Source organism: Pollicipes pollicipes, unplaced genomic scaffold, assembly GCF_011947565.3.
Source record: "Pollicipes pollicipes isolate AB1234 unplaced genomic scaffold, Ppol_2.1 Scaffold_7261;HRSCAF=8764_pilon_pilon_pilon, whole genome shotgun sequence".
In the NCBI taxonomy this organism is placed as follows: domain Eukaryota; kingdom Metazoa; phylum Arthropoda; class Thecostraca; order Pollicipedomorpha; family Pollicipedidae; genus Pollicipes; species Pollicipes pollicipes.
Window position 1 is genome coordinate 37,116,323 of NW_023597054.1, and position 69,184 is coordinate 37,185,506.

At 51.7% G+C, this 69,184-nt stretch overlaps 7 protein-coding genes across 10 annotated transcripts in view; 4 read left to right on the forward strand and 3 right to left on the reverse strand.

Annotated features, from left to right (window-relative positions):
- Positions 1-5,067: 5,067 nt before the first annotated feature.
- On the reverse strand, positions 5,068-7,551 carry LOC119113243 (dynein intermediate chain 1, axonemal). The gene has a single exon (XM_037237596.1). It carries the CDS (start codon positions 7,221-7,223, stop codon positions 5,094-5,096), a length of 2,130 nt encoding a protein of 709 aa, XP_037093491.1. The 5' UTR covers positions 7,224-7,551; the 3' UTR covers positions 5,068-5,093.
- A 2,585-nt stretch (positions 7,552-10,136) lies between these two features.
- Taz (tafazzin, phospholipid-lysophospholipid transacylase) lies at positions 10,137-13,999 on the forward strand. The gene is made up of 5 exons (XM_037235186.1): positions 10,137-10,848; positions 11,148-11,276; positions 11,807-11,955; positions 13,524-13,882; positions 13,963-13,999. Exons 1-5 carry the CDS (start codon positions 10,719-10,721, stop codon positions 13,997-13,999), a joined length of 804 nt encoding a protein of 267 aa, XP_037091081.1. The 5' UTR covers positions 10,137-10,718.
- Positions 14,000-16,642: 2,643 nt separating this feature from the next.
- On the forward strand, positions 16,643-20,439 carry LOC119112291 (uncharacterized). The gene is made up of 2 exons (XM_037236403.1): positions 16,643-16,735; positions 18,622-20,439. The coding sequence occupies exon 2, from the start codon at positions 18,649-18,651 to the stop codon at positions 19,276-19,278; it is 630 nt and encodes a 209-aa protein (XP_037092298.1). The 5' UTR covers positions 16,643-16,735; positions 18,622-18,648; the 3' UTR covers positions 19,279-20,439.
- Positions 20,440-22,442: 2,003 nt separating this feature from the next.
- LOC119112308 (mitochondrial import inner membrane translocase subunit Tim29) lies at positions 22,443-25,752 on the forward strand. 4 transcript variants are annotated; one of them, XM_037236428.1, is made up of 4 exons: positions 22,443-22,500; positions 23,754-23,861; positions 24,707-24,808; positions 25,031-25,752. In XM_037236428.1, the coding sequence occupies exons 2-4, from the start codon at positions 23,813-23,815 to the stop codon at positions 25,465-25,467; spliced, it is 588 nt and encodes a 195-aa protein (XP_037092323.1). In that variant the 5' UTR covers positions 22,443-22,500; positions 23,754-23,812; the 3' UTR covers positions 25,468-25,752. The 4 variants fall into 4 exon arrangements, with proteins under 4 accessions (XP_037092323.1, XP_037092320.1, XP_037092321.1 ...); XM_037236425.1 differs by lacking the exon at positions 22,443-22,500 and adding an exon at positions 22,845-22,945 and having other exon boundaries at positions 24,643-24,808; XM_037236426.1 differs by lacking the exon at positions 22,443-22,500 and adding an exon at positions 22,845-22,945.
- A 5,305-nt stretch (positions 25,753-31,057) lies between these two features.
- Positions 31,058-37,323, reverse strand: LOC119111374 (uncharacterized). The gene is made up of 6 exons (XM_037235187.1): positions 37,230-37,323; positions 36,867-37,028; positions 35,094-35,326; positions 33,632-33,838; positions 33,073-33,318; positions 31,058-31,131 (listed from the first exon to the last, which is right to left on the reverse strand). The coding sequence occupies exons 2-6, from the start codon at positions 36,893-36,895 to the stop codon at positions 31,058-31,060; spliced, it is 789 nt and encodes a 262-aa protein (XP_037091082.1). The 5' UTR covers positions 36,896-37,028; positions 37,230-37,323.
- A 4,297-nt stretch (positions 37,324-41,620) lies between these two features.
- LOC119112849 (zinc metalloproteinase nas-4-like) lies at positions 41,621-44,571 on the reverse strand. Its single transcript, XM_037237140.1, has one exon. It carries the CDS (start codon positions 44,309-44,311, stop codon positions 42,995-42,997), a length of 1,317 nt encoding a protein of 438 aa, XP_037093035.1. The 5' UTR covers positions 44,312-44,571; the 3' UTR covers positions 41,621-42,994.
- Positions 44,572-53,414: 8,843 nt separating this feature from the next.
- The window catches only part of LOC119111375 (xylulose kinase), a 15,955-nt gene continuing 185 nt past the window's right edge, over positions 53,415-69,184 (forward strand). The window contains exons 1-12 of the mRNA XM_037235188.1: positions 53,415-53,588; positions 59,319-59,420; positions 59,750-59,832; positions 60,300-60,450; positions 60,929-61,108; positions 61,652-61,753; positions 62,954-63,085; positions 63,459-63,760; positions 64,608-64,723; positions 65,120-65,290; positions 65,825-65,922; positions 68,199-68,348. Of these exons, the coding sequence (XP_037091083.1) occupies positions 53,547-53,588; positions 59,319-59,420; positions 59,750-59,832; positions 60,300-60,450; positions 60,929-61,108; positions 61,652-61,753; positions 62,954-63,085; positions 63,459-63,760; positions 64,608-64,723; positions 65,120-65,290; positions 65,825-65,922; positions 68,199-68,348 (1,629 nt within the window). The 5' untranslated portion in view covers positions 53,415-53,546. The remainder of the gene's footprint in view (positions 53,589-59,318; positions 59,421-59,749; positions 59,833-60,299; positions 60,451-60,928; positions 61,109-61,651; positions 61,754-62,953; positions 63,086-63,458; positions 63,761-64,607; positions 64,724-65,119; positions 65,291-65,824; positions 65,923-68,198; positions 68,349-69,184) is intronic.

Here is a 69,184-nt window from a genome sequence, read left to right on the forward strand (position 1 = left end):
TTCAATAAATTTGTATCGTTTAAAGGCAAGCCTGGGGCGCTTATTTCATCTCCTATCACTTTGAGGACGTCCTCTGAACAGCTCAACAGTGACAGCTACACGAAGAACCGGTCACATTTTATAGATTCACGGATTATGCCATCAGGTCATCATTTTCCAGCCCTGTGCCCCCCCCCCCCTTTCTGGCTCTGGCCCTGGCTTTTTTGGCTTCGCCCCCGCATGTCCGTCATAACTAATAGACCCGCCCAAATTTCCGTACCATATACCACAAAACGCGGTTCGATCGAGACCTGCATTCAACGCGTTAATTTGGTGGAAAGCCAACTGCTGTCCGTTGATGCAGCGACTCATGCTGACATCTTTCAGTCCCGAAAAGGTATAGGGGTCATATTTTCTTGACCTTTAACACAGTATGTCAACTGAAGTGACGGAATTCGTCTAGTGTCATCTATTTCTGGGTGACTGAAAATTAGCCGGTGCGAAAGAGTCAGTCGAAATATTATCTGCTCAACACCAATGAGGCCCCTTATTTTTTTCCGGGAAAAAAGGGCTCTTGAAAAGAGTACTAGGGGCACGTAATTGTTCCCGGTCAAGGGCTGAAGGGCTATTCCGTTCCACCGCGGGATGTCTTCCGGGTACCATTCCGGCGACACGGGGTGGCATCCCCTGGCCAATCTGGATACCTTTAGAGGGCTACGTCATATCACATTTCTCCCTTCCCTGACGCCGGAGACCTTCTGACCCGCGTAGTTGACCCTGGATCGACGCAGGATCCCTCATTGACGCAACAACATACTTGATCGCCGCAGGTGGTCCAATCCTTTGCACATAGACTCCAGTTCGGCTTAACGTGCCCGTGCTAGAATTGGGTTGGAGGGCCCGCCGTTCGGTACTGGGGCCCTGACTGGCACAGAACCTTTCATTATCTTAATGTGAGCTCTCATCATAAATTCGAATGTTTCCTTGCAGTGTAAGAGGGTCCCGACCAGCGCAAGAGGCCGTCTGCCATTTGGGGTCCCCTCCCCGCCCCTGTTGAGCAAATACTGTTCTGACCGCCTCGAGGCCCCTTGCTGACACAGAATACCCTGTTAGTAACTGTGAGTTCCGGTACGATACATGAGCCCCGCATTGTTGCCGGGGCCCTGATCAATTTAGATCGCGGGCCCGGCGGTGTCCCTACTTGGGAAGTGGGCTCCCAGAGCTCAGACAGATGCGAAGCCACCGTTCGGTGTTGGTGATCTCTGGCCAAGAAAGACCAACACTCTGTCTCAGGAATCCCAAATCGGTAGAAGAGGCTCTCCAACTGGCATTTGAGCCCAAGGACCTACGAAGCGGGGGGGGGGGGTCCTTAATTCGACATATCGCCAGCCATGCGGGCCTCCAGCACTCCAATCGGGCCTTTGATCTTTGGTCTTAAGAGACTCTTTGGTTCCTCGTTGCCCTCCCCCCCCCCCCCCCCCCTACAAACGCCGCTTCTGACCGAACCAAGTTACTTGCCGCCCACAGGACCCCTGTTAAGCCGTGTGGGCCCTGACCAACACAGAAACCCCTTACTGTATCAGGGACCGCGAACATTGGGGCCCGGGTCCAATCGGGCCCTTGATCTTTGGTCCCGAGGGGCCCCTCCGGCTCCACTTCGAACCTCCTCAAAGTCCATGACCGAATAGGAGCCACAAGCCGACACAAGTCCCCTTACCAACACAGGGGTCCCAAACCATTTTTTCAGCGACCAAGACCAGTGCAAAGCGTGGCCCCCTCTCTCCCTCCTGCTTGGGAAATGGACCACTGAGGGTTCAGACTGGTAGGGGGCCAACTGTTCGGTGTCGAAATCCCTGGCCGACTTTGAAACCCGCATTACCTCAGTGGTCCTCAAGTGGTGTAGGAGGGCCACTGACTGATATTTCAGGTCACGCCCTACAGGCCGCGATTCTTTCAGTGACCTACCGTCAGTCCTCCGGGCTCTTGTGCACTTCAACCGGGCCTTTGACTGTCGATTCCGTTGGGACGCCCGGCCTCTCTTCGGGCCTCTCCAACACTGCCTGTGGTCCTCAACCAAGGGTTCAAACAAGGGTTCGGACAGTGGTCTTCAAGTGGTGTAAGAGGCCACTGACTGATATTTCAGGTCACGCTCTACAGGCCGCGATTCTTTCAGTGAACTACAGTCAGTCCTCCGGGCTCTTATGCACTTCAAACGGGCCTTTAATTGTCGGTTCCGTTGGGACGCTCGGCCTCTCTTCGGGCCTCTCGAACACTGCCTCTGGCTGACTAGGGGCCCCTTGCCAACACGGGGTTCTTTGTTAAACACTGTAGACCCCTAACAGATACAGGGGCCCGGTCGTGTAAATCACTGGCGCCGGCTTTGTCCCTGCTTGGAAAATGGGCCCTTAGGCCCATGCCGCCACAGAGCCGACTGTGTGTTACTGGTAGTGTCTGACCAACGAAGAGGCCCTTATTTACTCAGGGGGCCACTGTTCAGCGCGCAGAGTCCTCTGGCTGGCATTGTGGTGCCTGACCCCGCAGGTCGTGCCCCTGAATATGACTTCCGGCTGACATTTTGGGCTCTTCGGACCCTCAAAATGGGCCCTTAATAGTAGGTCCTGAGGCGCCCTTCGGGCTCCTCGAAACCTAAGAGACACGTTCCCCCTGTGCTCCACGCCCCCCCCCCCCCCCCCCTCCTCCGTCCACCTGCGCTACTGGATACAGCAGTGGAACTACAAGCACTCACATCCTGACGGTGTAAAAATTCCTTCTTGCTTGCACCGTCAGGTAGCATACAATGTAGAAACTTAACGTAGCAACTTAATGTAGAAACGAAACAATAAACTGTGCTTACGACCGCTATGCTTGCGACCGCCATGCGCAAAACAAGCGTGAAATGTTTAATTAAGAAGCTCCGAAGTACAGGGGTTGATTTAGATCGCCCATGCCTTACCTGGTCGTCCCCGTCTCCCACTGCCAAAAACACGTGCCGCCGCCTGTGGTTAATGTTGTGTGTCTTTAGACTGTGGTCTTATTTCTTAAGTGCAATGGGCAATGTAACATTCATCTTACTTATGAACCAACTGTACACCGCGAAAACACGACGAAACACGCTTGACGAAATGGGATCAAATCAACGTGTTATTTTACTTCGCACTGCCGGCCCCTCCATCATGGTACCGCAGACCCCAAACAGCTAACACGTGCTCACGTGCTTTGCTATGCGCCAGTTTTAATAATTTTAAGGTGCTGAATACACCTGTCATCGTCACACACGGTTTTCTTTTCAAGCGTCTGTCAGTGGCCGTCCTAGAAATAAAGATACCCTCCTTAATCTGGAATTTCTCCAGGTTGCCTTACAATCTTAGACTTATCTTTTCTCCATGCGGTACAATGACCAGCGTCAAGGGCGTGTTTCGACACGCGCAGATGGCTTACATCTCCACTGTTTACCTCTCGTTCGTGTTCACTCCCGCCGATACACCCTGGTACTCCATCTGTACTCTTTTTAAGTCCTGATCATTTCAGAATGTCATATGCGTCTGCAGGAGCGGCACCGTGGATTTTGATATGAGGGAGCAGGGTTTTCTAGGCGGTCTCGTGGACGAAATGGGGCCTCCTGACAGAGGGGCCTCCTCACAAGGGTATGTGCATCCGTATCAAATTGTTGCATGTATCATATCCAAGTAAAGAAATGACTACAAATAGAAATTCCAGAATGAATGCCTTCTGATTATCCGGAAGAGTCGAACTATCCTAGACGGGGGCTTCTGTTCCGGAAATGGGATCCCTGGTGCATAGAGGTCTCTCCTATCCCAGAACAGAAAGATTATGTATGACGAAGGCCTCAGAATCTACCCAGGGGGCCTCGTTATACCAAAGCAGGATATCCCGATTATAAAAAATGCTACTGTCTGACGCATGACAGGGGCATCCTGTTTACGAAACTGGGCCTTCAAAATATAGAGGATGCCTCCTAGCTCAGAGCAATGACCTCTTAGCTCGTAACGGGCCGCCTACCGAGGCAGTAAGGAGCCACCTTAACATATCATTGGGCCTGCTTAGCTAGAGTATCGGCTACCACTTTCATTGGTGGCTTTATGATGTAGAAAACAGACCTCTTGGTGTAAAAACGGTCTTCTGAGCCAAGCTTCTTGTTCTCTAGCTTAGTTATGGTGTTACTTTGGTCTGAACTTTGGTAATTCACAGGTAGCATCAATGCCTTATGTTTGGAAAAAAGGGGCCCGCATAACTTTTGAGGGAGTAAACACATACCTTTACCCCTCTACCTGCCGGCATGGGAGGCAACCCCCCCTCCCCCCCCCCCCCCCCCAGCTGCGCATGCCACCAGTACCGCATATTCGTTGCAGTACTTTAGTTGTCAGTAACCATCATAGGAAGATGCCACGCCAACCTTTCTTTCTTCTAAGCTGTCTAAAAATCTAAGACTGCCCCTAATCCCACTCCTTACAGTGACCTGTTCCAAAACCTGGTGACCTGTTAAGATATGCCCGAACAGTTAACATCCGCACTGCTTACCACTCTGATATTCAAGCCTGTACTCAAGCCTCTGCATGTTCCCCCACAAACACCTTTTCACATAGGCGTATGTAAAGGTCAACTATTTCCGCCTTTTGCTTGGTTTTTAACAGATCAATATTAAAGCTTATGACAGTGGCAAGCAACAGCGCATCATTTGCTTATATTATATTGCATTGCGTGGCATTTTTAGTCGGAGTGGGTAACGGCTTCACCAACCGTGGGTCGGAACTGGAACCGATTCCACATAGAGCGGAGTCAAGTACACGTCTGCCAATGAAACACCGGACTGGTTGACGACTGGTTCGGCGGCAAATTGGTGGTGGCAAAGTCCTACGCGCTACCAACTATAATAAGACCAGTATCTCATCCACCGTTCGGAAACATGAACCATCGGTGAAACTAACGAGCCGATGCCACGCAATTTTTAGCTGTGGCGGAAGTGCGCCCTTCTGCGCATTCACGGTGGGCCAGTGTGAATGGTAAGTTTCGCCTCGACTGAGATGCTCCTTATTCAGCAATTATAATGAAAGGATTTCAAAACATAAACATACCGCTATTTAAATGTATTTATGCTACTGGCCAGCAGGCTCCCGCACAATGCTCAGAAGTTTCTCTATCTTCTCCAGCTCGATTTCGAAACACCGCTTCGCGTCCGCGTTCTTGGCCTCTTTTGGCTTCTTTCTGAGGTTAGGGGAGAGCTTAAGTGACGTCACGTTACCGCGTTCGTCACCGACAAGGATGATGGGGTGCACCAGACTGAACGACACCTTGGTCATGCGCGTCTTCTTGACGTCGATGACCGCCTGGCAGCAGATGGGCCGGTACTTGTCGATGTCCAGGTCGAACACATGCACGCGTCCATCGATGGTGGAGGCGGCGAACACGGTGGACGAGTATGGCGCCCACGCGACGTCACCCACCGGCGCGGCCAGGTCGAACACGAACAGCGGCGTCAGCACGTCCTGCTCCCAGATCTTCACCGTCCAGTCGGCGCTGCACGACGCGAAGATGCTCGTGTGGAAGAAGTTCCAGTTGATGTTGTAGATGCTCTGCATGTGCGCCGGGAACGAGGACAGATAGCCCGACGAGTAGGTGGTGGAGCAATTGTAGACGTTGCCTTCCTCTGTGCCGACCAGGAAGGCAGCCGGGTCCTTGCGGTGGAAGGCAAACGTGGTGCCGCAGCCTCGCACTGGTATCACGGTGCCGTCAGGGCCTTCGTTCTTCACCTCGGGCATGCCCAAAGTGGTAACCTCAGTGCAACGCAGCTCCGACTGCACCAGCTGCCAGTTCATGACCCGGCCGTCGGCCGAGACCGAATAGAAGTTGTGGTTGCCGTCCATGTTGTCCTGTCCCCAGTGAACCTTGTTCACGCTATCCGAATGGCGCCCCTTGACGGTTTTGCTCAGGCATATTGGCTCCCTGCCTTCAGTCTGTAGACTCAGCACGCTCACTGTACCATTGTACATGCCTATGCAGACGAGGTGCGGATACGTTTGGTGGATATCGACACACATCACCCCGGAGCTTGTTGACAGATGATACTCCGGATAGGTTGGATTCTTGAGAGTGTACAAACACACTTGTCCGTATGATTGGCCCAGGAAGTTATACGATCCAAACGTAGCGGCGAATAGGTCTGTGTACGTATGACTCCAGCAGATATCCGTGACGGCCAGCTTTTTAGCGGGGTCAAAACTAAACCGCCATAGGGGAAGCACAGTGCCCTCTTTGTCCTTGAACTCGTCTGACGCGTCCTCGTAGTACTTGAAATCTTGCGCAATCTCGTCGTAGGTGTTTTGGTTGATGATTCGCTCGGCAGTTCGGGTCTGTCTGGCTACCTTGATAATTTCCTGTTCGTCTTTACGCTCTAAACTCACATGCACTGGTTTATTTTCTGCGTGTTTTGGCTGTGTCTTGCCTTGTGCCTGCTGTTTTTCCTGCTGCTGCTGTTCAAAGTTCGTTTGGTATGTATCGTAAATGTTCCATGCATTTACGTTCGATGAAATAGTAGCTCTGGGAGGGGGCTGAGTTTCGACGTTGGCCTCCTTGTGTGTTTGGTTCATTGTTTGCGACGCACGTTCGCAAAAATTGAAGGCATTCGTCAGCTTCTTTTTTGGCCCTGATGATGCTTCTGCGACTTGGTTCTCAGCACCCTCTTCCTCTTCGCCGGTAGCAGGAGCCCCAGGGTCATCTGCTTCCTCCGCTTTACTGAACTCGGCCTCCTCGGGCTCTGGTTTACTTTCATCCTCTTCTCCTTGTTCAGCCTCTTCATCTGGCTGCTCCTGGTCGTCCTTGGTTTCATTCGCCTCCGCTGTGTCATCCTCCTCTTCTTCCTGAGGAACCTCATCGACGCCCGATTCAAGCTGGACTCTAGCTTCGGGACTGTCAATGTCGAGTAAGTAGCCGTTTTGTGTAAACAAAATCAGTGTCCCTTCATCACAAGGCTTGGGAACAAATGTCAAAACATGGTTGCTGAATTGCACTTGGTTTTTCGGCGCTTGTGGGTTAACCGCCGTCAAAACGCGGGTGATTTCTTCTTTAAGTTCCTCCGCAGAAAGTTGAACCTGATTCGGGGGCTTTATCATGGTCCTTGATTTCCCATAGAAGTCGTTTGTTGACCCCTGACCAGCGAGGCCTAAGGACATTCGACGACTTTTCTCAGCATGCGCTTCCATTCCCACCCGCGACTGCTTCGTAGCCATGATTTCGACGGATTATCAAATTACAAACCAACTTAATTCTCCAATGCCTCGCGTTCAGTAGTTTCAATTTAAATGGCAAATCCTACATTTCCATTTGATAGACCCACCCTGTCCTTACCGCGCAGAGGCACCCCCTCAGATGTCCACTCCACTAGAGATTCCACAGTTGCATTGCATAGAACCAACTGATGATAGCCTTAGCGGTTGCCATGGTAACGGCCCCGCTTGCACGCCTGACATCGCGCTTTCGCCCAGCTGTAACGCGGGTTTCAACATGTGTGGAAACTTAAAGTGGCAGTTATTCTTTACAATTTCGTAGGCATCGGTGTAATACGCCCATCATAACCAGTAGACAACTCTGCAAGAACTGAGCATAGGAATATGCAGGACACAATAATATAAAACTATATCTGTTACCATATCTGTGCTCCCAAATTCCATCTTATTAGCTGGCCACCAAAATGAGCTACAATTGATCAAAATAAATACTTGAAACCAAATTGGATAATCTTAGCAAAACTCACATTCACCACCGATTGGATGATTGCCACATTGATTGATGGACGTTTTCACCACTGGTTTAACGAATTCTCACCAAAATATGTTGGGAAACAGAGAATTTGTTCCTTAAGTCGGGATATTTAGCTCCACCAGCAAAAGCAGCCATATTTTAAATGAAACCAAACTGGCATCAACTCGCGAATGTGTTGGGATGTAGACGCCACCATTCACCTTGGCTTCTCGTTTTGAGAGCGAGCCGCTGGCCTTCATTGAATTTCGCACATACCTACACGTCCAGGGGCGCATACAGAAACATGCAGGGAACACGTTCTCTCGCTAAGGCTCTGAGTGGCCTTCGGTCCTTTCGAGACAAGCTGTCGCGGGCCCGATTCCAGGACCCTAAGGGCTGACCGGGGAACGACCAGTGGCCAAAGGTCTGACTCTCAAGTCACCTTAAGGGCCACTCTGGGCCTAGGGGTGGGGAGGGGGGCTCCCCGGGATGATAAAGGCCTTCATGTGGGTCGGAGACCACCAATGCTGAACGGTTGTCTCTTAGTCGCATTGGACCTTGCGGCCCATTTACGAAGCAGGAACAATGCTGTGGTCCACGATTATTACTGAAGGCATTCTGCGTCGGTCGGGACCCCTGAAACAAGGTAGCCCAAGTAAAAAGATTCCGAGTGCTTAGCAGGGGAACCTGTGTCAGCAAGGGGCACCGAGTCGGCCAGGGACACATTTGACTGAAGAGGAACAGGACGGGGCCCTGAAGGTCAGAGGGCCACTTGCATCAGCCGGGGTCCTCTTGTTCCGACATTGAATGGAAACAAGAGAAATGACCACGGAATAGTCCACAATGAGACAATAGAAGGGTCCTCCCCGTAACGGTTCCCAGTCCCAAATAGGGGATCCTTTGGAGTCCCTGGGCCCGGGCCCCGAAGCGGACCCGGGGGCCTGTTTCAGCCGGGCCTGATAAGTCCAGCTGTGGTCCATAATGTGGGCCATGTATGTGCTTATATAGCATGTTTTATTTTTGTGAACATTTTCTTTCGTACCTTTGTGGTTTGATGAATTTGAGATAAGGCTGATGTAAGGCAGGCTCGTTGTGTGAGCCTTGTCTCCAACATCCTATCGGGAAGCCTTCATTCCATGACAGACCTTTATAGAAAACGTTTCACGCACCGTAATGTTCGGCACAGTCTCTCGCCTCGTCAATGGCCGCAGACCAGCCAAGTCAGAAATTAGATAGAGAGCGCATATGGACGCAGCCAAGAGAGGATGCAAAGGCCCTTTCCCACCCTACCTCCATGCGTCTACCTCAATTAGGTCCGCATTTTTATTTTGGCACCATAAATGGCTCCTGGCAGTGAAACAGAAGCATGACAAGTTATCACTGGCACCATCGGTGGTGTATCAGCGTATCTGATGCTAGATTGACCGTTTTGAATTTCTGATTCAGCTGATGATCAGATCATTGGTGGCGTATCGGCTTGTCTAATGTTTAACTGGCTGTTTCAATTCGCTGATTTTGTTGGTGATCGTCAGTATTTTGGTGCTGAAAGTAGATATTCTGGTTACGTAATTATTTTGTCCCGTAATATCTTTCAGTAACGTGGCGCATGAGAGTCAATAGTATACGCCAATATATTTCAGAGCCGATTTTTGATGTGGTTGCGGGGTCCGCATAAGAGTGGAGTGTGTATGTCGCCTCGAGTGAGGTCGTGTTATACGGCCGCGGTTGTGTTGCTGCTTTAACGGGATAGGTGCATTTCACACCATGTGTGGGGAAGCGTAGGGAGGGACGTCTTCAGCATTGGATTTTCACATTTTATTCAGTTTCAGTTGTTTCCTACACTGTTCCGGCTTTTTCACTTCCTGCATTGTCCTGATAGTTCAATTGGTTAGAGCGCCTGCCTTCCGAAAGGCCCACCGATGGCGGGGGTGGGTGTGAATCACTTTGGAACTCACTATTTTACCTTGACATATATGAGATCACGTACAGAGGGCAGGGCAGACTATGTTGAGCATTGCAGCACATTTAAGTTTTGTCTCCAAATTCTGTGTTTAACCTGGTATTGCACAATTGAATGGTAGGAGTCAAGACTCATACAGAAAGCACCACTTCATGTGAGCTCCAATCCCAGAAGTCCATCCATTCAAGAGGTTTGGATGAAATTTGTGAAAGCAAATTGTTGCTGACCTGGTTTTAAGGAAAACATGCAGTGTGCATGGAAGCCAGGCTACCAACAAAAAAATGTATGATAGACTTGTGTTAGTGTAGTGAATTTTGCTTTGCAGACTGGCATAAAATCTGCTGTTTGCTGTTGAAGGAGCTGTAGCACTGTCTCAAAAATGGTTTTATCCTACCAGAATGCAAACCTGCCCAGGGACTGAGGAATGTCCCAGGTATGGGGGTGGTCAAACCCATCCAAGTCAACTTTGTTCATGTACTACCATTGGGTCATTAAACACTTCTATGAAAGCAGGGCCATTGATGTGCCTTCTCCTTTCAGCACTCAAGCTCCAATTTTTTCAGGCTTCAGTCCATTGCTGTGTCCACTACTTCCATTTCAAGATTGATGTTTTCCTGAAATCTGCCCACATTATACCATATGCCACCTGGTCTGCCCTTAAAATTTGTTTGAAATGAAGGTCAGACCACAACTTCCCAGTCCTGATATGCTAGCAATTCCTATCCACCTAGAGCCATGCACCTAGCACTGTAGCATGAACATGGCACTAGTACAGGAGATGGGCTTCAGTGCTTGGTACCAATGAAGTGGTTGTTGAGGGACATGAAAAATATTGGCTGCAAGTTTGCAATTTTGGCATGTCAAGGTGGTCAAGATGATCCTTTACCAGCATCTCTTGTTTACTATTGTGAACATGGGGAGAATGTGTGTTTACTCTCAATGACCTGTAGGCCTGCTAGATGCCTACATGTGTTCAAGTATGTATTTCAATTAATTCCAAGATGGTGTCTTGCTCTAGCACACTATGGCTGTGATACCTCAATATGCCATACCAGCATGGCCCTTCAATGTCATCAAATCTCATCCAAGACTATGGAGGTTGCGAAATACCCTTATAGTGCCTTCAGTTGGAGTTGCATCCAAGCTGTTCCTTGGTGGGTATACATTATTCTTGGGAGAGCATTTGTTATTCATTGCTTTTGGAAATAATTTCTGGTCTTGTAGAACAGGTCATGCATTTTTGCTTGAGTGCAGTGTGCATTTGGTCAAGCATTTATCCCCATTTTTGCTCCTTTGGAATAAAATGAAGAATAAAATGAAAAAAGGAATATTTGCATTTTTGGTATTGGCATGTATGATGTTTAGCTACCTCCACCATATTTGATGTATCACCAAAATGGTGCAAAAAAGGTGTGCACAGTGACATTTAGCAGTGTATTGATTGTTTTCACAGAGTACCTGTGCAAGACAGTGGTGCACAACCGGGAAGCCTTGCTGGATGCTGTGGGAAACCGGCAACCGGGCCAGGGCCTGATCACAGTCAGCAACCATCATTCCTGCATAGATGACCCTGCCCTAAATGGTATGTGCTCAAAGATTATGGCTCATCACGTGGACCGCTTATGTGAATAGCAGGTTGACTTACACCAATATTTCAAAACAAGGAGCCAGGGGCATGTGGTCTGTTGTCCAGATGTAAGCTGTTGCTGTTGTGTAGCTCAAATGAGCAATGATTATCCTCCAGGTCCAATCAGCCAGGTCCTTAAGCAAACCATTCAACTTAAAAGTACAAAAAGCACAGGTAGCATGATGAGACTACATTGGTAAGAGCATCAATAAAAATCATTGTATGTAGTAACATTGCCTGTAGGTTTTTGAGGAAGAAATTGCTTTAAGGCCCGCATTGCATATTCCAAACATTTTCCCTCCAAGGTTTGTTGTTGGGGCAAAAAATGACATGGTATCAGCAAAATTATACTTGTTTTGTGTATATCACTATGGTGAACTTATGAAAAGTCTTGGCACATGATGTGTGTGGTAGCTACTCACAGCACACCTGCCAGGTACGATGAGCCGCTGACTGACGGCTGGTGCCGGCGCCTGCCCGGGCAGGGATGCTGCAGTGGCGCCACCTGTTGAGTCCGGACGTGATGCGCTGGTCGCCGGCCGCCCACGACATCTGCTTCACCCGGCCTCTGTACGGCTGGTTCTTCTCGTCCGGAAAGTGTGTGCCGATCGTGCGCGGCGAGGGCGTCTACCAGGTGCGTGGAAACATTCCACCCCTCCGCCCCCCCCCCCCCCGCCGGTGGGATCGGCGAGGGCGTCTACCAGGTGCGTGGAAACATTCCACCCCTCCGCCCCCCCCCCCCCTCGCCGGTGGGATCGGCGAGGGCGTCTACCAGGTGCGTGGAAACGTTCAACCCCTCCGCCGGTGGGATCGGGGAGTGGCTGGCTGCACAGGGACATGCAAAACTTCGGCAGACAGGGGTTGCTGAATGCATGAAACCTGTGCTGAATGCATGAAAAAATGGAACCGGTGCCGGTACTAGCAGCGGTGCAGCCAGGGCTTTCGTAAGGGAGGAGAAATAGAGGTTTCCCCTAAAGCCCTGCTGGACCCCACCCCTTAAAAAAATCGCTAGAATTGGCTAACTTGATTTCGTGGGAGCCCAATTTGCTTCGTTTTCTTTCCTCTTTGGCCTTTTTAACTAAAACAAAAGTTAAAAGCCACCAGAGCATAAAACATGGTTTGCATTGATGAGTTACCTTAAAGTGAAGGAACCAGTTTTTAAATGGCAGCACCGAATAGACGGACGGTGCCACTCAATTAACAATAATTCGTTTTGACTCTTTGTAAACCATCAGCAGTCGTGGGCGTTGTCGGATTTTTTTATTTTGGATTCTACATACACATTTAGTGGCTCTTCGGGTTAAACGCAGAGCGTGTATCGAAATGAGTCAAACATTTGCACTCAGACGAATTCCGCCGGGGAATGTCCAGCTGTTCCTCACAGTCGATCAGGTAAAGAAATTACAAACAGTGTTGAACGGCACCCTTCGAACTCTAAAAGCACAAACATCGACGCATCATATCTCTGCAGTCTGTACAGACTACGCCGCTTCTGCTGCGCGGTTAACATGAGGCCGCGGCCAACGGGCGGACGAAAATGGCCACATATCGGAGCGAGGTACTTGAATACTTGTTGAACTGATCCATTTTTTAATATTTCACGCATCGTTAAATCAAAAGTAAGTTATGTGCACCATATCATCATTGTAGTTGGTCCGCACCAAAGCCCAAATCATCATCAACAGCATCATTTTGGAATAAATCCTGTTCTATGGGAGGTATTCCTGCCGTATATTTCACCGATTGAATTTTCAGATTGCTCATAGGAACCGATTTACGTACTTTGATAGAAATTTTTCACAAAGCCAAATAACCGATTTCGCGAAAAGGAATGCAGAAAAGTAGTTTTGAGCCGACGCAACCCAGAATGTTTTGTATATTGTTTTACATATTTGCTCCTATGTCATCTGATGATGTTGGCAGGACCAATACAACGTTGCGAAGTAATATGGGCATCCTTACCAGTTTCCGATGATGAAAAAAACGATTAATTTGGACTAACAGAATCTTTATCTAAAAAACGGGTTAAAGCAGTCAGCGAAAAGTGTTGTCAAAGCAAACATCCATTTACGAATTTCTCCGTGCACCCCTGTCGCGTACCCCCTTGACGTGAACTCCGCTCTCAGCGTTTCATGCACTGATATGCCCTTCCCAGCCGTAAATGGACAATTGAGCCGCCACCCCTCGCCGTGTCTGCCGCAGAGGGCGATGGCGTTCCTGCTGGAGCGTCTGCAGCTGGGCGACTGGGTGCACATCTTCCCGGAGGGCCGCATCAACATCGAGCACGCGCACCTGCGCCTCAAGTGGGGCGTGGGCCGGCTGGTGTGCGACTGCTCGCTCTGTCCGCTCGTGCTGCCCTTCTACCACCTGGGCATGGACGCGGCGCTGCCCAACCGGACGCCGTACGTGCCGCGGCCGGGGCAGCGCGTCACAGTGCTGGTCGGCCGGCCGCTGGAGCTGGCCGCCGAGGTGGCGGAGCTGCGGAGGCGGCGCGCCACCGCCCGGGAGGCGCGCCAGACCGTCACTGACCGCATTCAGAGCGAGCTGGAGCGGCTGCGCACGCGCGCCGAGCGGCTGCACGCCGCCCGGCTGGCCAGCTGACCGGCCGACCTGGCCCGACCCGCCCCGACCCACCGGCCAGTCGGGTCAATGTTGCTCCGGCCGGCGGACTCCCGTAGGTCAGAGTTCGTGAGACGCCTCAGCGGTGCTCGGGAGAGGAGGATGTGGAGGACTGGATCGAAATCCGGGCGCGCCGAGCACAACTCGCGAGGTGCGCCATGTTAGAGCACGGTGGTTCTCGCAGTGGTGTACTCCAAGCTGTTCTGGTCGGTCTTTACCTCACGTGATAGCATATAATGGGTTGTTTTATGGCATTGACATGCCATGTTATGGGCAGCAGCCATGTGCAGCCATGCAATGAATTGTATTATTTTACCCCGGAATTATCGAAACTCAGGCCGTGTTTAGGCACGAACACGCTCTTCATTTACATGAATTATGATTGTGTGATATGTGTCGTCCCAAAAATATGTAAATTTCGTTCCTAAGTATTCAAATGTAATTTTTTGCTGTGTTTCAATTAAATTCAAGCCACTTAAGTCAGGGATTACCAGATAAGATGTAATGTTTCCGCCTACGTGAGGGGACGCACACAAACATGTCGGGATAATGCACTACACCGGATGTATTCTGTACAAATATGCCTGTCTTCCGCGGCGTTCTCCCCCTGAGCTTACCGTGACGGGCTAGCAAAACATAGTGTGGACGCCTGTGCAATCGCATTGTCAGTGAGGGTGACAGCGAGCGTGGTCCGACGGCGCGAGCCGGGCTGTGCCCACGGCATGAACGAGCTGCTGGTTGTACGAAACAAACGCACCAGTTTCGGTATGCATGTCGGATCTCTGATACTGTGCGCGTTGTAACGGCGCGGACGAAGCGGTCTGGTGCTAAAATTATATGCTCAGAGTTAATCAATGCTGATGACCAGAAGGCCGTCATCAGCATGTGACGCCTGAGAAACCAACTGATTATGTGAGGGAACGAGCGATGTCCTGGGGGACTGAACTGTTTGTTTGGGGCACAGACTGTTGAGCCAACAAATCAGCGCTGTACTCGGAGTCGCGCAGCTGCCCCGCCCAGTATTGGCGAAACCCCTGCTTGGGTCATCCGCCCTCCCCCCCCCCCCCCCCCCCACAAGCCACAATTATCACGAAACCCCAGCTGTAATGTACTGCCATCTGGATGTGATCCGTGTACGTGATCAAAGGGATGTCGTGCCTAGACTGTCATGTGTTGGGTTCTCAACTGCTCTGTACTGGGTGGTGACATCACTGGTGCCGAGATTTTAATGTGGCGCGGCCGCTAGCCGTAGGGCGTAACGCTGCAGGGCCACCGGAACACCGAAATTTTCGTACGGACAATGGGTGTTAGCGGGAGGTGTGTATGGCAAGCCAATTGCGTAGAATATGATGGCGACTACGGTGGTGTGCTCTGCAAGCCTATGTTGAGAACCATCTAGAATGGAATGGCATGAGAAGTGATAGCATACATGCGAGAATTATACAAGATGGGACGGACGGCACGTTGGGCTCTCTTCGTATTGATTATGAACAAACTGTTGGTGGCGTGCCCGTGTAACCAGCGCGCCAATAGCGTAGAATTTGACGTCGAATATGCTGATGCGCTATGCAAGTTTATATGGGCAACCATTGCAATCAAATCGGCTTGAAAATCAGAAACATCTCCGGAAGAACTGCCGCAGAGATGGGTGGCCCGAACATCACGTTTTGTTGTAAAATACTGCATGGGGATCTACGGACGGTGCTTGCGGTAGGCGACAACCATCGATTCCGCGGGCCGCGCGCGACGGGCCGGCACTCTGGCATGAGCGGAAGGGAGAGAGAGAGAGAGAGAGAGAGAGGAGAGTATGTATATATATATATATATATATATATATATATATATATATATATACTTATTTGTATGACGCATTTGTTACAAATCAAGGGGAAACACTGGCAGTCACTGATATATATTCATATATATATATATATATATATATATATATATATATATATATATATATATATATATATATATATATACATATGTGTGTGTGTGTGTGTGTATTGTCACCACCATCCTGGTTCTCTTGGCTCTCCGCTTTTTACACGCACAATGCTAATAGTCATCTATTGCACGGATTAACACACATGGTTTAGAAGTGACGGGCTCGACGGATGTTGTGGTGAAATGTTACTGATACTTTTAAAGAAATCAGTTACATTGCACTCATTCAAGTACGTTACATTACACATTCATACAAATCTATCGCATAGCACATTTTACATACTGACATATCTAGTGCACCATGCAGCTGCTCATTCTTGACCGCACGTGACAAACGATTTTACTTGGATTTTACTCGCTTGGAAGTTCACATTGCGCCACGACTGAACAGAACACCTCTCACTTGGGAGTAACAATAACTCAGTCACAACGCCGACTAATTCAGTCGCAACAATTATGTATAATCAAAATACATAAAACTGCATACCACTGTACTCAATTTTTAACAAAGAAACGCCAGTTCAAGTTTCGTGTCGCTACAAGACATGATCACGTGGCCATAATCATATGGCCCAAAAATGTTCGATTTTCAGTGCAATTTGATCATAACGTTACGATTATTGCAGATTTCAACGCGTAGCAGGGCTTCAAATCGGTACTTTAGTGTATTGTTCTTGGCGCGAGGGCGTAGACGACGCATTTGTTACAAATCAAGGGGAAACACTTGCAGTCACGCGGAGCTTGTGCGTTCGGTTATGACGGCGAGGGCCTCGTGTGGCGGTAGGGACGCCGTCGGGTGTAGGTCGTCGTGAGTTTAAGGAAGGCATTTGTAACCTGAAACAGAGGTTGGTGAGATGTGTGTTTCCAGCATTTCCTCCAAATTATGATCATGTGTTTGCTGGTTAGCAATGTGTATATAGTTAGAATGGAAAGGTGGGGGGCTGGGTACTCAAAACATGATAGACGTAGGTGGGCCACCGTCACGTCTGATGGCGTTCCATGTGATGACTTTAAATGTTTCATGACATGCTGAGCATATCCAGTATAACAGCTACCTTTTAGAAATAATCTTGAGAAGTGCACACTAAGTCTCAGGTGCTCAGGATGCTCAGGAGTGCTCAGGATTAAGTACGTGGTGTTCAAATCCACCAATTTCAGCACTAGCAGCCAGTGTGTCTAGAAATTATGATGCTGTGAAGGTCACTTGCAGAGAAATGTTCTGGAAACATTTTTCACCCAAAATAATTTAAATTTAAGGGCAGCTAGGCCTAGCCTGAGCTTGGTTTACATAAGTGTGGGGTCCAGCTCACTGATGTCACATAATTGTCTGGTGCAGGGAATGGATTTGTTTGCAGGCTAACCACCACCAAACACACTGGCTTGACAGATATTTGATGTGCAGCCTCCTTTATTTTGTGGGTCAATGATTTCAAAGACACATCATTGTCTGAATAGCTGGCAGCATTTTTCAGCCAAAAATTGAGCAGCTCACAATAACTTGTGGGAGACTCAGTCACACCAAAAGTTTGAGAACTGGGGCCCCATTCTTCAATGGAGATTGGAAGCCCATTCGCTATCTGGAGTAAGTCTGTGTGAAGAGTGATTTAGGTGCCAAGCTTATCTGTGATGCTGCAGGTTACTGATGTTAGTTGTGGGTTTTTCATACACATGGACTCAGAAATGCTAGAATTTGGTTGCATTGCTGAATTTTAAAATTGGTCTACACTACCAATAATATTTTTACCACTCTATGCACCAGTTCTTTTCTAGTTGTTTTCTGGGCTTATATGAGGCATGTTATTAATGCCATTGCCACTTATAAAATATGCAGAGGTGGTTCCAAGTTTGATAAGTTTTTGCACTTTAGTAGAGTCACCCCATTTGACTTCAATGAGCCAAATGACACTGAATTTAATGTGATAGATATGTAAGGAACATATCCAATGAATGCCTGATGTAACATATACTACTGAATGTCATAGGACATATCCTAAAGGAATAGGTGCCATGATGAGGTTTTACCTAACACTTAATTGGCAAGTTCAATTCTAACAGGTATGGATGTTGTTTGATGGCAAGATCATCTCAGGTTTTTAGATGCCTAAAGAGCAATGTTAACTAGTGGTAATATGCCAACGTGCATGATGCAAGCTACCCGAGTAGCCCTGCAAGTGTAAGCAATTGAAGAATGGCATTATAATCCCAAGAATTATTTTTGGGGGTATTCTGCATGGCTATCCTCATGGGCATGGTTTTGATAATAGTGTATAACATTGAATAGCATAGCACAGAAATAGAACCAGTCCATTGGCCAGGAGCAGTTTATCTGTTTGATCCAGTTGGAGTAAAACCATGTGTTGACAAATGTCACACAATATCACCAATTTATGTTGAATCCAGTGATAATAATGAAGAATCTCAGATGTTGGATACCTGTCACTCTCTTCTCTGAATCCTGCACACTTAGCAAATTCATTCCCATTGCTTCAGGACTGTTACTGGTGATGTTGATTTCAAGAGCACAGGTTGTGAATTATCTGTAAACTGCTGTGAATGGGACATCTTCTTGCATCTCGGATACCAACATACACAGTGTTTGGGATTTGCCAGTCATTTTGCTGTGCAGTACATGTTTAAAAAGCAGCTATCAGCCTACATAATCAAAAGCATGTAGCACAGCCCATCTTGCCTGCCCCATGTGGTGTGAGCAGCTGCAGCAATGCCTTTTCAGAACAACACTGCATACCACAAGCTTACCATGGTGCTCTCAGCCGAGCAGAAGATCCTGCTGTATGTGCCGAATCTGATCGGGTATGTGCGCGTGGCATGCCTGGCTGGCGCCTGGCAGTGTCGGCACGACCAGGCGTCGATGCTGGTGCTGCTGTACGCCGCGCAGGCGGTGCTGGACGGCGTGGACGGCTGGGCGGCACGCCGTCTTGGCCAGTGCTCGTCGTTCGGCGCCTGGCTCGACGTGGTGGTGGACAACTTGGGCCGCAGCCTGCTCTGGTCGCTGGTGAGCGAGTGGGGCTGGCTGGTGGCCTCGCTCGAGTGGCTCTGCTTCGCCTGCAACAGCGGCGCCGGCAGCCGCTGGAAGGCTGATATCATAGCGCGCGGTCCGCGCGTCTGCCGCCTGGTCATGGCCGACGGCTTTAAGACGCGCTGGGGCGTGCTGGCCATCAGCGGCCTGCATGTGCTGCCCATCTGGGTGCTGGGCTTGCAGCGTGGGGTGTGGGCCGGCCCGCTGGCCTGGGTACCGCGGCCGCTGGTGCTGGCCGGTCTGGCCGTGCTGGTGGTCGGGCGCCTGCTCTGCGCCTTGGTAGAACTGTGGTGCGTCTGGGCGCACGTGCGCGTCCTGCTGCGCCAAGACGCCGAACCGGTGGCGGAGTGAGTCCTCGGCGTCGCCTCCGTCGACCGTCCGGACGGACGCCGTCGTCGCCTCCGCCGGGACACCGTCCGGACACCGCCGCCGCCTCCGCCGGGACACCGCCCGGACGCCGCCGCCGCCTCCATCGCTTCGAGCCAGATGGCAGCCTGCTTCCTAATGACTGAAGCTCTTGGAAAGGATTACCCTGTGATCTGGTACCTTGCGAGAAAAAGGGTTTTGCTCACTTCAGGGTCTTACAATCATCTGAATGTTGGGTTTTTTTGGGGGGGGAGCATTATCATGTCATGCGTGCTGAGAGGAATAATCTAGAAGTTTGAATATTATAAATGCACGATAATGTGAGTAAGGATTCTGCATATATCTCCGGGAAACCGTACAAACTTTTTTGCGCCTGACTGCACTTTTGTGTGGAAAACGCAGTAAACTGCATAATGCAATAACGCTGTTGCATGGATAAGTTTGATAGCATATGCCACTAGTATTTTCATAGTACAAGAAGCAGTCACTGGTATGTATGGTGGGCTCAATAACTACCACAAGTATGCTTTGCTTTTTGGGAATGAGCGACATTTAGAAATATGTTTCCCTCGGTTAGATCTCCGTTATATCTGTAATTACATGTCATCACTATTCTTTGCTGAATTTCGGGTCCTTATTTGCTTCTTTTTAGGGCTACCCTCACTCCGTAATGCTGGCGTGATCAGAGATTTGCTACAGGATATATCAGTTTGGTGAGTATGGTTAATACCTGGTTTTGTTTTGAGACCGAAAGTTGTTTACAAACGCCCAGGTGAGATAGACCAAGATCGCACGTATTTTGATAGCGGGCCCCTGCATTGCCGCTGCTTAGTTGAAGATGCCACAACTTCTATGAACTTTGACAGGATTCCCTTTTTTCGAAGCTCGAATGCCATCCTAACTATGGGATTCGTGGCTGTGGGTTAACGGGAGGCCGGTCTAGTTTAGCTACGCTAGCTAAGCTAGGCGAAAATATTGCCGGCTTTGACTCACGACAAGCGTTCGAGGTTTACAATCGTAGCGTCAGTGTAGTTGCAGTTCCATGTAGCCGCCTGTGTTGTGTTCTTGTGATGCCAGTACTCATGCTTATTCATTGGCCAGTTGCTGATTGTGCCACGGGGCTGCTCAATCGAGGCTTTATTGGCCAGAGGAATTGCATGAATTCGACGGCCTGCTCCAAGCTCGTGGCTTCTTGGATGGTACCTGTCATGCGTGAGTCAAAACTGATTGGACGTTGCAGCCCAGGAGTGGGGCTGGAGACATCCGCATCACTGTCATCCAAACCAGGAATAAATTGCAGAAATGCAAGACGTCACGGGGTTAGGGGTGGTTGCCACTATTATACTTTTGGGAGCCTTTTACCTGGTCCCTGCCAGTAATTCCAGACTGTCATCACACCCATGGTTGTGCGTCGTAAGAACGTCCCCATGATAAAAAATCGGGTGGAGCCAGCTAACTTTCAATCAGGAAAGAGGGGTCTTAGAATGACCAAAATGTTGTGGAGGTCCCTCTCGTCCCATTCATGTTTGGTGGGTAGCCACGGTTCTTCATGTTGTGGACATTTCCAGTCTTCCACCAACAAATTACTGCCAACCGTTACGTTCCAACGGTGACGGAACGAAGACGGGACGAACGATATGGTGCCTTTAAACCGCGACGCACTGATTCGCGCTATCCTAACCCAGCTATCTTCGATCGCATGGCGCCGCCTCCGATAAGTTCAATCCAAGTAAATTCGAATGAACTTCCTGGTTGCACAACCTGGTTCACGGGTTATATGATATGGTTTACGGGTTATATCACCTGGGTTATGGGTTGTATCACTTGGCTCACGGGTTATATCAGCTGGTTTACTGGTTATGTCAGCTGGTTTATGTACCTTGTGAAGTGCTGTGTAACTTTATTCATGATTGGACGCCAGCGACATTTTAAATTAACTTTAAGTGGTGTGTGTTTTGATGCACAAGCACCAAACATCACCACCGCAACCCATGTTGGCTGTGTCTGGGTGTGTGCTTTTAACTTTAATATGGAGTGCACTAAAGGGCAAAGTGATGCGAGTGTGATACGCATTTTGAGGTTCTGGGTAAGGAGGTTGCTATGCGCCTTCATTGCTTTTGCATTCCGCTGATACGTATTTGATATGTGCGACGCGTAAGAGCCAGTATGCTGCCATAGCCGGGACACAGGGTTTTCCTTCACATCAATGTATGCTGAGTTAGATACCAGGTGTGTCGAGTGTCGTAGCTCGTTTAAGTTATGAGTCCTGAACACGGCAGAATATGTCCCGTCCGCTGATGGAATGTTAATGTGTGGCATATATGCTGCTACTGATGATGACTGTTGATTGTTGGTTGTCTGGGCCAAGGCCGTCCCCAGTAATTGGGACCAAACGATGAATGGTGGGGAGGGGACGCGGTGGAGGGCCAACTGATGATTTGAGTGATCGCATCGCTTAGCATTTTAGCTGTTGCTGTGATGGATAAGTGGGAGCTTCCCGTTGGGGACAGTCGTGTCCCACGCATGATGCGCGCCGTTAGCTATGTTTGCGAGTACTAGTGTTGTGATGAGAGGCTGACATGATGACATCCGGCTAATAAACCGATATAAGCACTGTTTTTGCTCTGGTGTACGCTTAGTTCGACACGTTAAGAAACCATTATAGCTGGTCTCATGAAAAACTTTTTGGAACACAAAATGGCGTGTTTGGATGAACCGCCGCCTGTTAAACTGCATGCACACCAATACACTGTTTTGCCACCTCATTCCAGACAGAACGCCGGAATGCTACCGTAAAAGCCGGATCATGCAGATCCAAGCCCATTTCTAAATGCGGCCATTTCTGATCTCTTTTCAATTTCGCGTTGCGTGTTTAGTTCAAGGGGACAGGAGCCGGGGTTGCGCTAGAAAAAGGCCGTGCCTACCGTCAAAATCCAGGAAAAACGAGCTCTTCAAATTCAACTCACTTTTTTCTCAAACGTGGAGAGCGGGGCTACACGTGCTGGACCTCTCCCTTCCCCGCCCAAACTGAGTCGGAAACCAAAACCCCGAGCAGAGCGTTCGCGGCGGGGCAGTCGCGCGTGCTGTGCGGCCGAGGAAGAGAGTGGTGGAGCGGACCGAGGCGTGGCGGGCGCGACTGCCCAGCGCTCGCCGTGCTGCACTGATGTGGGACGTGTGAAGGCGAGCTGCTCCTACGCACTCCCTGTGGTGAGTCACCACACCACTGGTGATGCAAGCAACCTGCTGCTGGAGTGGAGCGTTTCGTACTCTTTTGAGGGCCCGAATTGTATGTGCCTTAGTGCATGCTTCTGAAATTTAACATTAGGTTCACGGGGATGTGCGCTTGGGACAAGCACACGCCCTGCGGGGTCACGCACAAAGGACCCCGAAAATAGGCTTTGAAGGGAAATAATTGTTTTGGAGCCCACAGCATTACTCCCCGCCTCCAGTTATTCCTGGCGCGTCCCTGGCGAAGCGACGTACCGCATACTAGTGACATCACGCTAACGTCGAGCAAAGGCGACGTGACAATTGCCGGACAGCTTTACCTTTAAATACGACCTTGATGCCGGTAGACGCGCGTCCAGGCAGTCACTTCGGGCTCATTTTGGGCGGTCGTAGGTTATAGGGCGGTGCGATCACTTATTTTTTGGTGAGTTCTGTGAGATGTGCGGGGCGTTTTACGCAAGGCTTACGTGTACCTCAGACTGTTGATTAAGGATTTGGCAAGTACGGTTAACTCCTGAGGGAAATACATCCCGCACACGGAAAGGCTGGTATCCCGTGGTAAGGAGGCCTCTGACTGGAGTGTTACAGTAATACTGGGTGCCAGGGGACCCAGTCTGCAAAAATTTATTCATTTAAGTTTGATCTGCTGCATGGGACCCTTGCACATTCTTTGATTGTAAAATAATTGTCTTCTTTGAGGCAGGAAGTACCAGAAATAAGATGGGCATCTATGATCTTAACTTCAAAGTTAAACTATTATTACAGCGAGCACTCGGGTGGTTCAGAGACACAACACTTTTTACCTGTTTTAGTCCCATGTCATATTTTTATAATATCATGACATCATATTTAGTGGTCATGTTGTCATTTTACTTCTCATTGTCCTTACTTTACTTCCTGCTTGCTTTCTTTTCTTACTTTACATACCTCACCCAATCTCTTTGCAATCTGCCATCCTGTTGACATCTGTTGTGATCAGTGTGCCAGATAGATGTCTGCAGTCACTGACAGCAGGCATCTATCCATATCTACATCTACTACTTTTACATTTGACAGCCTGTCAGTATCATAATTGTTATATGTGGAGGTAAGATGATATGATGTCCCTAAGTATTTCTGTCTTATGATTGTTTAGGACATGTGATGTCTTAGAAATGTCAGCTGATGAACAATTTAATCTTGCAGTGTAAGGTGCCAGTGTGGAACATTGGCATACATATGCCTTATTTCAGCACTTCTAACATTCACATTGAGCTGTGTGGATCAGGCAACCCAGAGAACTGGTTGTTACATGTCTGGATTATTGACAAGGTTCAGAAATGGACCCCTGTCAAGATGGGGTAAGTTAAATTATCTTGTGCTTTTAGTTGAAAGATGGTGCTAACCAAGGAAGTGCTTGAAATATTATTGCTGATGGTTTGTCTGTGGTGCTAACCAAGGAGTGCTTGAAATATTATTGCTGATGGTCTGTCTGTGGTCAGTACAGCATTGCATAGAATGTTGCCATGATGTAAGTGCCTCTAGATGGAACTACTTGATGTGGAGCTGATATCTCAGTCAAAACAGTGTGCCATAATTGTCTTCAAAAGAAAGCCCCTCCTCAAAAATGCAACTTTGTCAAAGTCAGATTTTACATGGTTAACTCATGTTTATGTTTGGGTGATGCTAGCACACAGATTTGCAGTATATCTCACTTTACATTCATCTGCATGGAAGACCAACTGACAACATGTCATCATAGCATCATAGCATCATAGCACTCATCATTTGCCTTAAAAATCCCAATACCAAAGTATTATGCTAAAATTGAGGCTGCCACCTTAAATATTTTTGGTTCTGGTCTGGTGGTAGGTCCTCTGCCTTCTTTCAGAGGCCCTTACAGCAGGCCTCAGGTCAGAACCTTGGGATCAGAGAAATACCCCTTGCCCTGAAAAGGCCTCTCACCAGCTAAGCACCTGAGTCATATCAAATAAAACATCATGACAGATCTTGTTCAAAGGTTTGATTAATTTTGTCATCAAAGTTGTGCCCTGGTTCTCATGTATATTTGTATTTCCTGAGCCTGGTTCCCTTGTCTGCACTTGAACTGGAAAGTAATTGTTTTGTTATATTTAAACACAGGAAGCAAGACTAGAGCTGACAGTGGGCAGAGGGACAGTAATCCACCACTGGTCATGCACTGCAGGAGCTTACTGGCGTCAGCTAGGGCAGGACTATGCCGAAGTGTTCCGGGACACCGCAAAGGATGCCAGGAATCGGCCGGTGAAATCAGCGATCTACGCGCTTGGTGAGATATATTTGGATTGACAAGGATAGGGTTTAGGTTGAGGGGTGCCTCGATTGCTTGCTTTTGCAGCAATGCACTGCTGCCTTTATGTGCATTCCTCAGCAAGCTTGTCTTAGTGAGTTCTGGATAGCCAGCTTTGTCGGCCGGCATTAATCCGGGGTTGGTGCCGCCACGTCGCGCTCCCACTGGCAGCTCTTGACTCTGCCGCCGACTTTCCGGCAGGCACATCTGCACTTGTGTACGGCTGGAACACGAGCCCGGGCGAGCGCCAGTTCTCTGACCAGCTGCTGGCGGCCGACGGCCGGCTGCGGCTGTTGGCGCCGGCCCAGCGCAGTCCGGCCGCTGAGCGTCACGTGCGCCGGCTGCGCCAGCTGCAGGCCGACGGCCGGCTGCGCGCGCAGAACCTGGGCCCGCTCAGCCTGCTCTGGGAGCTCGAGTACCCGGCCGGCACGGCGCTGCACGCTGCCCAGTGCTCGCACCTGCGTCCCAGCTACCTCAGCTTCCACGAGCGCGTGCGCGACGTGGGTGCGGCCGGCCGGTGGTGGGGCCTCTGGCGTCGCATGCGGGACTATGACGTCAATGAGGACGTGTACCAGGATGCTGATGCGGTAAAGGCCTTGGTGGAGACGACCGCTGTCGGCGGCCCCAGCGTGTCATGAGACCACCACGGCGGCGTGCGGCCCGCTGGTATGACCGCCGTGGACTAGATGACGGTGCTTGTTTGCATGCGTCGTACTGAACATGGACGGGTGGGGGCCTGGCCGTGGTCCGGGTCTGTTGTATGCAGGGCTGTTGAGATCGTTTGGGTTGCGAGGGCTCTCCGGCAGCGCTCGCTCGTGACCTTTCCCCGCTGAGTCGCGCACTCTCGGGGAGCAGCACGTCATGCTCGTGCAATACATTTAATGACGGCGCGCAAATAAATGCAGCGTCTGGTGTCCTTGGAAGCATGGCTGTGTGCCGATGGGCGGCATGGCGCAGACGCGTGGTCTTGAGCACGCTTGTCGACTGGCACCAGGCGCCAGAGGCACGGTCAGGGCGGCGGGCGTTGCTGGTCTCGGCGTACTCTGTCCTATCACAGGCGTGGGCATGGCTCAGGGCGCAGCTGCGTCGCAAATGCGCCACTCCAACGGCCTGGTGTATTGGAAGTGTGGCGGTCAGTACCAGCGCGTCCTCGCGTTCACACGCTGGCGCCAGGGCGGTCACCGTAAGAACTCCAGAGCACACGGGCGACCGGACTGCCGCAGACGGGCCGGGCACTCCAGGTGCCGGGCATGACATCGCCAACAGTACAAAAACATCACGTCGTGGGCATGCATGCCACGTGAGTGTCACGACACGCCCTGCGATCACGAGCTGGATCGGCTCCAGCGTCGGGCCGCCGGAACTCCGAGACCGTCTCTGTGCGCCGCCGCGCCGTGCCGGAGTATCACACAGAGGCCCCACAGGAGGAGCTCGAGACTGGACACACAGCGAACACGAGCTTTCCTGGTGCAGCCATCACATAAGCGACCTCGCGCAGGTCTCCAACAGACTCAAGGCGTTGATTGTAGCTGGCCACCTACGACACGTCTAATATCATGTCCGGCATGAGCAAGCGAGATGGTCGTTCAGGCTACACTGCTAAGCGTACGTCCACAGCAATCGCCAGAGATCCATTCGCTAACTTCCATACAGCGTTCATCATGAAGTAATGTCCACCTTCCGGACGCGTACTGAATGCCATCAGCGTCCTCTGGCCCGCGGGTGTCCCGCGCGCCGCGTCACCAGGGCGGGCGGCGCGCTGCCGTGGCGTCGACAGCGCTGGTGCCGCGCGGCCCCACGGGTCGGCGCCATAATGGACGGGTCACGGAAGACGATCGATGGGTCCATCCAAGGCCACACTGGGACGGGCTCAGCAACACACCACAGGCCACGCAAGGCCGGTGGCCGCGCGCCAGTACCCGGGCCGCGCTACGACGGGCAGCTGTGGATCACCGGACCTGGGGCCTGCCTCGGCAGGTCTCCATCACGTGCCGCACGGCGGCCTGAGACATACGGCAACTCCCGCCAGCCTGCGCCAACGCCGCACCGCAGGCTCCATCACACGGACAAGCGTGATACGTCCGGACCTGGGGCCTGCCTCGGCAGGTCTCCATCACGTGCCGCACGGCGGGCTGAGACATACGGCAACTCCCGCCAGCCTGCGCCAACGCCGCATCGCAGGCTCCATCACACGGACAAGCGTGACACGTCCGGACCTAGGGCTTGCTTCGGCAGGTCTCGGTCACGTGCCGCACGACGGGCTGAGACATACGGCAACTCCCGCCAGCCTGCACCAACGTTGCATCGCAGGCTCCATCACACGGACAATCGTGATATCCGAAACGCCCCACGGGCACCACACCGCATCCCAGTCGCATGCAGTGGTACCCCAAACGGGGCAGAGGGAGATCAACTAAGAAGGGTCAAAGACATCGAGCTGAAAAACAGGTATCACAGAAATTGACTAAAGGGTGGTGTCCACAGGGTAGCCTGTGGTCATGCGCCTACAGCTACGCGAAGGAACCAGCCGGGAGGCACAACGCAATATCGCCCATACAGTGCAGGCATGGCTGTGAATTCTAAAATAGTGCAAACAAAAGCGTACGATTTCAATTAAAACAACACGTACGTGCCGGCAGATTTCATAAAAAGTGATATTATACAAGGCGCACTAGCACCCGCTCCACGATCAACGGTAAAAATCCGTAAAAATACGATACAGTGGTACATTCCGCGATGAGCTAACGTCGACTAACTGCGACACAATCGCTCGCTCTGAGAGGCAGTCGGTTAACTACGGCTGATTGGCTACAGCATACAGTACTCGTTCACAAATGACCCGTTCTAAGAGCATGCATATCAAAACGAAAGTCAGGAGCGGGTTTGGAGCCAATGCTGTGGCAGCGTACATTGATGTCGCCAGCCCCGCTACGGCCCCGGGACCGACCGGGCCCCGGGGCCTCGTAGGGGAGCTGTCCTCAGACCGCTGACCAGACTGTCACAGCTAGCGCCGGGACGTCCGGAATCCGGCTATCCGCCGGCGGCTGGCCGGCCGGTGCCTGCAGGACGGCCCTGGCGCTGCACGAAGCGCTGACACCCACGAGAGACGCCTAGCTCCCGGGGAGAGGAAGAGGGCTGCTCTGGCGCCGCGGGGACGGGCCCGGCTCCGTGCGGGTCGCTCCCGCGTCGGCCCCACGCGACACGGGAGCGGCTAGCGCAGCTGGAGCCCGCCCACGGCGCCGCGTAGCTCCGGATCCCAACCGGGGCTGCGCCCGGCTGGGTCCTGCACGCCGTCCGAGAACCGGCGCTGCTGAGCCGACGCGCCGGCCGGGTACCTCTGGTGACCGCCGCCGGGCACCCCTGTCGCGTACCGCTGAGGGTCCAGCGCGGCCGGGTATCGCTCAGGACTGCTGGCCGAGCTGTCCAGGGGTGCTGACGGGCTGAAGTCGTCAGCAGAACTGCTCAGCGAGGTGTCCCGCCACCCGTAAGGCCTGCGGGAGGTCAGAGGGTCAGAGGTTAAAGGTCACCCATCTCAGCCAGCGACTGGCACAGGGTCAGCGGCTCGCTGGCCCAGGGCGAGCTTGGGATGCCGACAGACATACGACTGAAACGCAGACGATTGCCAGGTTCCTGGAAAACGACAGAAAACGCCGCCGCCATGATCGGCAACTCCAACCGCACCAACACCCAGTACTCTCACCAGCGTGTAGCTTTCACTATACGTACTGAAAATCGAACTAGACCCTTTCCCACGACGGGCCTCAACTACGGCGCCCCACAGCCAGCGGCCCGTCGAGCCGGCCACGCCCCGCGTACCGCACGCCGCCGCAGCGGCAGGGTGTGGAGACGGCGGCCGGCCGGCCGTCGGCGTACGGCGGCGGCGGGTCCGCCGGCAGCGAGTCGTCCCGGGCGGCGGACGGCTCCGGCGGCCGCAGCAGCTGACGCACGCGGCTGACGCGCTGCTCCGAGCGCTGCTGACCTGCGGGGCGGACGGGGCGGGTCAGCCCAGCCGCCGACGGCCGGCCGCAGGCTGTCCAGTCACAGCTCACACATTGCCACTCGCGAGCCGACGATGAGTTCAAGGGGACCAGCCAATTGACTCATGTCGCTTTTACAATCCGTGGGCCGAACAGGCTGGGAGTCGTGAGGCCTCAGCAGCATTAGTGTGGGAACCGTGCGCAACGCTTGGTACAGGTAGCCGCTGGTTGATCGCACATTAGTGGTGGCAACTCGATTTGAGCTTATTTCAATCACACATTTTCGACTCCAATCGTCGGGGCTAAAATGTATGACCGTAATCACGCGGGCTACGCATCGTGAGAAATGCCGGAAGCTCCCACGCAATAGTCAACAATATCACATTTAGATATCAGTTTTCCGGTGGAAAATGACCCAGAAGCACCGTTGAGCTCTTCTTTCGCAAACTTCTAGCACTTTGTTTTAAGGCTTTTCACAGGGAATGCACCAGCACTATTTCCGGTAACATGAAAACATGGGCTGAGTAAGGGAATATCCATCAGCTCTAAACGCTTACCGAAAAAGTTTGACTGTACTTTTATTGTAATTTGCACGACCAAAAAATTATGGTTTCAAATTGGAGACTTCTGACTACAATTAAACAAATCACAAAAATGTTGCAGCTTATATTTTCTTCGGATATAATGCTACTTCAAAACTAACAAGTCGTATAATTGTGTTTGCACGTTCCATGGCACAATCAACCTTCGAGACAAACCAACAGGACACCTACTCTAGTAATAGGACTATTCCACGCATCCGACGTCTAAACTGGAAGCGCCGTAAACAAAAAACAATCCAAAGTTCATGGTAACTGAACTTAAGACTCATCGCACATCGCATGTGGAGCAGTTTAGAAAAATTACTGCTAAATCATATCTGGGAAACGCTAGTCACGGTACCCCGGTATCGTGTCACCAGCTGTGTAACGAGCTCCGATGCATCACCGCCATCTGCGACACGCCAGTCACGGTACCCCGGCATCGTGTCACCAGCTGTGTAACGAGCTCCGATGCATCACCGCCATCTGCGACACGCCAGTCACGGTACCCCGGTATCGTGTCACCAGCTGTGTAACGAGCTCCGATGCATGACCGCCATCTGCGACACGCCAGTCACGGTACCCCGGCATCGTGTCACCAGCTGCGTAACAAGCCTCGATGCATCGCCGCCATCTGCGACACGCCAGACACGGTACCCCGGTACCGTGTCACCAGCTGTGTAACAAGCCTCGATGCATCACCGCCATCTGCGACACGCCAGTCACGGTACCCCGGTATCGTGTCACCAGCTGTGTAACGAGCTCCGATGCATCACCGCCATCTGCGACACGCCAGTCACGGTACCCCGGTATCGTGTCACCAGCTGTGTAACAAGCCTCGATGCATGACCGCCATCTACGACACGCCAGACACGGTACCCCGGTACCGTGTCACCAGCTGTGTAACGAGCTCCGATGCATGACGGCCATCTGCGACACGCCAGTCACGGTACCCCGGTACCGTGTCACCAGCTGTGTAACGAGCTCCGATGCATCACCGCCATCTGCGACACGCCAGACGCGGTACCCCGGTACCGTGTCACCAGCTGTGTAACGAGCTCCGATGCATGACCGCCATCTGCGACACGCCAGTCACGGTACCCCGGTACCGTTTCACCAGCTGTGTAACAAGCCTCGATGCATCACCGCCATCTGCGACACGCCAGACACGGTACCCCGGTACCGTGTCACCAGCTGTGTAACGAGCCTCGATGCATGACCGCCATCTACGACACGCCAGTCACGGTACCCCGGTACCGTGTCACCAGCTGTGTAACGAGCTCCGATGCATGACCGCCATCTGCGACACGCCAGTCACGGCACCCCGGTACCGTGTCACCAGCTGTGTAACGAGCTCCGATGCATGACCGCCATCTACGACACGCCAGTCACGGTACCCCGGTATCGTGTCATCAGCTGTGTAACGAGCCTCGATGCATGACCGCCATCTACGACACGCCAGTCACGGTACCCCGGTACCGTGTCACCAGCTGTGTAACGAGCTCCGATGCATGACCGCCATCTGCGACACGCCAGTCACGGTACCCCGGTACCGTGTCACCAGCTGTGTAACAAGCCTCGATGCATCACCGCCATCTACGACACGCCAGTCACGGTACCCCGGTACCGTGTCACCAGCTGTGTAACGAGCCTCGATGCATGACCGCCATCTACGACACGCCAGTCACGGTACCCCGGTACCGTGTCACCAGCTGTGTAACGAGCTCCGATGCATCACCGCCATCTGCGACACGCCAGTCACGGTACCCCGGTACCGTGTCACCAGCTGTGTAACGAGCCTCGATGCATGACCGCCATCTGCGACACGCCAGACACGGTACCCCGGTACCGTGTCACCAGCTGTGTAACGAGCTCCGATGCATGACCGCCATCTGCGACACGCCAGTCACGGTACCCCGGTATCGTGTCACCAGCTGTGTAACGAGCCTCGATGCATGGCCGCCATCTGCGACACGCCAGACACGGTACCCCAGTACCGTGTCACCAGCTGTGTAACAAGCCTCGATGCATGACCGCCATCTGCGACACGCCAGTCACGGTACCCCGGTACCGTGTCACCAGCTGTGTAACGAGCTCCGATGCATGACCGCCATCTGCGACACGCCAGTCACGGTATCCCGGTACCGTGTCACCAGCTGTGTAACGAGCTCCGATGCATGACCGCCATCTGCGACACGCCAGACACGGTACCCCGGTACCGTGTCACCAGCTGCGTAACGAGCTCCGATGCATGACCGCCATCTGCGACACGCCAGTCACGGTATCCCGGTACCGTGTCACCAGCTGTGTAACGAGCTCCGATGCATGACCGCCATCTGCGACACGCCAGACACGGTACCCCGGTACCGTGTCACCAGCTGTGTAACAAGCCTCGATGCATGACCGCCATCTGCGACACGCCAGACACGGTACCCCGGTACCGTGTCACCAGCTGTGTAACAAGCCTCGATGCATCACGGCCCTTGCCGTCTGATCATGTGATATCTCTGTCTGTGCTGGAAGATAAAAGATGGCCTCCCCGACCGATGTGCTAACGAAAACACGCCACAGATATCGTGTTATGAGCGGAGCGGTAGCCAACACCGAACCACTGAATGAGGTCGCTGACGTTCCGGCGCTTTGAAATGCCGTGTGATACAGAAACCTCCGGGCCAAATTACCACCAGACTAACCCCTGCAGAGGCGCTGCAGAAGCAAGCGCCCTGTTTGACAGAACAAAGGTGTGTGACTGGAGACCACCGTCCATGAAACAGAAGCCAAGGCCTCGGGTGGGTACGAGAAAACGGGGCATTTGCCGGGTGATATATGAACATTATTTGAATAACAAAAGTATAGATATCCGATCCGGGCTCCCGGGTCTAAAATCCACGTTTTCATCCACACACCCCAGACGTAAAAATAAGTACACTGAAAGCCAAGCTACCGTGGACTGTCATCTTTCATCTACACCGCAAGTCATCACCGATAGCACAAAGCCCAAACCGTATTGCACGTAGATTCCAAAACAATGGGCATCCCAGAGCTACTATCAATCTTAGTTAAGCAATCGGCAACCAGCCCCATCGACATCATCCATCACAAAGAAAACGTACACACTACCCTACATCGACGCTGTATTATACGCCGCAAGGTAGAAAAATCCGTAAAAAATAGTAAGATGTAATGCAAGGTGACCTGAACTAATTACGGCTACCTGATACAAGTGATGACCGCATGCGCGTACCGCATGCCTCCAAATATGATACTGCTTACTTCACCAATAATGTAGTTTACAATGTCACATGCACTATATGTGCGACTTTCTACAGAGAAGAAGCATAGGGGCCAATGGGTCAACCTGTTAAAATGTCTTAGCAGAATAATTTCCACATTCAATATATCCCTCGCTCCTGATTCTTGCTTGCTTTGAATAAATGTTGCGGCTGACCATTAAATATAGGTTACAAAACACCAACTCAGTGGAAGAGGACGTCACGTGTGCCGAAGCATAGTGACTTGAGACATATTGTACTGTGTTCGAAGCTGAGACCGAAGGCATGATTGCACCGTTTAGATACAAAGAGGTACACAAAGAACTAGACAAAAGTTTAGGACAAAAGAGTACACAAAGAGGCCCTCAAACAAAAGTGATGCGCGCCAACATGCGCAGGCCAACATGCCCCACGTGGAGATCCGATCCCATCTCCCCCATGGAACGCCTGTTGGCGCGTCCGGCGTGCCGTACCGGTGTACTTGGCAGTGTGCAGCTGGTTGACGTCGAGGTCGGGCAGTTCGCTGACGATCTCACGGTGCGCCTGGAACACCAGCTGCGTCTTGTGCGCCAGCTCCAGGCAGGCGTCCGAGAGGGTCAGCAAGCCCTGCTTCAGACGCGTCGTCTTGGCCACCTCGTGCTCACGCGCGCGCTCCGTCACTGGCGATGGCCGACGGCAGCGTCAGAACGGCACACCACCTGTCTCAGGGTGACAGCGCGGACAAGAGACGAGCGGCGATGTAGAGACGCTGCAGGTCTAGCCACGGCTCACCGGCAACCAAAGCGGCGGCAATCCAACGGCAAAAACTACTAAGCGGCAACCAAATCCAAATCATTCTCCAACAGCGACATGTGGATATGTATGGTTTTGCCTGTCTGTGCATGGTTAACATTGCAGCCCGACCGGCCTGAAACGTTTGCCCCTCCCGTCCTCCGCCCCCGCCCGCCGGTTACGAGCTCCCAGAACCCGTACCCTCCAGCAGCGCCGCCTCCTTAGCGCGCTCCGACCCAGTCAGCTTGGCCTCGGCCTGCTGCCGGTCCTGCTGCGAGGCCTTCTTCAGCTCGCGCCGGTGCTTGCTCTCCTTGGTCTCGCAGGAGACCAGCTGCGAGCGGCAGGTGTCCAGCTGCTCCTCACCCTCCAGAATCATCTCGAACTGATAGCGCAGCACCTTGAGCTGAGCTGCGGCAACGGCAGGACGTCGGCGGGAGCAGCCACGGCAGGACGTCAGGGGGAGCGGCCACGGCAGGACGTCAGCAGGAGCAGCCACGGCAGGACGTCAGCAGGAGCAGCCACGGCAGGACGTCGGCGGGAGCGGCCACGGCAGGACGTCGGCGGGAGCGGCCACGGCAGGACGTCAGGGGGAGCGGCCACGGCAGGACGTCAGCAGGAGCAGCCACGGCAGGACGTCAGCAGGAGCGGCCACGGCAGGACGTCAGCGGGAGCGGCCACGGCAGGACGTCGGTGGGAGCGGCTTTGGCACGTCAGCGGGAGCGGCCACGGCAGGACGTCGGTGGGAGCGGCTTTGGCACGTCAGCAGGAGCGGCCACGGCAGGACGTCAGCGGGAGCGGCTACGGCAGGACGTCAGCGGGAGCGGCTGTGGCACGTCAGCGGGAGCGGCCACGGCAGGACGTCACCAGGAGCGGCCACGGCAGGACGTCAGCAGGAGCGGCCACCGCAGGACGTCAGCAGGAGCGGCCACCCAGGGCCTTCAGTCATGATCACGCGACTGTGTGGGTGACGCCTGGCCACCATGTAGTCGGAGGTGATCCGACAGGGAGGCGAGAAGCAGACTGCTGCACAACTGGGACTGTGGCACAATCACTTTATTTATGGGCTTATGATGAGCTGGATCAAAGCTGCACACCAGGAAACATATTAACCTGATGTGCATGCATCACAAACACATGTCTTGGTCTGGCTGCAGTTGTGCATGCAAATCTTGGCCTGGCTGCAGTTGTGCAGGCATGTCTTGGCCTGCGCAACTGCAGACCATGTTTGCGCTTCACTCCCGATATAGTTGGAATTGATCGTAAAATCAGCCGAATGTTAACAGAGTCAGGGTCGGATCGATTTTTTTCGATTTTCTCGTGAGTGAGAATTAAGTGAGAGTTGATTCAACAAAACCTTAGTGAGTTGGCTCAAAAACGAATGAAAGCATGTGTAGGTGTAGCATATATGTAGCATATATGTGCAAGCATGCAAAGTTGTAAGTACACTAGTTTATATCTGCACCAAATGGAATTCAGCCATTTATAATTTTGTTATTATAACTGAAAAAATGAGCATAAGCCTGCTGCATTTGTTGCATATCATCCAACCCCCACTGCTGTCATGGCCTGATGTTTACTTCAAAGGCCTAGACATTGTACGTCATGATGAAACACCCACGCAATTCGAACTGAGTGCTCTGCGGTCCTGCTCTAGATGCTGTACCATTGAATTCGTTCTGGACGTCGGCGTAGACGGCGGTGAGCTCCGCCAGCAGCTGGACCGTCTGCTGGATGGCGCGGTTCTCGTCGCGCAAAGACCACTTGACCATGTCCTGCGCGACGCGTGCCTGCGCCGACACCAGGCCGCGGTGGGCGGCACGCGCCATGCGCAGCTCGGAGATCAGCATCTCCAGCTCGGCGTGCCGGCTGCTGATGGTGCGCAGCCGCACGCCACTCCTGCGCCACACCGGCAATGTCAGCATGCATCACACCCTCATGGGCTAGCCTGCATACCTGAGGAAGGCCAGTGTGCACTACACACATGCTTGTCACATGTGATGTCCTGAGCATCTGGAGCATAATGGATCATCACATGGTGTGGGCCTAAGGCATATTAAGGCTGGCTGCAGTGGTGGTCCTCTGGTCATTCCTGAGTATTTTATGCTTGAGGTACAAAAACAGTTGCTGACCAACACAAACAGTAGTTGAATTTGTGGCTGCCATCGACAAGATCGAGATGGCCTGATGACTATGTGCTTGGGGGAGGGGGTCAAGTTGAACCCATCTGAAGGTTTTTTAAAACAATTTCAGAAAATTGCTGCATAGCCATGCAAAACTCTGCATAGCTGTAGGCAATGTGGTAGCAGATCTTTAGATATAACCAATTTGATGTGCATTGTGCTGTTGTTGACCTATAGCAGGTCAGAGTTAGGCTGTGGCTGTAGGCCAATGTCTTTTAAGGAATTGTTCAATCTGATGTAACAACAGAGTGTTAGACAAAGCCATACAGCTCTGGCATAGTTTCTCAGACAGCAATACAATCAAATTTAGGATAAGGATCAATTTTATGGGTCTGGGATGAGGCATAAAGGTCAGGCCATGGTCTGACAAAATCCACTTCTGTTTTTACTCCAGACCTTGCTGAATGAGGTGGTTTCTGGTGCTCATTTTCAATTTAATAATAAGGCTTTGATTGAATTCAAGTTACATAGCCACTGAGACCTTGCAATGCTGTATATTTACAATGGCATACAGCAATGCCTAAGGCATTTTATGTCTCAACTTGCCTACCATTGTAATCAGCAAACAGAGTTAGGAGTACTTTGCACATGCCTATAATTCCTGGAAATAAAATCATTAACTAGCACAGAACCCAAACCAAGGTGCTGCTTCCAAAAACCCTCACTGAATGATTGATAGCTTTACAAGACTTGATTATGTATGCAGAAAATATGCAAGCAATGTTGGTTCAGCCATGCACATAATAGTGCATGCATAAAACAGAGTGCAGACCAAAAAAATCCAAAACCACAGCTAGCACTTTAAAAATTCATTGAGTCAAGCAAAAAATTTACTTTTTGATGCCCTTATTTCTATGCCTAACATTAATATCTGAAGCAATTGCAGGGAAATGATCCCAGTAAAATCATGCAAAATGATAAGGCTATCAAGTTAAGCTATAAAATAACATGTAAACATGGCTAAGCCCAGAGTCAGAGAATACATTGTGTTGTCAGGCCTCTGATCTGGACACTTCTCTGTTGCTCATGCCAATATAAAGGATGTGTGAGAGCCCAAGGGGACAGTGGCAGTCATCCACCAAAATCGAGACAGTTGATAGCAATTACAGAGCATGACAAAGATACTTGGAATTATTTCAACAAATGTCAATCAACACAAGTTTGCTGACAGTGGCACTTTCCTTTCTTTTACATATGCATGCAGAGTTACCTATCAAGCCATTGATCCACTACAGGAATGTACATGAGTAACTAACCTTCTTATAACCTTGCTGGCCTTATCCATTATGCTAAGCAATCTTTCACGGCAGGCGTTCTTGATCAAGCTTGTGAAACTAGTCAGATGAGGCTATCCATTTGTTTGTTCTTCAGCAAAGCATATTTGATGGCATTTCCACTGACTCAGTCCAGGCACAGATCTGCCAGCAATCAGCGTATGAAATCAGGTATGACTTATCCATGAAAGTCACACGCGGGTTCGCAATACCTATGCAAATCAGATGATAGCACCAGCCGTTCCACCTTGCTGAACAAAGCGGCGTTCACCGAACAAACGCCATGCAGTTGGACTTCGATGCAACAATAATTGTGAGGGAATTGGTCTGGGAATCGAAATTCACCTGCTTCCTTAAAGAAGCCGGCCCGGACCTTTGTTTCACGCAGCACAACTGAGGACTAGCGCCGGCACCCACGCATTCCAACCACCCCGCCGTGTACGGGGACGGGTATGCCCCTTTGTTTACTTTCTGGCGGGTGGCTCGAAAGGTATTCGGGACAATCTGATTGTAACTTTAAAGACGATATTTTAACTATACTATTTACAGAGCCAGTTCTTCTTTTATGCGCATACTCTGCACGCTTGCTGGTCGGTTTTGATTATTTACTCACATAAACTGACAGAAATACATTGGCCACACTTGAAAACGCCCATAACGATCACCAATTGACTTTCAAGCAACAGTTGACAAATAACCAAAAGGGTCTTTTTTTGGTAAACTAATAAAATGAATCCAATAGTGCTGTGGCGGCAATCGGCCAGAGCTCTACATACCATTATTCTCGCTGGCAACGCAGAATTGTCGTAGCATAAGGGTGGGTGTCGCGTGAAGGGCTCTGCAGGTAAAGTTACCCTCATAGCCTTTTTCATAATTGTTACTGAAACATGAATTATAAATATTTTATACAGGTAGTTTTAACTGATTTATCCCGTGGTTTGCATTTTGCCGCCTATGCAAGCACTGACGTTCTGCGCTCATGTCTCATTACTATTTCTTCTTTCTGGCTCATATTTGCGCGACAGCGACGAGAAATTTCCGTTGTTCCAGGCGGCCCCACAGCTAGGGTCCCCCCCGTAGGCCAGGCTGGTTGGTCGTGGTTGGGCCTGCAGCGTCTCTGGTTGTTAGTGCGGTCCTGCTGAGATAAGCCTATCACCAATATCATCGAGAAGTCGCTGTCATCTTAAAAATGTCCGCGATTAAAACGTTATACAACAACTTGTTCCGGAGAACATCCACCTTTGCCCTGGGAGTCATCGCAGCTGCATTCTTCTTCGAGAGAGGACTGGATACTGCTGCTGATCAAATCTTCGAATCACATAATAGAGGAGTAAGTATTTTTTCTGTTCAACTACAGCACTTCTTGTGGATTTGATTATGACAAGGTATGTTATGTGATAAATTGGGGCTTGTTTACAGCAGCAGCTCAGACTGCAAAAAATATAGGTTACAGTGGGCATGTCCTGCTTAGCAGCAACATCACTGCAACAATTTCATGGCATGTATTCACAAATCTGAGCCTTCATGGTTTGGTACATAGTCACCACAAATTCAGTACATGGAGAGCAGGTGTTTCAGTTGTGAATGGTGATGTTAAGGTGGCCCCAGGCAAGAAAATGAAGCATTTGTCACACAATAAATCTAAAAATTTAACATGATGCGGTCAGATTTGATTTTTGTGCACACAAGCATGATATTCAGCAAATCAATGCCATGTATGGCTCTGGCACAGCTGATAAAGTTCTTGCAGGCTGGGCTCTACCTAGGGGTACCTGGGGCAAAAAAGAATATTACTCCAGTTTTGGTGTGTGGTTGTCACCAATTTTGGTGCACAGAGAGCCAGGGTTTCAAGGAAGAGGCCTCCAAGAATCTCCTCATGGTCTAATTTGCATCTACTGACTATGGGTTACCTTTATTATTGTGTTCAAAAGGGTTTACCTGCCACTGAGCTGAATTTACCACTCAACATTTGACTTTTTCCTGAACATTGCAAAACAAGTTTCTGTAGGTTAAAAATATATTCAACATGTTTTGATGTAAATGATGAAAGCTCATGGCCTCAGCTACCTTAGCAGCTGTTGTCTGACATGAGGTTGTTTGCAGCTGATTTACTTTTCAGTAAAAGCTGCAGAAGCTGGTGTGAGTTAAAACTGATGTGCTCAGGCAATATTTTAAAAAAATCCTAGCTCCTTGACTTTATTGGTGGATCCCTGACTATAAGCTTGTGTCTGTGTGTGTGTGCATGCATGTGTGCATATGATATAAACATTTTCTCTGCCATAACACATGTGCACACACACATGCATGCATGCACACACGCATGCACGCACGCACACACGCACGCATGCATGCGCGTGCACACAGTCAGCCCTGGGGCTGGGCGATTGCTTTTGCCCTCAGTGAGCTTTCGCCCTCGGCGAATTTTAGTTCTGGCGCAGGCGGGAGCATTGGTGCTATTACAAATACAGGCCCCTAGGCCGTGAGCTCAATTGACTCCGGTACCGCTCACACCTGCGCAGTTGGTTTACGCCCGCCAGCGGACATACCGGGGAGCCACCAGAGAGCACATATGTTTCATCCTGGACTGGCCAGGATAAAATGTGACGAACGACGGGCAGAGCTTGCGGGTTGTTAGCAAAGCAGCCGATATCGGCGATGGTGTGTGTGTGTGTGTGCGTGCGTGCGTGCGTGCGTGCGTGCGTGCGTGCGTGCGTGTGTTGCATTCAGTATCAAATTTCATAAAAGACAGCAATAAAGACAACCATGCTATGGTTGAAACAAATATGGCACATTTGGTCTTTGGACTGCCCCTGCCTTTGTGACTTCACAGCTTTCTGATTTTTCACACATTGGTTCTTGTTTGTACTGTGGCATATTTTGTGGTACTGTGCAACTTCTGCCTCAGTTCAGTACCTGCTCAAAAATACCAGGAGCTGCCCCAAATTTTATTAAACTTGCCCATGAATATCTTTTCAAAATCTGTCATGTATTGTAGACTGGCCATTGACATTACAGACCACAGACATGAATTCACCTGACCCATCTGCAAATTCTTGTTGCCCAGATGAAGACTATTTGTTTTTGCATCCAGATCAAAGATTACAACAAAAACATTTAAAATAAGCTGGGATATATGATGAAGTTTTCATTAGGTGATAGGACTACAAAAGCTATAAACTGAGGGATATACCTGGTTGGTGAGGAAATTTCACTAAGCTCATGGGCATTAGCCCCCACACTTAACCTTTTAAGAAAGGCCTTTCCTGTGCCTGGGTGTGCTCACACAAGACAATGTAGCAGAGTCAATCTGAAGACCAAAAATTTAAGAAATAGATGCTGGTGCTGGCATATCCACGGACTGGGATATTCTAATAAGTTGGGAGTTTCTGGCTGTCATGCTTTGGATAGTCATTGAGCACTGCTTCATTTCAGGTGCTGGGAGTTGCAAAAACAATCTTACCACTCACATGATAACCACCAATATGTACCAAGATGATGTATAGTGCAAGTCCTTTTAAGCTGGATGTTGCATTGTATACATTTAGGTCATGTGGTCAACAGTATGGCATATGTGATACATGACTGAATACTGTCAGCAATAATTAAAATGCTTTTGAAGCATGTTGATAGAGCCTAATTTGGCATTGTTGACTTCTTGCCCATGGCCACACACACACACAAACATACCATGGTGTTCATGGTATGTTTGATTTTGTTACAAGCATGTACAGTCAGACCAGTTTATGTGCTCTTATCTGACCTTAAAAATATATGTATGTGTGTGATACCGAGCTGATAATTGTTCTTTTGCAAGCTCAAAGGGGTGTTATAATGAAATGGATATATGTGATGAGTTATGCTGGAAATCACTAGATCATGATGCATCAATGTATAATGTCATCTGGCTTTGTTTTCATGGTTTTATATAGATAATGGTCCAGATGGTGTGGCGTTACCATTTGTCTGGCAAGATGAAAACTAGACATTCAGCACTGGATTGCACATGATTACACAGTCAGCAATGGGCCCTGTTACTTGGCACTCACATGGCGCAACCTAGAGCGGAGTGTAAGGAGAGGCAAAAATCAGAGAAAGAAAGACAGTCTGATTTGGAAAATGCCCAAGGCTCTGAAACGTGATCTGCTCTGGCACATATGTAATATGTTGGCATTCTGAATCAGATTTGCACCACAGCGGCCATAAAATTACCCAAAGTGTAAAATAGTTACAAAAGCAGTCAGGTTAAACACATGCAAAAGGTTTGTCAAAAGAGTAAATATGTTTTTTTCCCTGGATGAATGACGTGTTGTGAATAGCGCATCCACCATTCGCGTACAACCCTTATTCACTGTCTTGTGCTCCGAAGGCTCCCGACTTGAATCAGATATGGTCCCTGATGTGCTGTGACTATCTCAGTATTGTCTATGACATGGTAATCGTGGCACGGTGTCGCCGTAATAGAGGGGACATTTGTCTCACTTGCTCAATACTGGTTATTCGTTCGCTGGTCTCAGAATGATTTCAAAGCTTCCGTAATTCTGAAGTTGGAAAGTGTGGTGTTTACGCATTAAATGCGAAGGTATACATATATAAGCATCGAGAAGTGTTTGCACGCATACTAGAAGTTGGAGATTTATTCAATGTCTTACCGTGTGTGCCTTTGTTTCAGAAACTCTGGGAGCACATCCAGCATAAGTACGTCAAAAAGGATGAAGAAGAGTGACTGCAACACGGATGTTCGTTTGTTTCCAACACCTAGAATGATTGTAAATATATGTGAAATGTAGCTGGCTTTACGACGGTATCACGCGGTGTGGTGAAGTGAATGGCAGGGTGTGGAAAGGTTGCTTATAAGAACTGTGAGCGATGGTCTGCGCACTAAGTTACCTGCTATCGCTTCCTTCTGATTACTGTCACACCATTGCCCGTTCTTGGTTCACATATCCATATGTTGTCGTTTTTCCGTAACGTCCAACCATATTTGTCTCTAATTTTGTAATGGATTCCCCTTATTAGCACACGAGCATCCTGTTTGACGAATTGCTTATGTGCAAGCATGCGCTGCTGTCTTCAAGGCGAACGGTGATGGTGACACCACCACATGGCATTTGATCGTCGATGTAAGCCACGCTTTCTGTGCCTATTATGCTCCAAGAAACACGCTGCCCCTCGTCGCCACACTAAAACATCTCGAACAACACTTCATCAGGTAGTTCGCAGCAACTCGGGCCTGCCCCACTCGCACCGAATTCCTAGACATTAACTTTTGATTATGAGGACTACTGTAAGTGCCCTGCCTCACGTCTGACCCTCCCGACGAGCTGCGGTCCCGTGCAGGAACTAGCGTGGCTGCAGATGTCGCCTGTTGTGGCGGCGGTTCTCTGTCTCCCGGGCCGGATCACTGGTTGTGAGCACCCTCGTACGCTACTCCAAAAGTGAGTCCGGAGGGGTTCAGGGGGTTTGGAAGAGACGGAGCCCAATGAACCGTGTCGCTGCGCAGCCAGCTGTAATCTGTCGTCCATTTTCTCGTCACGTGACAGTTGTGCTACATATTTTGTCAGGTGGCTCCCGCAATCTGAAAGGATTTGATCACGTGATTTGATGCGCTCGTGACTGCCGTGGCGTAAGAAACATGCACTGCCTCGAACCCAGGCTGTCATATTTTGGTGCTCGTCTCTTCAAAGAACTTTCTTGGTTTGAAACGAGGCGCGGTGATGATATCGGTATAATTCAAAAACAGGCCAGCTGGGTGAAAGTGAACGGTAACAAACACATTACACAGTGAGGCACATAATCCAACCCCGAAGCGATCTCATAGTACAAGAAGGGCGGTTCAACGGCGGGCAGGACGAACTTGTTCCTCCAGAGACTGGAAAACGCACTATCTGTGTTAGGTTTAGAGCAATTACCACCAAACTAGAACTTACTCTCCCACTCAAAAAGGATATGACCATACCACAAGTCCGATCATGTACCTGCCCCTGCAGGATATTGGTCTGAGGTCGGTGACATTGACCCGGAAGATCACGCCCTGGCCACGTCACAGCGTGGCCAGAACCCGCAGGTTGAAAGCGAGCCTCAGCGGCCGGGCCGAAGTTGGAAGCGATGTCTCAGCAGAATCCGCAGGCCTTGCGGCAGTGGGTGACCATGTAGTCGGGGTTGACCTTGCACTCGCCCGAGCCGGCCCACGACTGACAGAAAGGACTGACGTCAGTGCACGCGCCGCCGCGGCCGTGCGACGCCTCGGGACACAGGCCGCACGACTTCCTGCAGTAGAGCGTCATGTACGAGGCGTTGGCGGCGCACTCGCCCCGCCCCGCCCAGTCCGAGCAGTACTCGTTGTGGTCGCGACACACGCCGTCGGGGCACGTGTCGCACGAGCGCGCGCAGTGCATCTCCATATATAACGGGTTCTTGGCGCACTCGCCGCTGCTGGCCCAGTCTTTGCAGTACGCGTTGCCGTCCTTGCACTCAACCTTGCCGACGACGGGCGTTGGCGGCGCCGTGACGCCGTGGCACTCGTACAGCTTGTTCAGCTTGCTGATGTCGATGCGAGAGAGGCCGCTGCGCTGGCCCATGTTGGCGCCCTCGCCCAACCGCTTCGCGCTGATTGTCGGCTTCCTCCGGTTGGTAGCGAACGCTTTCGGCCCGTAGTGCATGATGGAGCCGATGTCGTACGGCTCACTGAGGTTCTGCACATGGTCCCAGGTAAACTTGTTGAAGTTGTACTGCTTGGTGACGGGGATGTTGTCCCAATGGATGGTGATGTACTGGTCGCGGTCGGGCCGACTCTGCTCGTGCCAGAAGCCAGCAGCGTGCATGAACTCGTGCATCACAATGCCCGGGTACACGCAGCCGGAGCCGAGCGACAACTGCTGGCTGCCTCCCATGCTCACCTTGCGGCCCACCGAGCTGAAGCAGCCGTCGCCCTTGACGATGTGCACGTAGCCCTGGTGTGTGCCGGCGCCCGGCCCCAGCGGCCGCACGCGGATGCACGTGTTGCGCTCGAATTGCAGCACGGCGCCGGCGATGACGGCGCGCTCGTCGCTGGTGAAGCCGGACGCGATGACGTACGGGATCTCGCCGCGCGGCCACTTCTCGTCGGGCAGGTTGATGGCGTTGCGCGGGTGCTCGTCCGGCGCGCCCACGATGTCGCCCTGGAACATGTCGGCCATCTCGATCGGGTCCTCGGAGCTGGCTGGCGGCGTCATCGGCAGCGCCGTTTCCAGCTTCAGCGCCTTGGCGAAGTCCTCCGGGTTGAGCGGCTCGCCAAACTCGTCCCGATTGGCCGGGTCGTCCACCGCGCCCCGCCGCGCTACGGTGCTGATGCTATTCAGACCGAGACGTTTTTTAATCGCCGACTCCGCTACCCCTGGGTGTAGGCGGCTGCGACCGCGCTCCATGGTCTTCTTGTCGAACCTCGACATTCCTCCGTTACCCCACTTCTTCTCAAACCCTGATCCGCCATCTCCATCCGACCCGCCGCTGACCGATTTAAACGAAGTCTTGAATAAGGTATCCACGTGAGAGGTGTCCTCTCCCGCTGCCGCTCTGGTCGCCTCGGCACGTTTCCGGTGGTAACCCGTCGACCCCCGCAGTTCGTCCAGGAGCTGGTCGATGCGCCAGTCGCCCTGCGCTGGAGCCTCTGGGCTGCCGGTGGGCACGTCACGCTCCGGCAGCCCCAGCAGCAGCCGCAGTTGAGCTAGCGACGCCTCCACCGGGCGGGACGCGCGGCCGGCGGCGGCTCCCAGCGCCAGCGCCAGCGCCAGCCACCGCACCAGGGAGTGTCGCGGCGCCATCCTTCCGACCGAGTGCCTCGCAGCGACGTGTATTTAAGGCACGCTGCCGCCGGCATGCCCGCGGGGCCATACGGGTCGCCGCCGCCCATGGAGGTGCTTACACCTGTATCGCTGCGCACATCTGTGTCGCGCGTTGCAGAAGCGATGCACGGTGCAGGAGCCTCGGGCCGCGGGGAGGGGACTGGTTCCTGGTTCGACGCCCGGGCTGTCCGTGCTCCCATTCGACGTGGAAGCTAGCGCAAAGCTCGTACCAACTCATGGTGTCCGCATCGCATAGACGTTTGAACATCGATTGGTTATCCGCTTGCCCCAGTTCCTTTTTCACTAACCCTTTGGCGGTAGATGGAAATAAACGAGGTAAAATAACGTTTGCGCTCGCTCATTGCCTGCTCGCATGACATGAATCCGTGGCCACAAAGATTCATCACTAAAGAAACGACGAATTAAATGATATTAAAGAAACGTAAGTTGTTCAGTGCGTTTGTGAGGGTGCAGCAACCCCATTCCCCCAGTCTTTGGATGGATCAGCGCTGAACCCTCATGAATCCATGCGCCATAATCAACAACCTGCGCATTCCAAAACATGATCGGATCAGATCCAAAGTCACCAAAAACCGGCCCCAAACCGTCAAAATCGGCTGCAGACAGCTCCATTTTATATTGGTAGCTGACAGTCTTGTAGCAATGCTATCGAATGCACTCGATCACACTCTACGCATGCGATCATTAGAGCCTTTTCCGGGCCGCCATGATGCGGCCATCAGACTGCAAGCAGGCCTGCCGCGCCTGGTAATGTGTCTAAAAGGGATATAAGCCAAAAAAAGTGAACGTCGGCGGCTAAGCGATTCATATTTTCGGACGATAATGCTGCTCCCACAGTGACGCCCTGTGCACCTGGCTGCGCCCGTCGCGCATGAACGAAATATGTTTTTATTGGACGCCGCCACTTTGCAAATGGCCGCTATGGACGTCCTTTCAACACTGACTGAGACACTGTCCAGAGGTCGACAGAATAAAACGGATTAACTAATCGGACTAGTGCCCTGTACTGACAGCGGGGACGTTCCACGGCAGATCGACAAGTGCCTTACACCCTCATCCCTCGGATTGTGATTTAAGTGAGTCATAGGGGTTGCCATCAGCGCTGAAGTCACTGGTGACATTTTACATCTCTGAGTCGCACCACTTCGGAGTCATAGTCTTTGACAATATCGAATTGCGTGGTTGCAAGGGTAGCTTCGGTGGCAATTTTTTCCTTTTGCTTGAAAGATAATTTGGCAAACCCATACGTTAAAATGATCAGAAAACTATCCTAAATATCTTATGCCAATCTTGAAATCGCCATTGGAAAATCAATGATAACCAGGGCATCATGAACTTTTGCAAGGTATGAAGAACAATTATCACATATCGCATATAACATATAAATGTGATATTGATATTTTTGGCATCGGCATATAAAAGGGTGTAGCATATTCCTCAATATCCCAAAATAAAAGGGTGGTTATCTGCCTGGAAACGCATGGTTCATGCACCGACGAATCATGTGTAGCGCACGAAGACTGGGCGCGCACCGTGCCGCCGCGGCCGGTTGCCCCCCCCCCCCCCCTTACCCTCATGTGTACTGTCGGAACGAGTGCAATTGAAGCAGGGGGAGGAGTAAGAACGTGCTGTGAAGGTGGTGTAGCCTCTTGTTCATGTGGGGCGACTCAGTCAGACAAAAGTCTAGTGCCTGTCGTGCGTGTGGAGCGCGTGGTTGTTTGGCAGCGTCTTGCAACAATGAAACGCTCAAACAACCCCATCGTGCCGATTCCCTTGGGAAGCGCATAACGAGTGCATGGCGAGGTTTTTAGGGGGTATGCCACTTTTTGTACTCACTCGTTCAGATCAGAAACGTCAGAATAGATCGGTAATGTCAGTTTTCTTGAAATCCTTTGAATGGCTTATGATTTCGATTTGAAGTAGCCACTCCTGCGGGACAAGTCTTATTGGACTCACTGCTCACTTACTATGACGGTAATATATTTCAGTTGCCTTGCTTTTCCAACAGGTGTGCTCTACAATGTTTGTAACGCACTCAAGTGTCAAAATGTTTGCGTAATAAAGTGTATCACCCACTAAAATTTGTGTACTACTCACTAGGCCGTTACCCGGAAGAGGTAAGGGTTTCTTTAGCTTTCAATAGGCTGGATAAAAACTAAGCAAAAATGAAAAAGGCCGGTGCAAATGAGGACGTTTATTCCTATCCAAATCAATACGTGAAGCAAATCGCGCAAAAAAGCTTTGAGCCTACGTGTTCGCAATCTTAGAAGCAACAATATCGATGGCCGGGGTTGCAGTTCCATCAAACCGGGCGGCGTCAGGCGCTGCAGCTAACACCGGCCAGCGGGCGCCTGATGCACGAAACAGCCGCCACGAAATAATATTCAAAAAGTCTTTCTAAATTTATGCGCACCGTGCAACAATGAGGTTTAGTCGCACGTTTCACTTGTGTACTTTTAAGGATGTTCTCAGAGCGGATAAACAGCGACAGCAGCATAGGCGGATCGTGGGGGGGGGGGGGGGGGGGCACACGGCCATGGCCTCCCCAAAACTTCTGAGAGTATGTTTTGCCCCCCCCCCCCCACACATTCCCAGAACTTTATAGAAGCTTCGTCTACTTGCCGTCCGTTTTAACTTTAACTGTTTTAACTTCTGTTTAAGATTCAAAGGCATTTCGGTGCTTTTTTCGGTTTTGAATGGTGTTCCTACTAGGTACTCGCGAGGGGCAGCATGCACTGGACCCCGGATCCCACACCAGCTGGCTGGCGGCGAACGGTTGTCCCCCCCCCCTCAAAAAAACAATCCAGCCTAGATCCGTCACTGGACGGCAGCACGAATATAAAAATTCCACCTTTACTTGCCTAGTTCCACGGTCATATGCCAGCACCGGCCTGCTGTGCTGTGACTGCTTATGCGTTCATATGACAAGTCTAAAAATTGCTTAGGTGACGCAAACGCAATCCACGAATTACCTTCTGAGCGTGCGAAATGACGTCCTCAAACGCTGAAAGATACTTTTTTCGGAAAGGATGTCGTTTTTGTCCGCTCGCCGGCCGCCGCCTGCTGTTAGCCACGGGTCCGACGCCGCGCGGCATGCGGCGACTGCAACGTGATGCATCAGGGTTTTTGTTATCAGGCTTCCGTGCGCACATGGCCAAAGTGCCTCCACATAGCTGTGATAAAGTATTTTTAAAATTCGATTCTGGAATAAGGTTATACGCTTCTAGGCAAACATAGGTCGGGCATGTCAAAATGAATCTATGGACCCCATTTCAATCTACAACTTACGTTCCCATCATCTACGCTCCCAATGCCTCTGTACGGCAATGAAAAAATCCGACTCCTTCTCAATATGAGTAACATCATTTAGAAAGAGCCCACTGAACAACTAAAAAATGAAAAGCAATGGTGGTTTATTCCATGCGGTCGTTTAAGGCCTGGCCCCCTAGGTTTATTGACTTCAAGTTACAAAACGAAACGAATCTTTCGGTGCCTTCTGGCTTGTTTAAGTAAAGGGTACACATTTTTTTTTAAAACAGCGGAGCAAACCGTGCCCCTTAAAATCAGATGGGTAATATCTGGTAATGTTTTGGGAGAGGGGCCTTACGTCCTTTTTCAACTCTGTTGCCCTCCCCCTTGCCATGATTCTGGCTGCACATCTGCGTTGCTGAGCCTATTGGGCATTGAGTATGGGAACATTAACATAACCACATGTGGCCACTGAAGAACCAGCTCAACTCGCAATCCCTTGACACTCAATCTGCATTACGCATGACATTCACATCCGGGGTCTTCACTTGTCATACATTTGAATTGGAGCGGGTTAGGGTCGCTTACTCTTGAGGCGTAATTGCTGGAACAGTATCCCCAGAAGCACAGCGGGCTTGTAATGCATGTGTATGACAATGAGCGGGGTGGGGGGGGGGGGGTGACATTCTCAGTAGGAAGGCATCTGCTAAACTATTTAGGGAGACGTTGAGGATCATTTCCAGAAATGATGTCTGCTTCTGGTTCCGATTTTGTTCGGTCAAGCCCCGGCCAACGTATTAGTCAGTACTCGAGGTCCAGGCGGTGACTTGCACAGATACGGGGTTCAGTTAAAATGTTTCTACTTATGCGCGAGAAGTACAACTTTTCGTTGACGACATCATTATTGGAGGACTGTCGATCAGAAATACAAGTCTCGCTATGTCCACATGACTTTTCTTTAAATAACGCTCGACGGCGCAGAGCTAACTGCTGCCGGGTTGCGCAACCGTCCAAGGGCCGACGTGACCTTTTTCCGTTCAAATCACCTCTTGACTTGACCCCAGTGCCGGGACCGGCCTGACCGTAGACTGATGACATAACACGGCTGCCAAGGAGCAAAACAAAAACTATAAGCAAGAGAGGAAAATATGTCTGTTTGTAGCACTGGAAATCGTTTGTGCTGGGATAGGTTACCAGCTGGCATTACAACACACTCTGATTTGTGTTTCGGTTTTATTCGGCCGATCCTCCGACAGCGTATCACTCAATGACTACCATATCTTATGGCCATCACTCTGCGGACAGGCTGGCCGTAGTTAGGTATTCGCATTCAAGGGGTGACTTGAACAAAAAAGGTAATGTTGGCCAACGAGAGATTTACATTGCCGGTAAATAGTACTCATACAATGACACTGTCCCCGCAGGGTTGCACATTTCACACACAAGTAAAACATTTAAAAATGGACCCGCATCCGTGCAAATCACCGCTCCGGCCGTACCGCAAGCATCGAGAAATACGCTGTCGGTTGTCGACCGAATGAATCGAAACCAAAATCCGAGTACATTGCGCCCGCGGCTGATAGCTCTGTACTAGCGCGAATGAATGCCTACATTTGTAGTCTTTGGTTTTGTTGTAAGCATGTTACCCAGACTGCCGTATTATGACTATTTTCAAGGGGCAGGCACGCCTCGGCTTACACTTCTTCCGCGCACAAGTAAAGATATTTAAAACTAGCTCCCGTATCTGTGCAAATCATCGCTCTGGCTGGACTGGAAGTATTGAGTAATACATCGGCGGGAGTGGACCGAGCAAAGTCGAAAAGAAAATCCGACGAGCGTGTTCTGCTCCCAGCTGATAGGCTTACACCAGTGGCATCACGTGCACAAAGTAGCAATCTTCGGGTTTTATTTTAAGTAGTTTCCCCGGGCCGCCGGTCATTACTCTGCGTTCAGGCCGACAGTGGTAAAATCTGCGCTGTCAAGGTGTTTGAACGATAGAGGTGTTGTCGGTCAACGCTATATTTACATCGGGCCTGTGAACTGCACCGAATGGTCTTCAAGATGGCTATTTCATTTGGAAACCCCATATAAATGTGGAACACCTCCTTAAAGGGACGCTTACGGCCGGAACATTTTAAATCAATTTAACAATTTAAAAGTACCATGCAATGTCATGCCACGGTCGCCCCGTTTCAGCCTGACTCTTTCAGCCTGGTTACCAAAAACTACAATAAGTGATCTTCAAGATGGTTATTTCAGTTCAAACCCTCATAGAAATGTGGAACACTCCATTTAAGGACAGAATGACTGCTCCGAATGCTAGAATGGACCCTTAACAGTAAATAATGGGTCGTCTACAGATCAGAATGGGCCTCTACAGGCCAGAATGGATACTCTTCAAGCTCAGAATTGCTCTATTGGACAAAAGGAGCCTTTAATAGCCCAGAATGAGCCCTCGACACGTTAGAATGAACTTTGCATGCGTCCCCCCCACCAGCTTTAAAGTTGGGGAGGGGGGGAGTTACCCCCACAGACCCTTCCCATCCCTGGTTACCTCGTGCTTGTTAGGGTGCAATCCCCACCCTGAAGGTGGCGCATAGCCGGTAGCCGCAGTTGTTCAAAAGCAACTCGTGTTGTTTATCTTATGAAGCTCTGACTCGTTTCGGTCCCGTTCCGTTTTACTCATGTCTACAAGACTCATGTGAACCATGTCCCATGTCTTCCCGTGCTCGGCATGCGTACGCATTTTGCACACCAATCTTATGTGCACAGCAGCAGGTTCTGAGAGCGCGGGTAAAAACTTCTCTAATTTGGTAGCTTTGTGCCGCATTTTCCCTAGCATGGAATTTTCGACCTGCCGAAATAAATACCCGCCTGCAGGTGTAAATTGAAATATTGAGCGATTTTAGTATGGGAGTGTGAAAATACACCACGGGCGTGGTGTAAGCAGTCTAAGACCACTTCCTGCCGCACTACGGTTGGATTACAAGCTACGCGCGGGCACGAAGTCCCCAGCAGGTCCGATCGGACAGAGGTCCGTGAAATCATCGCTGGTTTTCAAATAGGGAAATTATTGAGCTCAGGGGCCTAGTTAGAAAACTGAGTTGGAAGGAGGGGCTGAACAGCGAAAAAATAATTAGGCCTACCCAAAATAATCAATAAACAGGGTTTCTTGTGGATTTGTACCTCTATCTTTTCGAAGTTGAGGGGGATGAAACGCAAGTTGAAGGAAGGGGCTAAGCCCCCTCCTCTCCACCAACTAAATAGAACACTACACCTCTGGCCGACCAATAAGATTGGAGTCGCGAGAGTCATGCACAAATTGCTCGCCCCACACGTTCATGATAAGACAGTGGTAATAGCTCTATTCCTTGTAGAAACATCAGGAGAAGGGTACAATAAATGCACTGATATTTCGGCAACATGCGTTTACCGTAACGGATAACACTAGTCGAACACTCCAGCCTGCTGGCTCGAGTAATATGATAATAATGAACTGAACACTGACTACTGTTATTGGTTTCGATAAAGGCATGTTTCTGAAATAAGAGTTCTTCTATCATTTCATTCACCTGTTTTTTTTCTACGAGGAATAAGGTTATTACCACGGTCTTATCTACATGCATAAATGCATAATGTTCCCCGCAAATGCACAAACAAATTACGTAGTCCCACACGTTTGTGTTGAAAACTTGGGCCGGACGGTACGGGAAAGCCTTTGTTCGAGAGCCTGAGGAAATTTTTCCGGCGATGTGTCTTGGAAGTCATGCGTAACGTGTTTCTTGAGGTTCCTGTTACTTAGGTGCTTTATTGAGGCAATTGGCCGTTTCTGACCTGTCTCGCTGGTTGCAAGCGACGTCCCATGCTTCTAGGCCAGGGTTGTAGTTGGAGCCAGCCTAAAGGGCTTTTCCAAGACAAAAAAAACAAAACAAAACAGTAAAACACCATCTTTACTTGTTATTCAACGCGTCATTAATACGATTACATGTGTTTTTATGCTCTATCCACTACCCAGAGCTGTCAGCACACTTTTCACAAATCAGTGCAATGAAACAGTGTACAGAGTACCAGTGACGCAAGCAGGGGGTATAGGGACACGCACTCCCTGGGATCTCTAGGGCTCCGAGGGGCCGTAGGACAACTCTGAACAGATGATTAAGGGCCTGATTTGAGGATATAAAGGGTCCGAAAAGCAGGCCGCAGGCCGGACTGGGATGATGGGTTCACACATAACATTCAGGGGGCCCTTTGCGCCGATCGGTGACTCCCTGAGTCGTAAAGGCCGACCTTTCAGTCGGGCACCACCAATGCCGCAAAGTCGGCTCCGTTTCAGTATGGGCTCACTTCCCAAGCAACGACAACGACTGAGGGCTCACTTCCCAAGCAACGACAAACTCGGGACCAGCGATTTACCCTGGTCAGAGGCCCTGTACCAGCCCGGGACCTACAGTGCCTAACAGGGTGTCTCGTGCTGGTAAGGGGTCCCGAGCCGACCCAAGATAGTGTTCGATGAGGCCCGAGGAAGGGTCTGGAGGCCCACCGGAACCGACGATCAAGGGTCCGGTTAGAGGGCATAAGGGTCCGAAAGGCTGGCTGTAGGCCACGTAAAAGATCCCGGCCCGTGGGACCGTGACCTGAAATGTAACAGGCTCCAATCGGGCCCTTGATCGGCGGAACCGGTTGCCCTCTAAGCTCTTCGGCCCTCCTCGATCACTGCCTATGGCCAACTCGGGGCCCCTGGCCAACTCAGGGACCCTGCAAGGCTCTGTGGGACCACGATTTATGCAAACAATTTGCTCCTGTTTGTCCCAGCTTAGGAAATGGATCATTGGGCTCATGCTGTCACGCAGCCGACTGTGCGTTGCTGGTGATACCTGACCGAAAAATAGGCCCGTATCGGCTTAATAGGCCCCTCTCCAGCGCGCAGGGCCCTCTGGCTGGCAATGGAGTGCCCGATCCTGTGGGCCGGATTCCCAAATGTGACCTCCGGCCGGTCTTTCGGGCCCTTAATGTGCCCCCTGTGCCCCCCCCCTGCCTGCGCTACTGGACCTAAATAACACGAAAACGAGCGCACCCTGGTGTTGAATGCTATACTCTTCACTCACACTCGAGGTAACCGCGTTGTCAAGCAAAAACTCATTTACAAAGCGAGAAATGTCAGCGAAACTGGCAGTACCCCGTAGTTCATTTATGGCGTTTCCACTACGCCCATGGTGTATTTTCAAGCAGCCGTGCTTGAATTGGTCAATATTTCAATATACGCGGCCCGCATCTTGTTTCCAAATTGCTGCAGACTTTTTGCTTAGAGACTTCTAGGGCTATTTCGTGGTAATGCCGGGCCAGCGAGCCATGGAGGTGTGGGGGGGAGGGGCGGGAGTGGTCAGGAGTGGCACTGAGCGCGGGCCCGGGGTCAGGGTCTTTGGAGCGGTGGAGTCGGGGGCGGAGGGGGTGCGGGGCGCGGGCGTAGCTACGTCCATACGCTGCATGTGGAATTAGTCCAGTTTTACTACGTGAGAGGATAATAGGAGAGGCAGGAAGCAGTCTCGTAACTCTGGTGGTGTGATTCTCTGAAATGGAGGGGGCTGAGTATGCGTCTGATATGCGGGAGGGCGAGGTGAGTCATTATTTTGGCTAGCGACAAGTTCTGTTGTGATAATGGTCGTTGTTGATTCTTCTTGCCCACCAAATGTTAAGTTTTGAGTCAGAATTTGATTTTCCTTGGGACTCTGACCCTGATCCTGACTTCCAACACCCTGAGGTCTTGTCCCAACAACTTAAGAGGATTTGGTGCCAAAATAAACTTTTTTACTAGAAAAATGAAACAATAGAATAAGTTACATGAAGGTTAGCTTGCCTGGTAACATTGTCAAACCTGTTGTACCTACCTTACTTTCAACCTTTTGGTGTGGGTTCAGGTGGGCTGAGTTCACCTGGGGAAGTCGGCTTTTTTTTACTTGGGTACCTGTATTGCCGACGGTGGGGAGAGAGCTACGCTGGCTGCAGGGTTCCTGTACTGCCATGATGGAGAAATGCTGTTAGGTATCAGCCGACGTGGTGACGTCACTGAAAATGGGTTTGCATCGATCGGGGTTCTTTTGGGCCGACTGAAGGCTACAAGGCATTTGCTAGCGATATGATGTCACTGGTATTCGACTGGATATGTGACGTCACTGGTTGTGAGGCTTTAGGGCTCTTTGGGTGCAATGAATGCCGTAAAGCATCACCTGACGATATGTCGTCGCTGGTATTCAATGAAACATCAGGCGCAACGGGCCTTATTCCATCTTTACCTTTCGTACCTGTCTGCTGCAAGCATTTGCGTGCCGAATAAAAGCTTGACCGAATCACCTGAATGTGTGACGTCACCAATCATCACTTGATACGAGTGCACTTAGGCCCCACGGCCGCGGTGTATCATGTTCCGTGAAATATCACCGGGTATCGTGACGTCAGTGATATTCGACCAAATATTGGTCGCAACAGGTCAAGGTTCATTTTTAGCTTCGTACCTGTCTACTGCAAGCACTGGCGTGATGAATAAAAGCTACCAAATCACGTGAGTGTGTGACGTCACTGGTCATGCATTTTTAATTGATCTTTGGGGGCCAACTGAGGGCCGTAAAGCATAACCTAATGATGTGACGTCACTGGCATTCGGACTGTGTGTGATGTCACTTGTGATCAGATTTTACGGCCTCTTTTGGGCCGACAGAAAGGTCATACGACGTTACTGAAGATGTGCCGTCACTGGTATCCGAATACAATTCAGGCGGCCATGGCCATGCTCCATCTTTACCTTTGGTACCTGTCCGTTGCAAGTATTTGAATGCTGAAGGAAGGGTTTGCCGAATTACCTGAGGTGTGTAACGTCACTAACCATTAATTTGTATAGACTGTTTTGAACCCACTGTAAGCCATACCACATCAGCTGACCATATGACGTCACCGGTTTCGTCTAGGTGTCATGCCAACAGGCCATGCTCTATCTTTGCCTTTCGTACCTGTTTACTGCAAGCATTCGCGTGCTATATCAAGGTGATGCTGAACCATCTGAGTGCGTGACGTCACTGGTCATGAGTTTATACAGGTTCACTTGGGCAGCCCAATGCAACAAAGCATCATATCCTGTAAAGCATCGCGGGATGATATGACGTCACTGGTATTCGACTCAACATCAGGCGCAACAGGCCATGTTCCATCTTTACCTTTCGTACCTGTCTACTGCAAGCATTCGCGTGTTATATCACGTCATTGGTTAAGAGTTCTTACGGGCTCTTTTCAACCCCCTATATGGTATAATGCTTCAGTTGACGATATGATGTCACTGGTGTTCGACTTAACATCAGGCACAACATGTCATTTTCCACCTTTGCGTTTCGCACCTGTTAAAGTATTGGCGAGCCTAATGATGGCTCTGCCAAATCACCTGAGTGCGTCATCATGAGTTTTTACAGGCTATTGTTGGCCGAGTGAAAGCCATTAGGCATCATCTAACGATATGTCGTCACTGGTAACCCACTAAGTGTGTGACGCCATTGGTCATGAGTTTTCCCGCGCCTTTTTGGGCCGACTTAAGGCCATTAGGCATCAGGTAACGATATGACGTCACTGGTATTCAATTAAGCATCAGATACAATATGTCATGTTTCATCTTTACCTTCCGCACCTATCTACTGCAAGTATTCGCGCGCCACATAAAGGCTCTGCCCAATCACCTGAGCGTGTGGTGTGACTGGTTATGAGTTTACGCGGGTTTACTCGGGCTGACTGAAGGACATCAAGCATCATCTGGCGATGTGACGTCACTGGTATTCAACTTAGCACCAGGCGCGACAGGCCATGTTCTTTACCTTTCCTACCTGTCTATTGTAAGCATTGACATGCTTAAGGAAAGCTCTGTGAAATCTCCTGAGTGTGTAATGCCACTGGTCATGAGTTCTTTACGGGCTGCTTTTTTGTACCTATAGGGTATGAGACATCAGTTGACGATATGACATCACTGGTATTTGACTTAATCTTAGGCGCAACAGGCCATGTTCCACCTTTGCCTTTCGCACCTCTATACTGCAAGTATTCGCGCGCTACATAAAGGCCCTGCCGAATCACCTGAGCATGTGGTGTAACTGGTCATGAGTTTACGCGGGCTTACTCGGGCTGACTGAAGGACATCAAGCATCACCTGACCATATGACGTCACTGATATTCGGGCTGTGGCCCAGACTTATGGCCGCTAGGCGGCGCCCTTGATTATTATTTAGCCATCAGGGCATTCCGGACCGTAGCTGCTCAGGGGCGCATCCTGTGATGTCGGGCGGAATAGCTTTGCATATACGTCGGTTTGTGGGCTGGGATCACCTTTGTTTTGTGTTTACTTTTGTTCAAAATTTTAGTCGTTGAAACAGCCCGTTGCGTTTGAAGTTGTTACTTAATGGTGCGCACAATAAAATTAGTGTGCTTAACTATGGTGCATCTCCCATCTCTGCTGCGGAACTCCGTAGCCGTAGGTGGCCAAGTGACCTCCTACCAACTGATGATCAGTGACGTCACATACTCAGGTGATTCGGCGGAGCCTTCATATAGCACGCGAATATTTGCAGCAGCCAGGTACGAAGGCAAATATGGAGCATGACCTGTTGCGCCTGATGTTTAGTCGAGCACCAGTAACGTCATGTCGTCAGCTGATGCATTTTAACCCAAAATGGGTTCAAAGGAGCCCGTAAAAAACTCGTGATCAGTGACGTCACACACTCAGGAGATTCGACGGAGCCTTCATTCAGCACGTCAATACCTTTAATAAACAAGTACAAAAGGTAAAGAAAGTACGTGGCATGTTGGACCTGATGTTAAGTCGAATAACAGTGACGACATATCATCCTGTGATGCTTCACGGGAGGTGTTGCTTTGTGGCCTTGGGCGGCCCAAGTGAATCCGTATGAACTCATGACCAGCGACGTCACCCACTCAGATGATTCGTCTGGAGTTTAGTCAATTACCAGTGACGTCATGTCGTCAGCTGATGCTTGATGTCCGTCAGTCAGCCCGAGTAAACCTGCACAAACTCATGGCCAGTTACACCACACGCTCAGGCGAATCGACAGAGCCTTTTTGTAGCGCACGAATACTTGCAGTAGGCAGGTGCGAAAGGTAAAGATGAAACATGGCTTATTGCAACTGATGTTAATTCGAATACAAGTGACGCCATAACGTTATCTGATGCCTAATGACCTGAACTCGGCCAAAAAAGGCCCGTAAAAGCTCATGACCAGTGACGTCACACACTCAGTGGATTACCAGTGACGTCATTTCGTTAGCTGATGCCTTATGGCTTTCGCTCAGCCAAAAATATTTGGTACAAATAATGACCAGTGACGTCGCACACTCAGGTGACTCGGCAGAGCCATCATTTAAACGCACCAATACTTTACAGGTACGAAAGGCAAAGATGGAACATGACCTGTTACGCCTCATGTTAAGTCGAACACCATTGACATCATGTCGCCAACTGATGCATTTTCCCCTATAGAGGGTTCCAAGGAGCCAGAAAAAACTCATAACCAGTAACGTTGCACACCCAGGAGACTCGATAGAGCCTTCATTCAGCACGTCAATACTTGTAATAGACGGGTACGAAAGGTAAAGATAGAACATGGCCTGTCGCGCCTGATGTTAAGTCGGACACCAGTGACGTCATATCATCAGCTGATGCATTATACCGTTTTGGGGTACAAAAGGTCCCGTAAAAAGCTCTTGACCAGTGACGTTACTTACTCAGGAGACTCGACAGAGCCTTCATTCAGCACGCCCATACTTCCAAGAGACAGGTACGAAAGGTAAAGATGGAACATGGCCTGTCGCGCCTGGAGTTTAGTCGAATACCAGTGACGTCATATCGTCAGCTGATGCTTGATGTCCTTCATTCAGCCAGAGTAAACCCGAGTTAACTCATAACTAGTTACACCACACGCTCAGGTAATTCGGCAGAGCCCCTGTGTCGCGCGAATACTTGCAGTAGATAGGTGCGAAAGGTACAGACGAAACATGGCTTAGATGGAGCATGGCCTGTTGCGCATGATGTCTAGTCGAAACCAAGTGACATCATATCGTCAGCTGATGCCTTGTGGCCTGTAGTAGGCTCAAAAGAGTGTGCAAATTAATGGTCAGTGACGTACACACTCAGGTAATTTGGCAGAGCCTTCCACGGCAATGCTTGCAATGGACAGGTACCAAAGATAAAGGTGGAACATGGTCTGTCGCGCCCGAAGTTCATTCGAATACCAGTGGCGTCACATCTTCAGTCATTGCCGTATGACCTTTCGTCGGCCCAAAAGAGGCCGTAAAACCTCATGACCAGCGACACGCACAGTCGAGTGCCAACGACGTCACATCGTTAGCTGATGCTTTATGGTCTTTAGTTGGCCGCACAAAAAATCCGCCAATACTTGCAGCAGACATGTACGAAAGGTATAAATGGAGCATGACCTGTTGCCTGAAGTTCAGCCAAATACCAGTGACGTCATATCGCCAGCTGATGCCTAACGGCATTTCGTCGGTCCTATAGGGTCCGTGGAAACCCACGGCCATTGACGTCTTACAGTCGTATAGCAGTGACGTCGCTAGCTGACACCTTGTGGTCTTCAGTTGGCCGAAAAGCACCGTTGGAACTCATGGCCAGTGATGTCACACACTCAGGTGGTTCGGCAGCTTTCATCCAGCACGCCAGTGCTTGCAGTAGCTAAGTACAAAGGTAAAAATGAAGCACGGCCTGTTGCGCCCAGTATTTATTCGAATACCAGTGACGTCACGCTATCCGGTGATACTTCGCGGACCACGACACACCGTGGTCGTGGGGCCTAAGTGCACTCGTATGAAGTGATGATTAGGGACGTCACACATTGGGGTAATTCGGTCAAACCTTTATGCGGCACGCAAATGCTTGCAGCAGACAGGTACGAAAAGTAAAGATGGAACGAGGCCGGCCGCGCCTGATGTTCAATCGAATACCAGTGACGACACATGGCCAGCTGATGCATTACGGCATTCAGTGGACCCAAAAGAGCCTTACACACTCACGACCAGTGACGTCACATACCCAGCCGAATACCAGTGACATCATATCACAAGCAAAAGCCTTATGGCTTTCAGTCGGCCCGAAAGAACCCCGATCCCGATCGATGCAAAACCATTTTCAGTGACGTCACAATGTTAGCTGATGCCTCACAGCTTTTGCCCCGCACGACAATACTCGAAACCCTGCAGCTGGCGTAGCTCTTCCCTCCGTCGGCCATCCAGGTACCCAAGTAAAAAATTACCGGGAAGTCATGGCATGTTATGTGTATTTCCATAGGTCTTGTCTGACCCTGAATCTGCAGTTGCTGATAAACCCAAGCCAATGGCTTTTGAAGAAAAAGATGCAGTGTACCTTGGTTTTGACTTCAGCACCCAACAGGTTAGTACCTTACTGCAAGAGTAAGAAGTTGGCTTTAAGCGACAGCATGCTGGAACCATTGCAGTGAATGCTAATTGATGCAATGCAGCTCATGATAAGGGATTGAGTGTGATAATTTCAGTCATTGGTTTTAATGGTGTGCATTTATATTTGAAATTGTATGTTTCAATCAAAATGCTGCCTGATTGTTAAGATAATGTGTTTCTAGCTAATGCCATCCTTTTGCACACTTCTTTGCACAATGTATTGGAGGAGATAAGAGGTGAATTGCATGGTGCTTGTTTTAGCTTTTTAGAAGCAATTTTTGGTACTAAAAGCTTTGTTTACAGGTCAAGGCCCTGGCTATTGACTGCAACTTGAAGGTGATATGTGAGGCATCTGTGCTATTTGATAGAGAACTTCCTGAATTCAGGTGAATGTTTGAAAAAGGCTGTGAAATGTGGTTACCAAGTGATAATTCAGTTAGGTTTTGCAGTATTTTTTAAAATATTTGTTCCAAATCATGAGTTGCATTGTGTCATTCTGAAAACCATCACACCAGGGTTGAAATGTAATATTTAGGTGCAAGGTTTTGCATTTGTTTTATTTTTTGGATAGCAGTGCAGTAAATAAAATTAATATCATCGCATCAATTGGTCACATCAAATCACAAGTAATCTAGTATGTGTGCTGTTGCCAAGAGGCTGTAAGCATCAGCAACAAATGCAAAATTTTAAGATAAATGTGTACATGGTTTAATAGAAAAGGAACTGAAGCAAAAAGCAGTCCTTAACCCAGGTACTCATTCCAACAGGGCCTCTTGTCATGTCACATCATACTGCATCACATCATGCCATGTCACCAGCTCATCTCTGCCCCATGTCCCTCCCATGCATCCAGGACCCATGGGGGAGTGAACCACGGCGCAGACTCACTGACAGCGACGGCACCGGCCATCATGTGGGTCAAGGCCCTTGACATGCTGATGGACAAGTTGCGGGTGAATGGTCTGGACTTCTCGCGGGTGGCCGCCCTCTCAGGTGCTGGGCAGGTCAGTCAGCCCAGCATCAGCTGTGTGATTTGGTCCACTGACTAGTGTTTGTAGGTCTGCATGGACCCTGCCAGCATAAAAGCTATCACTGACAATGTCATGTGACTTTTTCACTCAGGTGAAGCTATGGATACTTCCTTTTGCATCTGAAATCATTTATTGCATATTCAATAAGTTTTCAACCTTACATGTGAATGATATATAAGATGCTGCCAATTGTGTCAGGAGGAATGGTGATCTGACTTAGATTCTTTCCATGATATGCCTTTATAGAAAACCTTCTTCTGCATGTTAAATAAACCGAGCTTTAAACACAAAGCATCCTTATAGCTTGTTGATTATGGATAGTGGTAGGTGCTCTGTTCATACCTCCTGTCATGTGCAGTGGACCCTGTGCAGCTGGCAGTGGACGGATGCCATGCCAGCGCCGACTGTGGCCGCTGCCCCTGACCGCCCCCCTCCCCCCTCCCCCCTGCAGCAGCACGGCAGTGTGTTCTGGCGGACGGGCGCCGGCGCCACGCTGCGCGCGCTGCAGCCTGACCAGTTCCTGCACCAGCAACTGGAGTCGGCGTTCAGTGTGCGCAACTCGCCCGTCTGGATGGACTCGAGCACGGCGGAGCAGTGCCGCCGACTGGAGGAGTACGTCGGTGGACCGCAGGTACGAGCGCTGACCGAGTCCCGCACCGCACCGCACCGCACCGTACCGCACCGCACCGCACCGCACCGCACCGCACCGCACCGCACCGCACCGCACCGCACCGCACCGCACCGCACCGCACCGCACCGCACCGCACCGCACCGCACCGCACCGGCTCGAAGCGGGTAACGAGGGTACGGTGGAAATATGGCAACGAAAACGCGGACATGGTAGCAGCTGTCGCAGGACTGGGACCGGTAACGCGGTCGGATAAGTGCAAACGTGTCTTCGTGTACTGTGGAGAGGCACGCCGGTAGGGATGCCGGCCGGCCGGCGACCACCAGAGAATCTGCTTAACGGATGTAGCGATGAATGTGGGAGCAGAGCGTGATATCCTGTTCCTGTTTGCCTCTTCATAATTTAAGAAATTATTTGTGTGATTGCATTGTTCTGTGTCATTTTATTACCGTGGTTTTCCACTGTGTGGCGTGACCGTTGGGGGTAAGCACGGCGAGCTTCGCGTTCGTGGCGTTGCGTCCACTTAGACCGTATTCTGCCGGACAGAAACTGGCTGACATCACCGGCTCCCGGGCATACGAGCGGTTCACGGGCAACCAGATCTCTAAGCTGCACCAGGTCAACCCGGAGGCCTACAAGAACACGGAGGTGAGGTCGGCGTGGTGGGGCGGAGCGGACACCTTCGGACGAGCACACGTTCGGAGGTGTGGCTGGCCGGTTTGGCCGGGCTGCGCTCTCACTCCCCCGCGGGGAGGGGAGGATGCGGCCCGGGGAGGTGTGGTGGCAGCTGATAATACGCTGAGGTCCGGCCACCGTTTTGTTGTCGGCTCTGACGCAATTCGATGAAGGTGACGGTCGTTAGTTCGTTGTTATGCCTTGCGTGTATGCTGACCATGTGTTGATTACTCCAACATTCATGTGTTGCGTGACGTGTCGTTTGTCTGTATTTTGGAGTGCATGCGCGTACGGTCCAAGGCTTGGTCAGGCCTCTGTCGTGTCCTCCGGTCCGAGGCTTGGTCAGGCCTCTCTCGTGTCTGGTCCGAGGCTTGGTCGGGCCTCTCTCGTGTCCTCCGGTCCGAGGCTTCTCTTGTGTCGTACGGTCCGAGGCTTGGTCAGGCCCCTCTCGTGTCCTCCGGTCTGAGGCTTGGTCAGGCCTCTCTCGTGTCCTCCGGTCCTAGGCTTGGTCAGGCCTCTCTCGTGTCGTGCGGTCCGGGGCTTGGTAAGACCTCTCTCGTGTCCTCCGATCCGAGGCTTGGTCAGACCCCTCTCGCGTCGTCCGGTCCGAGGCTTGGTCAGACCTCTCTCGTGTCGTCCGGTCCGAGGCTGGGCCAGGCCTCTCTCGTGTCGTCCGGTCCGAGGCTGGGCCAGGCCTCTCTCGTGTCGTACGGTCCGAGGCTTGGTCAGGCCTCTCTCGTGTCGTCCAGTCCGAGGGTTGGTCAGGCTTCTCTTGTGTCGTACGGTCCGAGGCTTGGTCAGGCCTCTCTCGTGTCGTCCGGTCCGAGGCTTGGTCAGACCTCTCTCGTGTCGTCCGGTCCGAGGCTTGGTCAGGCCTCTCTCGTGTCGTCTGGTCCGAGGCTTGGTCAGACCCCTCTCGCGTCGTACCGTCCGAGGCTGGGCCAGGCCTCTCTCGTGTCGTCTGGTCCGAGGCTTGGTCAGGCCTCTCTCGTGTCGTCCGGTCCGAGGCTTGGTCAGACCCCTCTCGCGTCGTACCGTCCGAGGCTGGGCCAGGCCTCTCTCGTGTCGTCTGGTCCGAGGCTTGGTCAGACCCCTCTCGCGTCGTACCGTCCGAGGCTGGGCCAGGCCTCTCTCGTGTCGGCCGACGTGACAGTGGAGCCGCCTGCGTTTCAGCGTATCTCGCTGGTGAGCAGTTTCGGCGCCTCACTGTTCCTCTGTGAGTACGCGGGCATCGACCTGTCGGATGGCTCCGGCATGAATCTGCTCGACATCCGAAAACACGACTGGGACCAGCACTGCCTGGATGTAAGTAATGTTCTCATGCACTCTCCATTTGTCGCCGGCATGGATTTACTCCGTATTGCCTGTTTGGCTATCCTCAGATTGACTATCGCGCGGCTCCTTACTGCAATGTATCACATACTTAAAACGTTATCCGTACATGGACTTTCATTGCGTTGTTCCTTGCTGCAATGTACCGCGTACTGATAACGCAAAGCTGCGTTCTTAGATGTGTGTTAATGGTATGCATGCCTCCCATTTGGCCATGCAGTGACTTCAGTGTGTGGTATGGCATTTCACTGTGGGGATGTCGTGAGCGCAATCCATGTCTGACATCTGCCTGCTGGTCGTGTGTCAGCCGCGCCTGACCTCCGCGTGCGTGCGCCCGCCCCGGCAGGCGTGCGCGCCGGGCCTGCGCTCGCGCCTGGGCGCGCCGCTGGCGTCGGCCGCCCGCTGGCTGGGCGCCGTCGGCCCGTTCTGGGTGGAGCGGTACGGCCTGGAGCCCGAGTGCGGCGTGGTGGGCTTCACTGGCGACAATCCGGCCTCGCTGGCCGGCCTGCGGCTGCGGCCCGGCGACCTGGCGCTCAGTCTGGGCACCTCCGACACGGTGTTCGCGTGCCTGGAGCGGCCGCAGCCCGCCCTCCAGGGCCACATCTTCGTCAGCCCCGCCAGCGCCGACCGCTACATGGCGCTCATTTGGTGAGTGCCGGCCGGTGCAGCCGCCGCCGTCAGCGGGCCGACCGCTCGGAGCGCAGCTGCTCGGCTGGCGATGCCAGCTGGCGCCTCCCGGCTCCCATGGACCGCTCGGAGCGAGCCGCTCGGCTGGCGATGCCAGCTGGCGCCTCCCGGCTCCCATGGACCGCTCGGAGCGCAACTGCTCGGCTGGCGATGCCAGCTGGCGCCTCCCGGCTCCCATGGACCGCTCGGAGCGCAGCTGCTCGGCTGGCGATGCCAGCTGGCGCCTCCCGGCTCCCATGGACCGCTCGGAGCGCAGCTGCTCGGCTGGCGCCTCCCGGCTCCCATGCTTCTGGGGTCGCTCGAAGTATCGCTTTGATCTGCTGGTCCGGTGGGCTCTGCGGTCGGTCGAGCTCCGTTGTAGATCATAAGAAGGCGGTCGTCGGTTTGGGATCACTATAAGCCTGTATCGTGTTGTGTTTAATTATTGACGATAAAGATATGCCGATCAGTAGCGTGTTTCTCATTGACACGTGCTTCCTGTCGGCTTTAGGTTCGATGACCAACGGTTCTCGCGCGTGCCGTTGTAAGCTGCACATGTTTTCAACAAAGTACATCAGTTTCATGACTGAAAAATCAGGGCGTTGTTGGCAATAGCTTCGGCTGAACTTGTCTCGATCGTGGCTGTTTTGTGCCATTAAAGAGAAGCTGCAACTGCTCCGTCACTTTTGATGCAGAGGTGGTGGCTGCTGGCCTTGACCGCTCTTTTGTATCACATGCTAATTCTTTCGCACACCCGTTACCTGCACTGTTCAGCTGTGGTGCCGGTTGTGGCCACGCGTCCGTGATCCCTGTCTGGGCTGTGTTCCAGTTTCAAGAACGGTTCGCTGACACGGGAGAAGTACCGAGACCTGTGTGCGGACGGCTCGTGGGACACCTTCAACCAACTGCTGGCCACCGCGCCGTCGGGGAACCTCGGCAACCTGGGTCAGTGGCGCACGCGCGGCCAGCACGTCTGGCGGTGTGGCAGTGTCGCTCGGTGGCGGGCCTGTCTGTCCTGTCCGTTCGGCAGCCGGCCTGTTTTTCCTGTCCACCTGGTGTCCTCTCCTGTCTGTCCTGTCCGCTCGGTGTCCTCTCCTGTCCGTCCTGTCCGCTCGGTGTCCTCTCCTGTCTGTCCTGCCCGCTCGGTAGCCAGCCTGTCTGTCCTGTCCGCTCGGTGGTCCGGCCTTTGTCTGTGCAGCGGCGGATCAGCCCCGCCAGGCGTGTCTCAGTCCTGCGGGCTCCCTGACTGCCACAAGGTCTCTAGCGCCCCTCGTGCCGTGCCGCGCGGGCTCGGCCGGTTCCCAGCGGCGCCGTTACCTGCCGCCCCGGCCCTACCGGCAGGCATCTACTGGGGCGAGCAGGAGATCTCGCCGCGCGGCGTCGGCACACACCGGCGGGACCCCGAGGGCCGGCCCGTTGAGGCGTTCGACAAGCACACCGAACTGCGCGCCGTGGTCGAGGGTCAGCTGCTGGCCAAGCGCGCCCACGCCGAGAGGCTCGGCTTCGAGATTGGTACGTGTCGCGGCGCCGGGGCTGGCTCTGCCCGGCCGGCCGACCGGTCGCTGACGGCCAGCTGATCGACGTTGTTACGCACGCATCGCGGCTGTGTCACCGGTCCAGCGCTGGGCCGTCGGTCTGCTTGTGACGGATGTGCCGACGGTCCGTGCTGGGCCGCCAGGCCGCTTGTGACGGCTGTGCTGACGATCCTGTGCGAGCCACCAGGCTGCCTGTGTCGGCTGTGCTGGCAGTCCTTTGCTGGGCGCCAGGCCGCTTGTGACGGTTGTGCCGACGGTCCATTGCTGGACGTCAGGCTGCTTGTGACGGTTGTGCGGACGGTCCATTGCTGGGTGTCAGGCTGCTTGTGACGGATGTGCCGACGCCGGACTCGGTTGTGCCCCTGCGCTGGTGTTTGTCCCAGCAAGGCCGAGACAAACGTTTCACCGACACCAGCCGCACTTCGGACGGACCGTCAGGGGTGCGGCTGGTGTCGGTGAGACAGGTGATCCTCGTGCACGGTGGTGCCTATGTCTGGCGGTGGTGTTGCAGGGCCGGAGACCCGTGTGCTGGCGACAGGAGGAGCGTCCAAGAACCTCGCCCTCCTGCAGATAGCGGCGGACGTCTTCAACTCGTCGGTGTACACCCACGTAAGGAAAGCTCAAGCTGCGCTTGTTCCTGTTCTTGCGTGGATCTTTCTCGCTCATTTTATGTATGTAAGATAAATAATGAAAAAACAGGAGCTGTGTTTGCACATTTGCAGCATATGTGTCGTCAGGATGATACGGCCCACTTCACATCGTAAAGTTTGTACTGTTCTTGCACCAGCTTGAATGACACCAAAATGAGGGGACGTTTTGTAGTAAAGCTCTGTTTTACCATGAGCTGTGTCAGGTCCGGTCATCTCCCGGTGCATCCCACCATGGAGGAGACTTGTATTGTGGCCGGCGCCGCCGAAGCCCCGTGTTACCATGAGCTGTGTCAGGTCCGGTCATCTCCCGGTGCATCCCACCATGGAGGAGACTTGTATTGTGGCCGGCGCCGCCGAAGCTCTGTGTTACCATGAGCTGTGTCAGGTCCGGTCATCTCCCGGTGCATCCCACCTTGGAGGAGACTTGTATTGTGGCTGGCACCGCCGAAGCCCCGTGTTACCATGAGCTGTGTCAGGTCCGGTCATCTCCCGGTGCATCCCACCATGGAGGAGACTTTTATTGTGGCTGGCACCGCCGTCTGTCCCGCCTTCTTATTTTAAATGTCCATTTATGTTTGGGATTGTGCAATATACATAATATCAAGGGCACTGTATTTATCGATCTACGTTTAATCTGCACGCTCCGTTGTATTCCATGGCTCGTTTTTTTTCTGGCTGCGTGTTTTGCATTCAGTGTGGGATGGTTTGGCGGTTGACTTCACAAAGTCACAAGTGATGGACGAGTCACTCAAAAATTCAAGTATTGTGTCTCCTCTGTGGCCGTAGATAACTTGGCCAGAATGGGATCATCAAGTATCACGGATCACTGGGTTATCAGTGTAGTCGACTGGTTGTGAAATGTAGGGCTAGGTCATGTGCAGGGATGAAATTTTTAGTATGTAAAGTGCGTTAACTTTAGACCTACGCTGTCATCCATCCTGTGTGTTTCGTTTTCTTATCGGTGGATAAAATAATCTCTTTGTAAATATCTCGTCCTTCTTTTGTTAGTGTTCATCCATGTCGCCGTGGACGCTACAACCTTTCGAGCAGTTTATTTTTCCAGGAGTTATTTAAAACTCGCCTGTCCTGCACGGCTGGGTTTGTTGCCACGATCCCTCGTCTGACGCCCGCGCTGTTTGCTGGGTGCTTGTGTTGCTCGTGCCCTGGCTGTCGCCGCCCTCTCTGAACCGGGCCAGAGATTGTCTGAGCGCCAGAACGGCGGCGACTCCCCGCGTCACGTGTTCGATAGCCCCCGTCCAACGTACGTCATGGCTCCCAACGTACATCATTATTCCCCACGTCACGTCACGACTTCCGAGCCACGCCATCACTCCCACGGCGCGTCATGACTCCCAACGTACATCATTACTCTGCACGTCACGTCACGACTCCCCAGTCACGTCACGACTTCGCGTCACGTCACGACTCCCCAGTCATGTCGACTCCCCAGTCACGTCTCGACTCCGCATCACGTCACGACCCCACGTCCATCATGACTCCACGTCACGGCTCCCAACGTCGTGTCACTACTCCAAACGTCATGACACGACTCCCAACGTCACGGTATGACTCTACACGTCGTTTCATGGCTCCTAATTCATGACATGACTTCCTCACTTCACGCCACGACTCTCGCGTTCACAACTCCCTGACGTCACGTCACGACCCCCTCACGTCACGGCACGACCCCCTCACGTCACGGCACGACCCCTCACGTCACGGCACGATCCCCTCACGTCACGGCACGATCCCCTCACGTCACGGCACGACCCCCTCACGTCACGGCACGACCCCCTCACGTCACGGCACGACCCCCTCACGTCACGGCACGACCCCCTCACGTCGCGTCACAGCCCCTCACGTCACGGCACGACCCCCTCACGTCACGGCACGACCCCCTCACGTCGCGTCACAGCCCCTCACGTCACGGCACAACCCCCTCACGTCACGGCACGACCCCCTCACGTCACGGCACGACCCCCTCACGTCACGGCACGACCCCCTCACGTCGCGTCACAGCCCCTCACGTCACGGCACGACCCCTCACGTCACGTCACAACCCCTCACGTCACGTCACAACCCGCTCACGTCACGTCACAATTTGCGCGCCACGTCACGCCACGTCTCCCTCACGTCACTTCACGACTCCTTCATGTCACACTCCTCCCTCCCGCCTGCCATGCATGTCATGGACCCCTCACGTCACTTGATGCCGTGTGCCGTCTGCCCCGGCAGGACGTGGCCAACTCGGCCTGCCTGGGCGCCGCTTACCTGGCGAGGCTCGGCCGCGCTCGCCAGGCGGCCGGCGACACCTCGTTCGAGGCGGTGACGGCCGCCGCCGAACCCTTCCAGTTGGCCTGCCGGCCACGGCCCGACGCCCAACAGGTGCGTGCGTACGCGTGTGCGTGCTTGTATGCGTGCATGCATGCGTGCATGTGCTGAGGGGAAGTCTGCAGCGTATGCTGGCTCCGCGTACTTTGTTTCCAATAGCGGTAGGCTGCGGTCTTGAAACGAGGATTTTTTAGGCAATTAGTGCTGGTGAAAGAATGCAGTCTCTTAGTGCTGTGGGATGGTGCCCATCTGCTTGCAAACGCACGGAGTGACCTCGGGTGTTACTCTAAGCCCGCAATCCAAGACAAGACCAGAAGCAGCTGGTCATCCCGTTCCAGCGCCTGACAGCACTGTAACGTCAACCGTGGACGCTTACCTAGTGTTATCACCCGATCGTTCGGCTTACTGAAGGCCCCGTCCACCGGCAGACGTTGGTTCATGTGCTTGGTGGTTGCTCCTAATAGCTGTAAGGTTAGAATTACAGCTCGTTATTTTAGTTTTCACTGCCACGGGTAGCATACGGTACCTCCTGGAGATGCCATCTTTGAGATGGCGTCCGAGGTGAAATCTCTGATGGCATCGGAGGTGACACACGCCACCTCCCCATGACATGACCCGAGAACGCATGGCATGGCATCTCTCATGGCATTGCAGGTGACATATGCTACCTCACCATGACATTTGTCATGATATCGAAGGTGACGTATGCTACCTCACCATGACATCTCCGATGACATTAGAGGCGGCATATGCCACCTCACCATGACACCTCTGATGACATCGGAGATGACATATGCCACCTCACCATGACATCTCTGATGGCACCAGAGGTGACATAAATCCCCTCATCATGCGCGCCTAGGACTCTGTGGTGCTGAGAAACTGACGTG

Bases quoted from the DNA above. Each gene is read 5' to 3' on its own strand.
- LOC119112849 (XM_037237140.1), bottom strand. From the start codon at position 44,311: ATGTCGAGGTTCGACAAGAAGACCATGGAGCGCGGTCGCAGCCGCCTA.
- LOC119112291 (XM_037236403.1), top strand. From the start codon at position 18,649: ATGGTGCTCTCAGCCGAGCAGAAGATCCTGCTGTATGTGCCGAATCTG.
- LOC119113243 (XM_037237596.1), bottom strand. From the start codon at position 7,223: ATGGCTACGAAGCAGTCGCGGGTGGGAATGGAAGCGCATGCTGAGAAA.
- Taz (XM_037235186.1), top strand. From the start codon at position 10,719: ATGGCTGTGATACCTCAATATGCCATACCAGCATGGCCCTTCAATGTC. The intron at 10,849-11,147 runs GTGGGTATACAT...TTGTTTTCACAG, and splicing joins TGCATCCAAGCTGTTCCTTG to AGTACCTGTGCAAGACAGTG. The intron at 11,956-13,523 runs GTGCGTGGAAAC...TGTCTGCCGCAG, and splicing joins GCGGCGAGGGCGTCTACCAG to AGGGCGATGGCGTTCCTGCT.
- LOC119111374 (XM_037235187.1), bottom strand. From the start codon at position 36,895: ATGGATAAGGCCAGCAAGGTTATAAGAAG. The intron at 33,319-33,631 runs GTACGGGTTCTG...GGCCATCGCCAG, and splicing joins GGAGGCGGCGCTGCTGGAGG to TGACGGAGCGCGCGCGTGAG. The intron at 31,132-33,072 runs GTGGGGCATGTT...GGCGTGTCGCAG, and splicing joins AGATGGGATCGGATCTCCAC to ATGGCGGTGATGCATCGGAG.
- LOC119112308 (XM_037236425.1), top strand. From the start codon at position 23,841: ATGGACCCCTGTCAAGATGGG. The intron at 23,862-24,642 runs GTAAGTTAAATT...ATTTAAACACAG, and splicing joins TGGACCCCTGTCAAGATGGG to GAAGCAAGACTAGAGCTGAC. The intron at 24,809-25,030 runs GTGAGATATATT...ACTTTCCGGCAG, and splicing joins ATCAGCGATCTACGCGCTTG to GCACATCTGCACTTGTGTAC.